At 40.5% G+C, this 72089-nt stretch overlaps 2 protein-coding genes across 2 annotated transcripts; both read left to right on the top strand.

Moving 5' to 3' along the window:
* The first annotated feature begins 1863 nt into the window (after positions 1 to 1863).
* On the top strand, positions 1864 to 12409 carry ARGLU1 (arginine and glutamate rich 1). The gene is made up of 4 exons (XM_082278250.1): positions 1864 to 2455; positions 6472 to 6697; positions 9046 to 9129; positions 10386 to 12409. The coding sequence occupies exons 1-4, from the start codon at positions 2100 to 2102 to the stop codon at positions 10548 to 10550; spliced, it is 831 nt and encodes a 276-aa protein (XP_082134376.1). The 5' UTR covers positions 1864 to 2099; the 3' UTR covers positions 10551 to 12409.
* Positions 12410 to 19408: 6999 nt separating this feature from the next.
* On the top strand, positions 19409 to 60625 carry EFNB2 (ephrin B2; the record flags this gene model as incomplete). The annotated part of the gene is made up of 5 exons (XM_082277626.1): positions 19409 to 19542; positions 41007 to 41290; positions 57687 to 57779; positions 58535 to 58648; positions 60243 to 60625. Exons 1-5 carry the CDS (start codon positions 19415 to 19417, stop codon positions 60623 to 60625), a joined length of 1002 nt encoding a protein of 333 aa, XP_082133752.1. The 5' UTR covers positions 19409 to 19414.
* Between the last annotated feature and the right edge of the window lie 11464 nt (positions 60626 to 72089).

Here is a 72089-nt window from a genome sequence, read left to right as displayed (position 1 = left end):
CAATCTATCATAAATAATTGTTCTCATAAAATATTGCATATTACATTTTATAGCTCTGATGAGTCAATATTAATAAATAGGAATAAAAATCCGCTGATGAAATTGGTACTTCTTCAGACAACCAAGGTTGTCTAAAATAACAATAAATACAGGTCCAGGTTAGAGTGACTTTACCAAGGAGAAACCTTGGTTTATGAAAATTATTTTTAAAACTCATTTATAGTTATAAGTGACCGTGAAATAATTAATTCTGCCCCTTCCTCCCTACTACATTTCAGGTCAAGTTTGGTACATCCGCTATGATATGTAGTACTAAAAAAAAAATGATATATTTTTTATCCAGAACCTGATGCACAGTATGCATTTAAAAGCTCCAGTACACACTTGTAGCAAATTGCTTCAGGAAAGGTGCCAGCTAGAAACTTACCTACCCGGTGAGGGGCTAAAAGGTCTGATTATCAACTTCCTTAGTTACCTGTTGCATGAGCTTCCCCAGGGCTAGGGACAAACAAGTATGCCCAGGGCTTGTGGCACTGGAATTCCTGCCGTGCAGGTTTCACCATGTCCTTTACTCAGCTATTACTTGCACAATGACCTGTCAGAAAGATGCTTCCATTTTACTTATTTTTGGTACTAAATAGACTGAGTTTCAAAATAAGAAAGTCTTCCTTTGAGAAAAATAAGGCAAGTCAATCAAATTAACTAGAAGAAAAGATCTTAACGTGAGAGTGGATTTTGTCCAATGGCTAAAGGAACCTTTTGCAAGCTTAGTATAAGTACTTAGAAAAAATGCAGACCTATTTAAAAAAAAAAAAAAAAGCACACAAGTTCTGAAAGCTATCAAGGAGCTAAAATTTTGGCTCAAAGTAAAGAATGAGGTTAACTATCTATAGATTGCACCAGTTTACTAAAATAAAGAATAACGCCAGTTCCAAATTTTGTTATAGCAGAAATGGCTAACAATTACACGGCAGAACTGGAATAAAAACATCCTACACATGCCTATAGAACAACTGAGTTCATAGTCTCTGCCTGACCTGGATACCACTGAGTTCATACTCTTCTATGCCTACACACCTGTTGCTAACAATGGACAATAACATGTACAGGTAAATACATTTAAATACGACCAAGAGAGCCCTTCCCTACGCCACACTGGAGACAAACTAGAAGGAAACAGACCCCTAGGACCCTGGGCATCTGGATGGACGCTGAAATCAGGATTGACATTCCCTCAGCTGGGTCGACGGTGGAACCAAAACTGATGACCTCTTTTTCAGCTTTAATTCTTCTTTCCCTCATTAATTCCTCTCTTCCCTTTTACCCTGCCCTTTTATCCAAAACCCACTGCCATGGGACTAACATACTAATTTCTTTGCCAAGCGTGTAATTCACTGATAAAACCTTCTGGTTGTTTGCGACCCTCTGACTGTTGTCGTTCCTTTATACCAATGAGCATTTACGAATCTCAGGTGATTCGTTCCCTTTGATGGGTCTTCACAGTGGTGCAAGAGGACTCAAAAACTAATTTTCACAATTTAGTGGGGCCTTTAAACGTTTTTCGCAACTTCCGTAATCTGCACTGATAATTCCCTCTGTTTCCCGTATCAAAACAAAAGAAAAAGAAAATATTCAATGCTTGATACAACTTTCAGTCAAAGGAAACCCAGCAACTCTCTCTCAGGCGACCCCTCGGCCGGAGCGCTCCCCATCATCGCTGCCGAGGGGCCCGCTCCAAGCGGCGCTTGCCATTGGCTGCCGAACATTGACGAGTGCTCTCGGGCTCCTCCGCCGCGGCGCCGGAGGCGGTGGGGAGGGGAGCGAACAGCTCGGGCGCGGCGCGGTGCATTGTGGGGCGGGAGAGGAGAGTCACTGCTTAGCCAGGGCCGCCATCTTGGCCGCGTCCGGACTCGCTCCCGCTCCCGGGGCCTGTTCCTTCTCCTCGCAGCGCAAAGCGGTGGAAAGGGAGAGGACGAAGGGCCCGCCCGGGCGGTGCTGATGCGCGCAGAGCCTCCTCGCACCTCTCTCAGGCGCCGCTAGCAAAGGGGGCGGGGGTGGTCGAGCGGTCGCCGGCGCGGCCTCTCCTCTCCTCTGCCGGGATGGGTCGGTCCCGCAGCCGGAGCTCGTCCCGCTCCAAGCACACCAAGAGCTCCAAGCACAACAAGAAGAACCGGAGCCGATCGCGGTCCCGCTCCCGAGAAAAAGAGCGGGCACGGAAGCGCTCCAAGTCCCGGGAGAGCAAGCGGAACCGGCGCCGGGAGTCCCGCTCCCGCTCGCGCTCTAACACGGCCCCCTCCTCCCGGCGCGACCGGGACCGGGACCGCGACCGCGCCTCCTCCCCCCCCGACCGTATCGACATCTTCGGGCGCACGGTGAGCAAGCGCAGCAGCCTGGACGAGAAACAGAAGAGGGAGGAGGAGGAGAAAAAAGCGGAGTTCGAGCGGCAGCGGAAAATGTGAGCCCTGGGCCTGCGCTGGGGACGAGAGGGGTGGTGAGGGATGGGGGAGGAAGGGAGGTGCTCCGTGCCTTGGTGCCTCTCTCTCCGCGCCTTCTTCCTGTGGGCTAGGGCCGCTTGCGGCTGGGTACAGGCGCTTAGGCCCACGCTGAGGCCTAACCAATGCCTGTTTTCCCGCCATCCGCCCCTTTCTCAAAGCCCGGCTCCCTCAGGTGCGGTAGGAGCCGCCCACTCGGGGTGCGAGCCCCCCGCACGCCTCCTCCCTCCCGGCCGGCTCTGCCCGCTTCCCATCCGCCGTCGCTGGTCTCTCCCTCCTGCGCTGCTCCTAAACTTCCCTCTGCGGCGGAGGCCTCAGCGCCCCTGAGGCTTTGTGCTGCACTTCCACACGCCCGCCCCTCCCCTCCGTGGCGTGGAGCTTGTTACGCGTCGAGCGGAGGCACCTAGAGTTGCTCGACTGAGGTTTTCAAGAAACACTGTGCAGCTGCTGTATTAACACTGTGGGATTACTTTCTTGCCAAATGGGACGGTGAGATCCGGTGACTTGTTTCATTTGAAACCTTGCCCTTTTTTCAGTTTGTTATGGGGAGTGTGGTTATTTATTAAGTCTGCAGATATAAATACTACTTTAATAATGGCGGTGCATTAATATGTTTAGCAATGTATAAAGTTATAAAACAGACTTTTATGCAGCAGAGAGGAGAACGGTTTGAACAGTTGTGATCACTACCTTTGCTCATTGGACCACCTAATCCAGAAATAGCACTTGTTTGTACATGCAAAGCCAAGTAGTGCTGTTAATTCTCAGGTGGAGCTTTACTTCAGCCATATTGTTCTCAGGAAATACTAGTTGTCATTGTCGGGCTTGGTGACCCCAAGTTGTCACTTTCATTTTTGTTTGAAGACAATCACCTTTGCTAATTTCAGGGTTTTGACAGTGATGTCATCAAAAACTTCCACAGTAACACAAACACCTGGAAATTGACGTGTTTCGACATACTGATCCTCGGTTTGTGGTTTAGAATTTTATTCAGTACCTAAATTAAGAAAAATATTCTGTGCATATCTACAATGAAGAACTGGAATGTGCTTAAGAATTTGAGAATAGAATGAATAGTTTACTCTAGTACTTACAAGCTGTTTTAGTTCATATGTAAGTAAATTTTCTATGTAAGTTAGCTTTGAAATTTTACAGCTCATGAAGTGTGTATAGAAGGAGTTTGATATTTGAGCAATACTTGCTACAGAATAGTAGACACATTTGAGGAAGAATCAATATTGGAAACAATTGGGCATGGAATTTTGATACTCCTTCAATACACTTTAAATTTTAAAAAGAAAAAGCAATAAAACTAAGTAGAGTAGAAAAGTATGGTATTTTAGTAAGTTATCTGTGAATTGTGTTCTGTATGTTAGTATAGATTCATGTTAGATAATGCAAGAAGTACTTCCTTTCTGATTGAATAAATCAGTGAACTGTTCATAGATTGGAAGTGACTTTCTTCTTCTCATGTCTTGTTCAAATCTCAATACACAGCCTAACTTCAGCCCTTTCCTGTAATGCTCATTTTCTTGCCTTGCAAGTATGACTTTTTTCCCCTCAGAAACTTTGTGAAATATAAGTGGTTTCTTTTCTGCAGATTTCATACAATTAGTGTTTAAGAAGTAAATGGATCATACTAAAAATAGTTTTTACATTAGTGACTTACCTGTTGCTCTGGAATCATAACTCAGTAGGCCAGGATGATGAAATGATAAAATACTGTAAGTTCATGTGATCTAAAAAAAAAAAAAAAAAAAAAGAAAAAGTTGGTATACTACAGAATAAATCACTGAGATTTATATCTGTGTTTCTAATTTTATTTTCTTGATAAGGTCTAAGCCATCGTAATATTATCATTGCCTACAAGGCTAAAAATACATTTGATTGGTTTAATTAAATTTGAGTGGAATTTGTTGGAATGAGAAGAATGAAATGTGTGCAGGCACAGTGCTTTATTTGAGTACATCATCAGTTGCTGAGGATATTTGAAAATCTATTTCAGACATGAGTGTCATGGTATTTTTGTAACGATGCACTGTCTTTATTCAATTAGCTAACTTCTTTCCTAGATTTCCTGATGTTAAACATAAAGCTATGATAGTTTAATAAAACATGAGAATATGAACTTTATGATGAATTGTTTCTTTAGAACAGATGCTAAAGTATGCTAAGCTGTATTGGTACAGGATGGTGAGAGTGCTGCTGAATAAATACTTGTAAGAGGGAAAGAAAACCTTTTAAAATAAAATGATACCTAGTATATAAAGGATGTTTAAACATTTGGCTACAAAGGGTCATAGCTTGGCAGCGATAACACTTAAATGGGTTTCAGAATGCGTTTGATGCATTTTTCTGGGAGTGGTCGAGGTTTTTTGTTTGTCTTATGTTGTTTTGGGGATTTTTTTTCTGAAAAAAAACCCCTCAAGATATTTTGTGTCCATTTTGAAAAAGTGACTGCTGGCCTAGTGTGCCCCCAGCTAAGATTGCTGTCTTTGGAGGATCGTAAGACTAAAATTGGTATTCTCTGGCCAAATGATTGAGTTGAGGGTTCCAAAACATTCTAGGAAGGAGATCCACTTAGTTCAGTATACTTTTGAAAAGATGACACGTGAACAGGGGAAATTGGGAGCCTTTCACCTTTTTATTTCCCATATGTATGTAGATGAGTGATCCATACTTCATCATCTCCTTATTACATATTTGCAAATTGTACCTTAGGTCATCTAAAAGTTGGTAAATTATGTAACCTTTTTTTTTTTAATTACTTACTTTTCACATAAGATTAGGAAGGATCTTCCAAATGACATAGGAAAATGCAAACATTCTGAAAAATGACAGAATATTAAGATATTACAACAGTAGTTGGTATTCCGAATCCTGGATTTGTGTTGCTGACAGGCCAGAAGATAAGTTTCATAAGATTGTTCAGTACTTCATGGAATATTTAAAATGAAAGTTCAGTGTCAAGTTTAAAACCAAGAGTCTTCTCCCCAAAGCTCATAATAATTCCAAGTAAATAGTACTACATGAAAACCAGAATATTCTCTGTTGTTCATCCTTGAATATCTTAATTGTGATGTTGCACCAGTGATTACTACCTAGGTTGTTTTTCTGTATTTGGTAATTAACCTGCAAATTTACCTAGTATATTTGTATACTTTTTAATGAAAAATTAAAGTAGTGATCAGGCTAAATGATAATGCTGCTGCTAAATTAAAATAAAGACAATACATTTAAAAATATTTCCAAAATTCAGAACATGGAAAGCAGTAGTTTGCAAGGATTTATTTAGTGCTTGGTACTGTTGATAATTTATTTTGTATCATTATGGTAGAAACATGAGTGCTGCATTAAAAAAGTTAAGAGCTGAAGTACTTGAAATTTGTTAGGGTAAATGATTGGATAACTAGCTTACAGATACAACACCTAGAATTCTAGCTAAAATATTGAAATCACAAATTTTATTGCTTCTGTCTTCTATTTTAAGATCCTGGAAATTAGTTTGGTGCCTCTAAGGTGGTGGCCTTATGACAAGATTTTACAGGATATTATTACTATATGTGAAAAATTGAGACCATTTAAACTCCTGAAGGGTGAATGATGGTCAAAGTTGGGTGGAGTTTGGATTTTTTTGAGGAGGGTGGCATGGTGTTTTGGTTGTTGGTTTGGGTTGGGGTTTTTTCTCTTTTTTCCCCCTAATTGTAATCAAGAAGTAGTAGGATAAGTTGTCTTCAATTTAGTCTGTTAGTATATAGAAAGATGTTAAATATGGTGTGGTCTGAATGGATTTCCTGTGATAGGAACATTGATGGCCTGAATATTCACTTTCTTTAGATGTAGGGCAAAATATTCTTTAAATATATCATCTATGTGTAGAAGTTATTCAGTAGCATGGCTGATGCTGCGTGTTGAAGGAGTTTGTTTTAGTGCAAACATTATTGATTAAAAATGTAATTCTCATGTTTGCATTTTGCAGTCGTCAACAAGAAATTGAAGAGAAACTCATAGAGGAAGAAACTGCTCGAAGAGTGGAAGAACTTGTAGCTAAGCGCGTAGAAGAAGAGTTGGAGAAAAGAAAGGATGAGATTGAGCGAGAGGTTCTGCGCAGGGTGGAGGAGGCTAAGCGCATCATGGAAAAACAGTTGCTCGAAGAACTCGAGCGACAGCGACAAGCTGAACTTGCAGCACAAAAAGCCAGAGAGGTAACGCTCGGTCGTTTGGAAAGTAGAGACAGTCCATGGCAAAACTTTCAGTGTCGGTTTGTGCCTCCTGTTCGGTTCACAAAGAGATGGAATACAGCAAATCTAATTCCCTTCTCATATAAACTTGCATTGCTGCGAAACTTAATTTCTAGCCTATTCAGAGGAGCTCACTGATATTTAAACAGTTACTCTCCTAAAACCTGAACAAGGATACTTGATTGTTAAAGGAACTGACCTACATATTTCAGAATTGTTTGAAACTTTTGCCATGGCTGCAGGATTTATCAGCAGTCCTTTCATTTTGGGGAAGGGTATTGAAAAATCTGTAATTATATATCCTTCATTTGTTTCATTTTGTTTACCTAGACTGTAAGAGGCTTTTGCCTTCAGTCAGGCAAAAAGCAGGGTCCAGCAGTGAGCTGCAGTACCTGTCTTTAACAAATAGGTTTCTTATTCTTCATTTAAAATGAACATTTTCCTTGAGCTTACATTGGACTAATTCTGGGACTTCGAGCATAAGCCAATCCATGTCTTCACGAAGGATCTCTGTCCAAATCATTATATCCATTTTTAATAACTACTAACAACTCCTTTTTTTCTCCCTAGAAGTTATAAAAGAGCAGGTTGCCCTTGTCTGAAGTCAAGCTGAACGTGTGACTTGGGTTTTTGGGGCTTTTTTTTTGTTGTTTTGTTTTGTTTTTTAATCAGCAGCTGGAGCAGAAGCTGAAAATGTCTTTCTGTGAGACAGTAATTTGCTACTAAAGGCTTTGATGCCTGCCTGCACCAATCATTCCAGGATCTAGAAATTTCAAGACAAACTTCAAACTGTAGAGGAAATTTGTGCTAAATAGTCTTAAGTGTCAAATGCTTTTTTCACTCTGTACGTCCTACGCAGTTTATTTTAAATTAATATTTTGATTGGCTTACGAACGGAGAGACAGTAGCAATGCAGCTTTCCCCTTCGTACTAGATGTGACTTGTCAGTCACATAGTATCAAATTAAATGGAAACAAATGGAATGCTAAGTTACAATAAATATTACACCAATAAATTATACTTTTTTTTTCAAATTCAGACTTTAATATCAAAGAGTTTAAGTTGAATTTACATGTCCATAGTCAGCAAATTCATAATATTTAGAGGTTTTCATTTGAACAGATGGATGACTTGATTTTTTTTAAGAAAGTATTTTTGGTATCGTCATTGTCATGTGGAGAAGTCCCACCAGTTCCTTGTAATGCAGAATAAACCTCCATGCCTGGAGTGAAGTGTGCTAGCTAGTAGCTGGTTACTAGTCATAGTAAGAAGTTTTCATATGCTTGCTTTGTTCGTATTAACTTTTTTTTCTTACACAGACACAAACCTCTGGCTAACTTTAAATCCTCCAAATATAAAAATAATTTGGATATATATTATGTGAACTGAAACACTTCAAAATTTTTCACGCAGTCTTCATATTTGAGTTGCATAACAGAGTTCCATAAAATTCACCAAGAAAACAACAATTAAAAGGCTTTATTTCCTGATCTTGCCTTCCCTGGACTCCTGAATTCCAAGTTCATACTGCAGACAGTTTCAGCTGTCTTAAAATTGTCAAAATACTGACTGAATGTTAAGTCCATTCTCCCCATGAAAGAAGCCCATAGCTCCATGAAGTATGGATTACCATTTGTATTTTTCACTAACAGTAAATGTATTTTTCTTATTAATTGTTTGCCTTAGGAATGATTTACATATTTTTGTTCCTTCTTACCATAAACATCTGCATTCCTCAGCTCAGCCTTCCTTGTATGTTGTTTCTTTATAAATGGTTGAGCTGCTGATGCAGGTATTGCCAAGCTAACAGTACAAATCATTTTAAAGAGGAAGCTGGCGCGTATGGCAGCCGAGGAGCACACTCTGCAGGACACTGGACAAGACAGTAAATATTCAACTTTTAATGCTGATTAAAGGAGTATAGGTAAAGAATACGTAGGTATACTTAATTGGTGAGACAAACTATTCACTTTATTTATATTTTCTATATTACTTTTTAATTTGGTAAATACTATCCAGTTTTTGTAGTTGTCCTTGTTGATTTGTGTGATATTAAAATACTAGTAATAAATTGTCAGGATTCTGTGATTAGGGAGGGTTTAGTTGGTTGCTGTTTGGACTGGGCGGGATGATTTAAATTGAGTACTAGAAACCAGTTTTAGTGGCTGCACAGTTTACCGTTGTGAGGCAAAATAGGTGGCTGTAAAGCTGCCACTTTAAGTCAGTTCACAAGAGAATTCTGAGAAAGATTAGTGAACATGCAGAAATGAGTATTTTACTTTACTAACATCTTGCCCTGTCCTCCCCTTTAGGAAGAAGAGCGTGCAAAGCGTGAGGAACTAGAGCGAATACTAGAAGAGAATAACCGAAAAATTGCAGAAGCACAAGCTAAACTGGTATGTGAAGGTGTTGTTAACTGTTCTGTAGGGAAATACAGGTGTCTCTGCCAGATTTGCGACACTTAAACAAATCAACCCTTTCTAGAGTTTAACTTGCATATTGCTGGTTCCATCAGTAACACTGCCTTCCTTCCCCTCAGCATAAAAGACCAGATCCTTAGCAGTAACACTAGGTCGGTAAAATAGTTTGGATGCAGTTAATTTAGAGGGGAAATGTCTGCCTTCGGAATTTAAAAAGTACGTTTTAGCTATATCTCATGGGGAATGTTGAAGTAAGTTTGCAAATGTGTTCAGCTTTGTGTGACTAATTCTGTTTTGTTGAGCAGGACAAGTACAAACTAGATTTGATTCTAGTATAATGTTGATGTAGAAGTGCTGAAAGGGACTTTCAGCATAAGCTTAAGATGTGTAAGTTAGGAAAGTCTAACTTATGTTGGTCTTCAAGCCCATTTAATCAGATGCTTGCCACATGAAAACATTCAATATGAATTAGCTGATTCTAATCAATTGATGATAAGACAAACTAAGCTGCTTCTAAATTCTGATTGAACTCTGTCAATTTCAATTGCCCAAGTAGTTACACATCTTTTATATAAAAATGAGGCTTCCTAAATCTTTTTGCTTGAACTACATCTGTTTTAGATCTCTTTCTGTTTTACCCTCTTCTCAACCTCTTATGGTGGAAACAGGACAAATGGAAAATTTAAAGTATTGACTGACGTAATGAACTAAATAAGCACCTTTAGAAGACCACTGAGAGAGCTGTAAGAATTATAGGTCAATGTAAGGATCAACTAGTTGCAAATCAAGTGAAGATGGTTTTGGATTAGGAGGGGTTTTTAGATGGGTTTTGGAGCAGGGAGACCTCAGCCTGAAAGTATGTTACTTCGTTATGTGTGTATGTTACTTCAGCTTACACGTGACAAGTGTTGGGACACTTTCTGTATGTATCTAATGTCTTTCTTAATTAAAATATAATGTGTTATGTGCAAAGCAATGCTGAAAAACATGGCATGTAAGCACTCCAGATTTCGATACATTAGCTGTAGAAAGTTCTCAGTGTTTCTTCTAAACTTAATTCAAATAACCATTTTATAAATAGTTTCACTGAAACCAACTATGGCACCTAGCTCAGGCAGAACTGCTTACATACTTATGCAGGATTGGACCTGTTTGGAAGCTAATATGGACTTGTAAATTGCTTTCATGACTGCAAAATATGCTGGCCTAAATTTTACCATTTTCCTATATAGGCTGAAGAACAATTGAAAATTGTTGAAGAACAAAGAAAGATTCATGAGGAGAGGATGAAACTAGAACAAGAGAGACAGCGTCAGCAAAAGGAAGAGCAAAAAATTATCCTGGGCAAAGGAAAGTCTAGGCCAAAACTGTCCTTCTCCCTAAAAAGCCAGGATTAAATTTCAACTCTGAACTCTTAAAAGAAAAAAAGAAACAAACAAAAAACAACAAAAAAAGGAAAACAAACAAAAACTTTGTATGGTAGCTTCATGTTGAAGTGTTTTTTGGTTTTTTTTCTTTCTCTCAAATTTTTTTTGTCTTTTTTGAAAGTTGGAAAGTTAGCTTGTTCTAATAGGGGCTGTGCTCTGCAATTCTTTTTTTTTTTTTTAAACTTCCATTAAGTTAAACCCTTACCAGATCATCGTTGACTTTTAGAGGGTAATCTGTTTTCATCAATTTTGTTTCTGTATTGGTGGTCTGAAGCAACTCATGTCACTTTATGAACTGTGGATGATCTGATAAGGTTTTACTGACCTACTCATCAGAGTTTGACTCTGATAATTGACAGAACTTTATACTGGGTATTGCTGACTTTTAATGTTTTTATTTTAAAGTCAGTAAATACATGAGTAAATTGCCATAGTATTACTGGACCTCTGTGGTTTATTGTTAAATCAGTGTCCTATGATACTGTCCCGTTGTTGCGCTTGATGTTCCTGATACAGGTAAGGAAATAGTTTGTCATTTCTGCTATGAATACATAGAGAGAGTTCAGTATTGTCTCTGTTAGATTTGTTTTTATTACATTGACAGCATTCAACCAGCGTTCCCCATTGTGTAAATAAACCAATTTGCCGAATAAAGTGAAAGTCTTAAATTCGTATGTTTAAGTAAATTTTTTTAGTACACTTCTATAAACGGCTATAAGAGTGAAAATTCACATTATTAAATTCAAGACTATAGTGATATTTTTTTAAATTTTGCTTTAAACTATTGTGGCTTCTACTTATAATGCAAAATTACACACAGTAAAAAATCCCTGCAGTTGTGAATGTTATTGATGGCTGCTGCTGTTTTTATGAATGTTGGTTTTTATTCTGACAGAGACTTATTTCAGCTGTAGTATCATGTTTAAACGGCTGTTTGGCTTACTGCACCCAAACCAATACTTCCGATATCTAAACCCCTTCAGTTCACTTCATAATATAATATATTGTATAAGTTAAGGTCATTACCATATAATGAATCTGATGGATCCTAAAGGATTTAAAAATGGAAGTTTTTTCTCCCAAAGGACTGGACTGGCTAGTATATTTGAACTGAAAAACAGAAAGTGAGATTCTGTCTAAATATATTGTTTTAGCCAGAAAGCAACTGTTATACAGATCTTGAATATTATCCATTTATATATACAGGTTTTATTTTGAAAAATGAAACTACAGATTGAAAACTATATATATAAAGTTCCCCTTTTTGTATGTAATTCCTCTACCAAAACCTAGATTACTATAGCTTGTCCAGTTCTAAAACTTTCTTTTTCCTGTCAGTGTGCAACATCTGTAGTAACCATAAAATGAAAGTTACCAGTAGTTGCCTGAGCATCTGAATGCCACTGGACAAAGTTGGAAATAATTCCTGATATTTCCAATGGGTCTGTTTCTGTAGATTTAGCAAATTAAATGTGAGATCAAGTTGAATGTGCCACTGAAAGCAGTATTCAACATGCTTTGTATTAAACCGGGGCTTGGGGGCAGACTTACGTGTATCACTTTGTCCAGTATGTCAAGAAAATGTGAAGATGGTAAAATACCTACACTATTACTGTACTTAAATTTGTCTATATATTGTATTACAAAAGAAGGTTGAAAGTTGCTTAATGCATAAAAACAAAAGCTGAAGCCAAATAAATCATGTACATGACCTGTTGGCAGGAGCAGGCTGTATTTAAAGATCAACTGATACCTGTATTTCTAAAACAGAAAACATCCCCTGTTCCCTTATGAGAAACAAGCTATTAAAAGTCAATACTCAAAACAGACCTATGCAGTTTTGTTTCCTCTTCTAAAAGCAAGAAGCCAAGTAATCATACATGCAGCTGTGGTATCAAACATTTTGTTCTGCATCACATAATTTGCTGCTAAATAGCAGCATTTGTTTTCTGCATTTAATATTGTGTAGGCTTAGATGTTACCAGGTTATTTTCAGTCCTACCTCTAGGACTATCTTGTGGACAAAACGCCCATTCCTAATGAGATTGCCCCTTCTGCCATTCCACATTTCACTACTTGTTTCTCCTTCCAGTGCCCCTAAAAAAAAAAAAAAAAAAAAAAAAAAAGGGAAAGCAGCTAGGTCTTTGGTTTGGTTTGGTCTGGTTTCATTTCCTCTGTTGTGTAGACGTTCAGTTGGTGGAATCTGCTGTCTCTTTGCTGTCCTAAGGCATTCTCTAAGTTTTAGATCTTTGCAGACCTGGTGTTGGTGAATGTTACGTTTGCATTGTTGGGTTTTCTTTTTAAAATTTTTGTAGGACTTCAGAGATACTGTTGATTTCTAGGAAAACAGTGCACACAGTTTGGGAAGGGGACAAGTTAGCATTTGATGGTAAGAACTTGGGATATTCTTATATTCCCATAGGACTTCATATCCATTTAATGCAAAGTATGTAGGAACATAGGCTGACATTTATGTAGTGTTTAAATTGTGAGCTCCTCATATGCATCTATAGGAGGATATAAACCTACATAGAGAAGGTGCTGTTGGTGATTGTGTTGGGTGCTTAATTTTTATTTCATTACAGTTTGAAGTTTCAACTTCAAATTTTGGTTAGACAAGTCTTGGGTTATTCTGGGGTTTTGTGTGTTGTTGACCACCCCAGGGAGGCAGGTAGGCGTTTTTGTTGCCACCTACTTTGAGCAGTATTCATTTCCCTTATATGGCAACAGAAAAGATCTTAGTTTTCCCAAACATGTTCATAAATGTCCTGGATAATTATTTTAATACGAAACAGTGCATCTGTCTGGCAAAGGCAGGAGCATGGAAGGCCTTTGAGCAGCACGCTAAACATGTGCTCTTACTTTGGAGATTTGCTAAACTGCCATTTGAACTTCACATGTTCATTTATCATTGTTTTTCCAAGCCCAAGTGGAAAGCTGACTCCTAAGATGTATTGGAGGGATGGTATCCTTGAAGCTTAGCAAAGCAGAGACAGTTAAGTTAGTGAGATGTCTAAACTGCCAAGCAACTGTATACATATGTATAATCTCACTAAAGTATCAAGACTTCAGCTATTCCTATCTTGTCTTGAAAAAGAAGGATTTACCTTTGATGTCTCCTTTTCTCTTGAGCTATGTGCCACCTCACACACCTCACCCTATCTATTGTCCTTCCTGACTTGAAGCTGGTATCCCCCTCTGCAATGCTATTAATATGCTCTCAGGATTGTTTTGAGTTCTGCCATTTATTGCATGTACACCAAATACGGAGGTGTTGGTTATTATTCACTTCTAACTGTATGCAGTATCTCATTAAACATTTTCAGAGCACTTGGGGTCTTAGCTCTGTCATTGCAGGGTCTCAGCTTGGTGCAAGTGCAGGCAAAATTCAAGTCAATAAACACCTTCCAGGCTGCATTACAGAGGGGATTTATTTCAGAAGAGAACTGGAGCAGCCTGTGTGCCTAAGGCTCATTCCAAGGCAGGAGGATAGGGTTGAAGTGCCTGGGTTGGTCTGGTTTCGGACTGATGGGCCAGTCTAGCAGGAGCTGAACCGTGACTTTCATGCACCCCTGTTCCATTCTCATGCTGGTCCTGCCACGTGTGCCTTTCACGGTTATACCCCTCTTTCCATCCCACCGTTTTGTTAACCTGCTTAATAGTGCCAAGCTCCTGTTGACATTTCAGTACTGAACAACCTCATGCTTGCAATCATCCTCCCTGGACTGACACTTAGAATCAAGGGTTACGCTGCCTCAGCATCAGCTCTGCTCAAAAGGACATAGATCCCCTTTGATAATAAAAGGCCAGTTGTGTGGCAGAAGCTTGATCCCAGGTCATTTTTCTTACCCCTCATATCACAGACCGTAGAATAATGTAAATAGTTTTGTTTTCAAATACTGGGACTGAGAATTGGCATAAGTCAAACAGAGTCAAAATGCATGGTTTGGATGTATGAGTCTTCTCTGACTTATTACAAGGCTGCTTGAATTCTATGGCTGTATTTGGGAAAAGCCAAGCTCATTTTCTAAGAAGCTATGGTTAACCAAAACTATGGTTATGAAACAGACCTGGAGAAGGCAAATTAACATCTAGATATGTACTTACTCTACCATAAGTGCAGAAAATGCACTGTTGTGGTGTGAATGAAGAGCTGTTTCAAGTATCTGGCACACTTGGCCTTTTGCACAAATTATAAACAATCCATTTAAGTCAATAAGCATCAATTGTGATCATTTCTCTTTATTGAATTTAGCAGTAATTGTATCCATTGAGTTATATCTTTTCGACTTTGAAAATTGGTACATTTTCATGTAATGATGAATGATTGTGAGCTTTTCTGCTTAAAAATTTTCATGTTTTGGTTGATGTTTAAAAGAGAATCTGGGATTGTGGGCCCAATCCTGATCCCATTCAGGTTAGCTGCCCTTCGTTATAGATTTTGTAGTACTAGAGCCAGTATCTGTGTAGTTACTCCCCACATTACTGTCGGAAAGAAGGTGAAAACACGATTTTTTTTTTAACCCTGGGTGAGGTACAGGAAATAAAGGTTTAAGCGGTGCAAACAGCTAAGTCCCAGTTTTTCAGTGAAGGCAAGGGATAGGCAGGTCTCACCTGCTCTCTGGCCGCGCTTATCCACCCATCTGTCCATTTGTGCGTCCATCCTCGTCCGCCGAGCCGGACCGCCCGGGCGCTGGGGGACCGCGGCGCCGCTGCCACAGCCGCGGCAGGATTTCCCCCAGAAGCCTGTTCCCTGTGTGTTCGTCTGTAAGGAAACCGCGTTCCTTGCGAAACCCGAAATGTCTGCCGGGCCCTCCTGAAACAGTCCCCAGAGAAGCGGCGGCCGAAGCCGATTTCTAACTTCCGAACATTCGTCGGCATTTTTGCTTTGAAATCCCCGTCCCCAACCTTTACTCTCACGTTTCTCCCGTGTCCGAGGCCCTTCTCGGAGGCGAGACGGAAAGGCTGGAGGCCGATGCAGCGGGCGCAAGGGTCGAGACCGGGGAAGGAGCGCGGTCGCAGGGCGGCTGCCCGGGGGCTCCGCGCCGCCGCAGCCCCTCAGAGCGCCGCCCGCCCCCGCCCGGCCCCCGCCTCCTGGTCCGGCCCGGCCCGGCCCTGCTCGGAACCTTAACTCTGCAGCGCTGAAAGGGCTCTGCGACCCGACCCCAGCCGCAGGGACCGGTTCCTCGGCCAAAAAGGGTGACCTGAGCCGTGTAGCCACCGAGCCCGCATTTCTTTGGATGTCTTAATCTTTGTTTCTTAGGTTATCTCGGAAACAAGTGCCCAATTTTGTCTTGTTTTTTACTGAAAAATGATTTTGTTAACGCGGATTTTTTACTCTTACAGTGTGCATCGGTAGGATGCAGGACAGTAGAGTAAAACAGCTGTATTTGCGTAAAAATGATTAGGCACTGGACAATAGGCGCCGTGTGATATATTTAGCTACAGGAGGATATTTTCAGACAATACCAGGGCTCTTCATTTCCTCTGGTTTACTTAAAGCAAGGATACGAAGAGTTAGAGGTCACAGTTTACTCACAGCTTTTACAAAACACCGCTCGTAACCTTTTGCTTCTAAACAAACAGAAGCAGCAGCGTCACAAAATTGAGGTAGACCTATTTTTGCATGTCTCTGTTTCTGGAAGCATTGATCAGGCTCCGTGTTTACGTTGCCTCACGACCGACTATACACCACACATTTGCTTAAAAGTTTAATAATTAAGTACTTTCCTCCCCTCATTGGTGAAGTTCTCCTTTGATGCCCCTCGGTGTGCATAGATACCCAAGCTCCCACTTGAGTGCTAAGTTTCCGTCCCGGGAATCAGATCCTTTTCCACCAAATTGTGTGGCCGGATCTGCAATTCCTTCCTCACTGCAAATTAAATTTAATTAAGCAGTTTACTTAAAACTTATTCGATGTTTTGTGCGAAAAGCAAACTGATTTCCTTGTTTTCTTGAGTGGTAGATTTCATTAGAGAACAACCCTACACAATTAACACAAAATCTATGGGGCTTCGAGCGCGCGTCCAATTTTTTTCCCCTCTGTTGCGGGCGGGAGGAGCGGGCTCTGCCAGGCTGAAACACCCGTTCAGTTGAAAAGGGGTCGAAAGAGAACACTGGGTTCCAAAATTGATCAGGGAAATAAATTACACTGCCAGTTGTTTTCCTTATAAGAGCTTCTTGGCGTTCGTCTAAAAGCTGGACAAGCACCACCACGAAGCCGATTTTTAAGCGAATACCCATATTTCTTCAGGAATAAAATTACGCGAAATTGGCTCTTTATTAGGGTCTTTGGTAGCATGTTCTTTGCATGCCTCGACTAAAAGGTAGGGAAATGGCAGAAAGAGCGCCGTAATTTCCTGGGATTTCACTTTTAATCCTTTCTGCAGATACTATTTTGGCAAGAAGTCTCTACTGGAAGAAATTCGGTAACCCCCTTAATTTCACAGGAGCGACTATGCCATTACACCACACGTGTTTAGCTTCGGTACAGCTCTCGCTGTGGACCCCTCGTGTGTGCCGCCTCCCCAGCCCGGTACCACCTCCCGGGGCAGCGGTACCGCCGCCCTGTTTCGCTTTTGCCGGCGACTTTTGCCGTGGAACCGTGTGGGCGCCGGACCGGGCAGGACTCGGGGGAGGGCGGAGGGGGACCGCCGAGCGGGAGCGCTCCCCCTCGGAGGGCAGCCACTGGCCGCTAGTGGGAGCTGTGTCCCCGTGGAAGTGCCGCGGGAGCCGCGGCGTGTCGGGCTCCGAGGGCGGCGTCGGGGGTACCCGCGACCCCCGGCGCCCTCCGCACCTCCCGGGGGACCTGCGAAGCCGCGGGGAAAACACCTCCAGCGCTGCCCGCAGGTAGCTGCCTCTGGCCAGAAATTAATGATAGGATGAAATAAAAGGGCCAGGTGCCGTGTTGGTGGGATACGCGGCGTCTGAAAACGAACTGTGTCCGAACCCTTCCCACGAATATCTAGAGGGGAAGAAAGAGGCTCTGAGCAATGGCCAGAGAAAGGGGAGGGAATCCGCAGCCGGCCCCGGAGCCCCGCATTGCCCGCCGTTCTGCATCCCTCCGAGGGGCTCGGCATGTCCGGCTCTTCTTTATTCAGTGACGGCCCGTGGCTAATAGTCGCGCAACCAGATAAACTTCGAAAACTCACAGAAGCCGTGGGAAGGGCCAGTGGGAACCGAGCGCGGAAGCACCCTCAGGCCTCCTTCCCGGCAGGGAACCCGCAGAAAGTTGTGCACGGAGCTCCGCGCCAGTGGGAACACGGCCCAGCCCTTTCCGCGCAACGGCGCGGAGGTGGCCGCTGCCGCGCAGCGCCGGCAGTGCGCTCCCCCGGGGTGCTGCGCTCGCAGCAGCGGGCAGGGTGGTGGGGGAGCCCCGTGCCTCCGGCCCTGCCGCTGCTTCCCGCTCTTTGAACGGCAGTGTACTTGGGAAACAGTTTTAGCAAAGGCTGTTTTTTAATGCTTATTTAATTTCTCCCCCCTCCCCCCCCGCTCCGATTTCGCTCCATCTGGGCCCGCCGCGCCTCCCGCACAGCCCTGGTGTGAGTCACAGCGAGCGGACTGTCCGCGCACGGCGGGCAGCGGCCGCCCGCGGCGCGGCGCGGCGGGGCCGGGGGGTGTTACCTGCCGGCCCGCTCGGCTGGGCTCGGCGCGGCCCCGCCCGCCGCTCGGCGGTAAGTGACAGGCGCGGCGCCCAACCAGCGCGGCGGCCCGGCGGCGGCCCTATGAGCGGCGGCGGCGGGGCAGCGGGGCCGCGCTTATATGGCTACGGCAGCGCGCTGCTGCCGGCCGCGCTCCTGCGCTGGGAGCTCGCAGCGGCGGCACCGGGGGTTGGAAGCGCCGCGGTGGGAACGACCGTGGCTGGCGCCGCTGCTCTTCCCTCGCTCCATTCCTTCTCCTCCGCCGTGGGTTGCGCGGTGGCGCAAGTCCCGCGCCCGGCGTTCCTCCTCCTCAGTCGGCCGCCGCGGCGCGCACTGCAGATCGCGCAACGGGAGAGAGACGATTTGACGCTGCGACCCCCCCCGCCCCGCCGTTTTTTTTGGTTGGGTTTTTTTTTTTTTTTTTTTGTAATCATTATTGTCCGCTCCTGTTTATTTCCTTGCTCCGCTCCGTGGTCTTTGCCGGCGACAAGGACAGCAGTGCCCCTCGGGGAAGCCGGAGCCCTGTGGATGCGCCTCCTCGGGACTGGGGGAGCTGACTCGGAGTGGATTTATTGACTCGCGGTTGCTTCCGAGCTGCCTGAAACAGCCCGGGCTGGTGCCCGTGCGGATTGCAAACTGCGGGGACCAGTGAGAGACATACAGAAGGAATCTCCCGCCGAAGCTGTGTCCTTTTCCCCCTAACCCTTTTATTTCTCCCACCATCCTTTATTTTACCTTTTTTTAAATTTATTTTTTTGTTTTACTCCTTTTCACACTAGCCTTAGACACTGTGAACGCGTATGGCGCTCTGGATCCAAATGGGAGTTGGCAGTTTGAGTGGCATCTTCCAAGGCAGCCGGGAGACCCCCACTAAGAGGAAGGACTGAGGCGTTTGCATTTTTTTGCTATTGCTGTTACTTCGGAGGTAGCTTGGATCTGACCTCTCAGGAGATATCCCTACGTGCGAGTGGCATACATGACTCAGTAGATCTGCTTGCAGCTCTCGCCAAGTGCATCGTCGACTCTTACTGTGTGATTTTTTTCAATTTTTTTTTTATTACTCTTTTTTCCGTATCAGTCGTCCCGGCTGTTGGGATACCGGGCACCCACCCTGCTGTTGCTGCTCAGGTGCGTGGGAAGGCGCACGGCGGAGTTGGCGAGGCTCCGGGGAGGGACTCGGTGCCGCCTGCGACCATGGCAGCGCGGAGGCGAGATGCCTCCGCCTGGAAGTACTGCTGGGGAGCCGTGATGGTTTTATGCAGAACTGCACTGGCGCGGTCCATCGTTTTAGACCCCATATATTGGAATTCCTCTAACCCCAAGTAAGTTTCCATCCCGCTCCCGCCCGCCGACTCCCCGGGGGCCGGCGCTGTCCTCCGAGCGCGGGGGAGGGACGGGACGGTGCCGCAGGTCGGCCCCAGCCGCCGGGAGACACGGGGACGGGGCGGGGTGTACTGGCGGTGAGCGGCGGCGGCGGGGGACTCCGGCCGTGGCTGGCAGCGGGATCCGGCCCTTCCTGGGGCGGGTGTTCCGTGTGACGGCGGAGCTGCCCCGTCGCCCCTTGCCCCCCGCCCCCCGGCGGGAGGGTCTCGGGAGGGAGGGGAGGCCGGGCCGGGTCGGCGGACCGGGAGCGGGCTGGGGTGTAGTGCGGCGGTAGCAGGATTAAACCTGCGGGCAAGGTCCGGACTCGCCCGGGCTGGAGCAGCGGAGGAGCCGGGCTGCGCTGAGCTGCCAGGAAAGGGTGATACTCTCCAACTTCTCCGTCTGCAGATGCAAACTCATCCCATTGACTCCAGCGAAGTTACATCTGCTTATAACAGGGCTAAATTTGGTTGAGGAGTTGATGGTATCAAGGCACATGTCAGTGAGTAATGAACTAAGCATTACCCATCACACAACAATTTAGTGTCATTCTTCATTAACAAACCCAGGCAAAAATGCACATGCGTTCCCAGGACCTCACTTTTAAAGCTCACTCTTAAAATAGATGTGTTATTTAAAAAAAAAAAAAAAACACCAAACCCAAAAAACAAAACCCCATTCTCTTTACTGAAACATACAAAATTATTGCTATTAGAAAGAGGAACTTTTTGAGAAGTGGGCTGTCCTTCTAAAGAAAAGTCTGAGGCAGTGGTGTAAAGCTACTTACACTTCTCTTTTGTCTCCTTGGGTTTTTGACATACAAAATGGAAGTTGGCTTTGTTCACTTGTGAGATCCTCTGAACCTTTGTGATTAGAATCACTAGTCTGAAGAACAAAAATCACGATAGGAAGAAGTAATCTCTAGTGAGTTAAGGGAATTTTAAAGCAGAAGTGGATTGAATTTTTTTTTTGTATGCATGCTTTATCTTCAGTTATATGTGTGTATATATATAAAATCAAACCATATGCAATGTGTTAATTGAATTTAGAATTTTCCATTAAGTCCAGTAAGTACATGTTTTCTTTTCCCGGGGGAGTTTGTAGAGGAAATGTTAGGTGGTGATGAGACAAGTATGAATGGAGTATTTCCTGGATCAGGGATTAATCCTGCGCAGGTGGCAGGATCTCTGGGAGTTTGAGGAAGATTTTAAAGTTTGAATTAGGAGTACCACCTCGAGTTTACCAAGTAGCCTTGCCTTACATTCATCATTATCTACTGTTGTTTTCACTGAAGGGGAAAAAAAAATCACCACAGATTTCTGCCTGTATTATTTTTTAATACTTGCTCTGTTTCTCTTTACCGAGAAGTTTCTTGATCTTTGTTAAAGAAAAAGAATCTAAAAAAAAAAAAAAAAAAAGAAACTGGCAGGAGCGCTGTGGACGGCTCAATTTCGAGTCTTTATTTGTAATATTGATTCACAAATGCTTATTTTGTATATGCACCAGGTGGGAAGCCTGTTAAAATTAACTTTATCTCTAATCACTGGCTCATCACTTCCATGATGCTGCATGGTTAAAGCCTTTCTTTGGCTTAAGAAAGGCACGGCATCACATCAGAGGATAAAGTGGCCTGGCCGGTTATAAAGCGGGCTTTATAAGGATGTTTAGGCTCTCGAAAGGCAAAGGCTGAGAGCTGGGGTTGCATTGCAGGAGTGGGCCTGCTGTGCTGGTGGAAAACAGCCTTGGCTCGGCCTAGGAGGGAGGGGAATGCTTTTGCATCCCAGCCCTCGCTGAGTGTATGCCTACAGAGGTCACTCTTCCAAAGCAGAAGAGCCGGCTGCTCGGGGCTCTCCTCTGCCAGCCCCAACCTGCTTTCGCTTTTTTTTTAGCTTACCTTGATCGCTTTTATTAGCCATCAGTGAAACGAAAGGATCCGAGCAGCTGAATTCAGCCCATCTCACAGAGCCTGGGGATATGCTTCTTTTGTCAAACACGATTTGTGTTTCCATTTAGTTAACTCTAAACTGTTTGATTACAAAAAAGGTTTGAATGTTGTTAATGGTAGATCTAATGATAATATCTAATTACTTTTTCAACTTAAACGCGCGCTTAAAAATAGGTTGTGTTGCTGATGTAATTGAATTTTCTTGAGTGATTCATTGAGGCTTAATCACCACAGTGAAGAAGTACACTATTAAAATTAGTCTTTTCAATTGCTGGGGCTAGTGATTTATAGGCCTCTTGGAGGCCTGGAGTTTGAGGAGGCTTGCAAATGCATTCCTCATACTGCTGCTGGTGAGGCTGCTCCACTTCTCAGAGCAGGATTTCTTACTAATTCTTCTCACACTTGTTTGCCTGAAGGATCCTGAATAATTTCTCCTTAGATAAGGTTGTCCTCACTCTGAATTCAAGCTGAATGTTAGCTTGGGAAGTAAAGCTGTTGAATAGACCTTGGCATGGTATAATAATAAAGCTCCTTTCTAGGTTTGAAATAATAACTGTCTTTCGTGCTGGTTAATTTATTCAGGGTATCTGTGCATTTAACTCTGTTGAAAGTCTCAACACATAAATCTGCTGAACTGGTAGGCAATTAAATGGTGGGAGAAGTTGTTAGGTTAATATAAAGTACGAAATAATAAATTTTAGGTTAAGGTGAACATATAAACTGAATTGGTTTTGCACTGAAGTCTACAGGTTATAATTTTTAGCAGGTGGCTGGGATGGAGAGCACGCGGTAGCTACTTGAACACACAGCTCTCTCCCCTGTTTCCCCCCTACCTCTTTAGAGATCTGCTTTATTGCCTTGACTGAATCACGAGATTGAAGTGACCTCCATAAAATAATTATGCCTCTGACTTTATTGCTTGGGAGGCTAAACATCATTGTTGCAGATGGTCTAGGTAGACCTTACAGACTTATCATCTGAAGAACTTTAGGTCACCTGATCTTGAAAACACAGAGGAAAAATTACACTAGGTCTAACTCCTGTTGACACTTTTTAACGGGAGACTTTCTGCCTGTGTTGTTTCTGCCAAGACAAACAATGTATGCAGATAGCATGGATTACCTCAGTTTCACCTCACAAGGGCTCAGCACTGCCTTTGACATGCAGGACCACACGTAATGTTATGGGGTGCCTTTTAGTGAAGCAGTAGGGAAATCTCATTCAAAAAAGCATCGCTTATGTCTAAGTGTCACTATTTCCCTGTGTGCTATAGGCTGGGAAGCAAGGCGGTTCTCCTTAGTGACATGTGGAAGGTTATCCGCATAAGTGGTGCCTTTGACACTGATTAAGTTAGATTATATAGCTGTTTTTCTCTCCCTCTGATAACCAGTTATATATGGGATATTTCACAGCCGGCCTCTGAATGAATGCTACCATGTCAGAAACTGATAAAATAAACTACAATTGATGACCCTGTTAAATGTTCTATTCAGTAGCATATAGACTAGTCTGCTTCTCATTGTGTCTGAAATTCTTATTTTTGTAGGTAAACAAATGCACATTCACTACCGATTGAATAGCCCCTTGAACTATGCTCTGCAGTTTGCATTTGGGTTAATCTTGTCTGTTTTAATACAGAGAGAAAAAAAGGAGAAAGCACCAGGGGTGGAATTGTTAGTGCTTTCACATCCACATTCCTCACATTTTGTCAGGATGATAAACTGTAGGTAATGGACAGCCCTTGTTTCACAGGACGGGCAAGCCAGCCAGAGCACAAAGAGCTTGCTAAAACGATATCTCACAACATGTTTGGGAGCCTCTCAGCTAGACAACAATTTATTTGGGAGTCCTGTGCTGTGGGACTACACTTTCTAGCCTAAGCAATTACAGCTTCAAGCTGAAGAAACAGGAGTGGAAGGTTAAAATGGTTTAAACACATGCTCCTAAATTGTACCCAAAACATAGCTGTTGACACTTGGCATGCTAATACATGGAGCAAGTGGTGGCTTCCAGTCAGTCCATTTGATAGCTCTAGCATTTGTAGCCAGGTCTCTGAAGCACAAGTGAATTAGGAAAATGAATTCAGAATAAACTGAAGGCCAATTTCTTGAGCTGGTTATTTTCCCCATCCTCTTTATATGTAGAGTATAATTGCTATATTATTTATAGCAATTATCTTAAAGCATGTTATCTGTAAGCTGTGTTACGTTATTTCACTTTGTTTAATGAAGTAATTGCCTTTAGAAAGGCAGTGACTAAAAGTCATGCTAAAATCACTTAAGTTCTCCCTCTTCCCACACACAGAATGCCTCCCTCTCCTTTCTTTTCTTTTTTCTTTCCTTTTTTTCTCTTCCCTCTTTTATTATAAGGAGATCACATTGCTTGAGGTGTGACACTCTGGATCCTCTCAAATTCGGTCAAGGTTCCTGGCATGGGAAATCAGGAGTGGAGGAGCTGAGGTGACTGCTCTGACACGCTGGCAAGGACAGGCCTTTCAGCCCTGTGCAGCAGCCACAGGCAGGCCTCCTTTGGGGACCTTTTTTTCCTTTATGATCTAGTCTTCATGCACCGTGCAAACCTGCAGTACTTGAAATTGCTTGTTGCAAATGAGAAGAAAGTGTTCTTCTGAGAAAAAAAATAGTGATTAAAATGTTATTCATGTGTGCCTAATGTCTGCCTTGGCTGCTGACATAAAGAAACCTGTTTTTCTGGTCATTTATCATACATCTACATGGATTTGCTTATGAGCTCATTCTTTGTGAGGCGTTGTGAAAACTTACATAGGAATGTTAAACTGCTTGAAATATTTTGATTAAAATACTCAGTGCCACAGAATGTAGACTTTTAACTAAGACACTGTTGTCTTGAGGGAGGGGAGGTTTTTTTGGGGGGCTTAGGGAAGGGAGCAGCAAGGGAGAAGAGTTTGTGGAGGAATTGCATGGAAAAGCAGAGGAAGGGAGGATGGCAAATGGACAGTGTTAGAAGAGCTTGGAAAAAACTCCTGTGGCTTCATTGTCTCCTTAAAGCCAGAGAACACAAAGACAAATGCAGTTCAGCCTTTCTCCCATGATGGAAAATGTAAACCGTTGACACAGCTCCCATGTTTAACTTGTTTAATTCTCATTTTAAATTCAGTACTATACCAGCCGTGTGAACTCTGAAGATTTCTTTAGTAATCCATTTTGTAGTTCCGAATCAAAAACAAAGTGAAAAGGTCTGACACAATTTGCTTTTATTTTTAGGCAAATCAACCCTGGTCATAGTTAATAAGGGGATTACAACCCAGACTAGGTCTTTACAGATGTAATGTAAATCAAGGGCAGAGTATAAAGAAACTGATCCCTTTTGATTGAAGTATGGTAAAAAGGCATAGAGAAACTAGCAGCAGTAATCTGATTGTATGGCAATAAAACCACCATTTTCTGTCTTTCAGATAAAAATAATGTGGTAAATCCATGCAGTTCATAAGATGTAAAGGCAGATAAAGGGTGATGCCATGGCAACATATAGATTAGCTTGATGTTAGAAATGACACGTCTCTGAAAGGGGTGTTATAAACTAAGGGCCTTGCTCCGGGCTGTAAGGTATTATGTGAGAACTGCACAAAACTTGGGGGCCGGGATTAGGAACTATGAAAGGCCTACTTGTGGCTTGGGGTGGTTGGAGCGGTGAAGAAAAGCTGCTCAGTTCTTGCTCATTGGTGGTGTATAATATGGTAAAGATAGATTTCATTTACTGCTTTTTGCCAAGATGGGGGCCGATTAAAACTCGAGATGGCTGCAATTGTGAGGTGTGGAAGATTTTCCTTTTTAACTCCTGCCCTAGCAGCAGCCTTTCTGAAGAATTGGCTGCGCTTGGGGTTTGTTGCCTTAATCTATTTGGGCTTCGGGCAGGAGCATGCTGGCAAGGCACAGAGAACAGAGGGGATAGGTAGGACTGGGGTTATCTGGAAGGAAAACAGAGACCTTTTGATTTCAGCTGTGTTTTAGTTTGTGGTCTCCATCTCACACTCCATGGGAGCAGCAAAGATAAACATGCTGCATTGTCTGTGCCTCAGCCAGGTGATACTTCAGCATCTCTTGTGTTTCCTATCCTGCAAAAATATAAAAGAAGAAAAAAACCAAAAAAAACCCAAAAAACAACAACAACAAAAACCCCAACAAAACCCGAACAACCACAAACAAACCAGCATCCATTCTTATTTACCAGTCAAGCTGCAGATAACCGAATGGCTCTGGCTCAGTCTCTAGGTGGTGTTTATTTCCAAAAGGCTGGCTGAAATCTAGAAATGAATGAGATAAGCATCTGTCTCCCCCCATTCCCCTCCTCCTCCCCGGCCAACTTACAATCACTGGGATGAGTTTGCTGTTAGCCCCTTGAGTTCAGCCGGCAGACAATATAGCTATTGTTTCATCACTTATTTTGAGTGATCCGCAGCTGTAAAGGTAGTAAATACCTCTTCTAGTGCAGCTACTTGGATGTGGTTTTCCTTGCTTTTTCTCTTAAGGAGCCTTTAAATAGTTAATACTTGCTTTTCTACCCAACTGACAACCCTGAACGCCCACAACTTAAAGTCAGTATTACATTGCAAATCAGGGGTACGATTCAAATGAGAAATATCTACTTTATTGCCTGTTCATTTGTCTGCGAAAAGGGGAGAAGAAAGCACTCTGCATTTGTTAAGCACAGTCTAGACACAAGGGGGAAAAACACTGAAGCCTGCAATAACAGTTGTGTCTTTCTTCAGTGGGAATGAGCCTGGGATGAGCTCGGCAAAATGGAATTCATGCTGTTTGTTTGGCAGTGGTTGGACACTTTTAAAGTGGATTGGGTGTTTTGTTTGTTTGTTTGTTTGATTATTCCAGGGTTTTTTTAATATAAAGATGTTAATTACACACTTGAATTTATCATTCTTACCCTGTCCCATAGTATGCTGGAAATCTTCAGAATTCTGACTGAAAAGGGAACTCCAGACCCCAAACTGTCAAGCTGCTGATGCTGATGTGATTTAACAAATGAAAAATAAATGCATGTAGGGAGCCGGACGGATTGGCAGAATATACAGGGCCTGAAGTGCTCAGATGGGTTTCCGGTCTTGAAATTTAACCTTCACAAATCTCTAGCAAAAGATCCAATTCATTTGCTGAAATTCTCCAAAGCGCAGGGGCAACCTCATCTAATTTACAGGCCGGTCACATCCAAGCACCTTGCATTCTGCATTTGACAATGATTGCTAATGGGCCATTCAACTAAAGTATTTGCTTGTTAACAGGGAACAGAGCATGATAAATGTCCAGCAAGCTTGCGGCCTCCTTCAGCTTTTCAAATGCAGACTGGTGCATATTTATGGCAGGCAAATGACAAAGGGGGAAGCTGAATTACTCTGGCCTTATGCTTTCTGTTCGAACAAGGGTTAAAGTAATTAAAGAAATAATGCAAAAACCGATGTCCTTTGTTTGCCCACCATTATCCGACGTTTAGCTTTCGAACCTGCCTGTCATGTCACATTTCAGAAAATGTCCCAGATAAGGCCGGACAGGTTTGGCAGGGCACAGGTAGAAATGGGGAATCATCTATGGAGAGCATCCTGGACAGTGCACCCCAGCTCTTCCTGCGTCCAGAGTCTTTCCCCGCCAGGTTCCCCCCTCCTTAAGGAGTTTTCACTGATACAGACTCGAAGGTGTATTTTAAAACAGAGATTTTGCAGTTTGCACTCCTGTTCCCTAAATGGGAAAAACACCCCCGAACACCGAAGAGTGGACAGGCTTTGAGAAAACGTGTACACTGAGCTCAGTATGTTTCTGGAAGCCAAGTATGAAAATAAAATGGCAGAACAAAAAACAATTTTGCATTGCTCCTTCACCCCCAGATAGATCTTGAGATCCAAAACGATAAAATGTGCACACAGAAATTTCCTAAACTTGCAGTGTCTTCAGTGTCATTTTGAATTATCTGGGTTGGGGGGTTTTTTTTGTTGTTACCATTTTTGTCCTTGTAAATTCAGGTTTAATCTTAGCCTATCTAGCTTCTGTTCAACTTCATGAAAATACCTCCAGTGGTTTCAGTGAGTACTGCAAGTCCTGCAAGCCTTCAAGGGCTTTACATTATAATTATTTTTCATTATAGGCAAAATTGAAATTTTCTTGTAATGAAAAAAATCTATTGTTTTATTCTAGGAAAGAGAACATACAGATTTTTTTTTTTTCTGTTAGCTGTGATGCACAGAACTTTCCTTTGATGTGATTATATACATTGTCAAAGACAGCAAATAAGGGCAGGACCTCTATCTTTTTTGGCAATCCTGGCCAGCCAACACCCAGTGTTTATTGCGGTATCAGCATGATAATTATAATGCAGCCGATTTAAACTTTGATGTAATAGTCTATGCTTTCTTCTGGTTTTAAACATAAGTTCCAAGCCAAAAAAGATAAAGGCTGGTAGAGGACTGTGTTGCTAGGTGAATCATTCCTCATGTATGACACATACATAACTATAAGATGGGTTTCCTACCTATAGTGTTCTTTTAAAATGTCTCATGGGTGATGGCTAAAATAGGATTTACAAAACTTTATTTGGTACAATCAGAGCTTTGTAGTCTTTAAAGAAAAGTCAAGTTTTACACATGTCAATGGAAAACAAGAAATTATTTGGCTTGTTTTACACAGCAGGATAGGCTCGATGGTGAAATGATAATGTTAGGCTGAAAAATTTGTGATGCTGCCAATTGCTTCTCACTGTTTTCTTACTTTTTGTTTGAATAGGGCATTTATTTAGATACCCAAACCAGAGAACAGCGGTGGGAAAGGTGAACACTGCACTGTAAAGGGAAATGCGTTTTAAAGCTAATAAGAGTGATTTGAAATTTTATTATCATTATTATTATTGTTAGTTAAAGCCCAGTCTCACTTGAATGCTGTTTATTTTGGATTGGGAGTTCTGCCAGACTCCAGCCTGTCAGAGTTAAGAAGACTCAAATCAAGCCCAGGCCTATTTCTGCAGCAAACGGGAATCCTGGCTCCTTGCCTGCGGATTCATTCAGGAAGACCCATCTGGCTTTTGATGTTCTGCAAGTTTGAAGCAGTTTGTTTAAGGAACCTATGCAGCAAGCGCTGGTGGAAGCACACATAACTGCACTTCTTCTGACTCCTCGAGTGGTGCATCGTTTCGCAGTTTCATTTTTGCTTGGTGCTTGCCATCTGCTTACCTACTGCCTGAGCAGCAGTTGGTTTCTATACCTGACTGGATAAAAGTGTAAATTTGGAGTTGGGAACATCTTGACTCCTTTTGAGGATTTGCAGTCCCGTAGCATTCTCTGTCCACACTTCAGTTGCTTTCTTCATGTTTAATTAATTTCAGTTTAGTTCAGAAGCAGTATAGCTTAATCACTGCACAACACTTGACCTTCAGGTTTTTGGGGGGTTTCTTTTTCCAGGGTATGGCTGAGCTATATAGATTAGCTGAACAGGGAAAGTCACATTGGCAGACTGATTACTTCACTGCCTGAAAAATACTTAAAAGGCGATTTTTAGTGATAATCATTCTTTCTATCAGACAGTTTTCAGGCACTTCTTGAAGAAAACCAAAAGCCAGATCTTAAATTTATAGCTTATTGTAGTCTTCTGTTCTGTGGATCAATGTGTGACACCAGGGCAAGCAGGACTGCACTGTGCTACAGCGTGACTTGGGAAACTATCCTTATTCAGAAAAGCTCATGTCGAGCATGTGCTGAATGCTGAATATTTCTGCTGAAGCAGGACAAATTAAGCATGAGCTGTCTTGAACCAAGGCCACTGTGAAGAGGTTTTTTGGGGTTGGACTAATACAGGTCTCTCCAAGGCTTCGTTGTGTTTTTTTAAATCAGAAAATAATGTCAGAAGCTACAGCCCTGTCTGCATTTGGAAAGAGATGTATAGCTTGCCGATAGTCATTGTATCCCTTGTGCCAGCTGGGACCTCAAGCAGGTCCATCAGCTGTGCCTCTGGAGTCTGGCTGCACAGGTAGCTCTGCTTCAACTGATTTTTCGGTGCTTTTTTTAGCTTAGTCAGGTGTAATTCCAGCAGCACATTTCTGCTGACAACTGATCACTGGATGTGACCCGGCTGTTCCCAAGGGGCCAGGTTTCACCCCGCAAGAGAGGGCCTGGTTTATGAGGGGTGCACTGGCTGAGCCTCCCTGCAGTAGAGGCTGAACCAAATGTCAGAGTCTCATGAGTGCAGGGCAATGGGTTAAAACTGAGTGGCAGGATCTCCTGTTGTCCCCAGCTTTCTGCTGAACTCCTCCAATGGACTCTTCCATCTGGGGCAGGGGTCCCAGTTGTGTCAAATACCCTTTTGGAAGATTACAGAATTTTTAAAACTACTCCAGTGTCAGTTTAGCTTCATTTCAGAGGCTCAGACCTTGTAGTGGGCCAAAAGCTGTTTCTTCATAGGTCAGATATTAGTACTGCCTTGAAGGCGGCTGTGGCCACCTGGTTTTATTCTGCTTCTGCACGTCAGTCGAACCTTGGAAAAGTTGGTACTTCGTGTAAGAACATAGGATCTCTCTGCTTCTGAGTGGCTGAATCTTGGGTTTCATGTAAGAAGCAAGTGCAGACTGATTGTAGATCTCCCATTTGGATTTTTGCTCAAGGTCATTTTCTCCTTGGCATAAAAATGATTTGCCAAAATAGGTTTGTTGTACAATTCTGTTACTGATTTGGCATAACTTTTCCTGAAAGTTGTGAGTTAACAATTTGTTCTACTTCCAGTGTTTACTTATGCAGGCAAATGGTATGCAATAATATATTTTCTAACAACTGCAAAGCAGATGAAATTTTGTCTTAGAATTGGAGATATAATCACCGATTATTAATGTCTCATCAACTAACAAGACAGTCCCCTCCCTCTTTTATAGACTTTGCTTGGAGCATGTCTTTGAAACAAGACTGTACAGGTGTGAGCAAACTGTAGTTAAGAGAAGGAAGACTGCAAACTTTGGTTGGCATCCTTATATTGTGGCTGACATAAGACATTTGTTTTTCTAAAAGGAATGGTAGAGAAGAGCACAGAATAGCATAGCAGTAGAACAATCTGGTTCGCACTTTTCAAAAAGTAGTTCTTTGGCAAATGCCAGCTGCTCTCTGTTAGCTTTCTAAAAGCAAAGGCTTTAGTGACTTGTGTAAGACACACACATGGTTTGGTTTGACTTTCTGTTCCATGCTAACTCCTGCTCTGCATCTTTTCAATAAAGTGCCATCTCTTGGGTTTGGCACACCCAGCCTCTGTGAGCACAAGTCAAGTAGAGCAGTGGTTTTGTGTTATGCTGAATTCATGGCACAGATTTTTTTTTTATTATTTTACTTCCTTTTTTATTTTTTTTCCCCAAATTCAAACCATATAAATACCTGATTATCTTTGCCATGAGAGCAAAGAACTACTTTAATATTCCCAGTAGCATATTTTGAACAACAATGATTCTTTAATTAAAACAACATTGGTCTCTTCCTGTATTTCATGGCTAGCAAATGAGAGAAAACACCAGTGTTAATATCAAAGGGAGTCAGTTTTCATTACAGTAATGGTTCAATTGTGCTATGCTGTAGGCACTGAAATTTAATATTATTGTGACTTGTATTGTAATTGTAGGATGACAGAGGAAAATGGATTAAGTTTAAATGTAAGTGTACACAGCAGCACATGGACTTTGTCAAATGGCAGCCGAGGATTGGTACAGGATGGGTCCCCCTCTGGCTCTGTCATAATGAATTAGTATTTTGTAAATAACTGGCCACTAGACTATAGATTTATTACCTTTTGCAGATCTATGTGGACACACACAGACATACGTCGATTCTGTACTGACTGTAATTGCAGTGTGGAGTTGCAGAACGGGTTTATGCCTGTAGGCTTGCAGGGTATTTGAATGTCTAGGCTTCTTGTCTTCACCTTTCATGAAAATATTCTTGTCTGCCAGTTTGTGAAGTTTTGTTCTGAAGGATACACCCATCCTTTTAGTTCAGGCATTGCTAACGTATGCATGGCCTCAGACTGGAAAGCCCTTTGTCATCCTGATGAATAAACCGAATTCAAGTTGCAGATGATCTTTGCTTTAGAAAATTATGCTAGAGACAACTAGTGTTAATGAGCAATATCCCCCTCTTTTCCAGTTGCCCATAAACATGCAGATTACAATGGAAGACAGTAATTTAAACCATCCATTACTGATCTCTTCCATGGAAGCTAAAGGACAATGAAAGCTAGATGTTTCATTTGTTTGCAGTGTAGGGAAGTGGAAGATGTCCCTAAAGCAGTGACTGATAGTGTATTAGTGACTAAACATGATGCCCTGTCGTTTTACCCCGTATCTTCACACTGTTCCTCAGATGTATGTTCACATTGAAACCTGTTCTAATGTTAAAGTGCAAAAGGGGGCAGTAAAGTGCTATCCAAAAAAAATGTTTATTTTTATGGGTACTTTTTGTGGCAAAAGTTGCATTTCTCAGTCGGCTTATAATCGCCGATATTGAAGTAAGGATCACAAGAGTATCTTCTGTTTGAAAGGCTTACAAATGTTGCCAAAGCATATCATTAAGTGTTGTGGAAGTAAAATTTGTAACATTTTGGCTTACAAATGTTGCCAAAGTGTATCATTAAGTATTGTGGAAGTAATGTTTGTCCTGTGTATTTCCATGTACTTCTGTCCTTGAATGGAGCCCTGAAACATGCTACATATTTGGAAGGAATCAAAGGCAGGAAACTTTCCTCAGATATATTTAGGACACAGCTATATGAAGCACTTCTGAAAGAATTCCAACTTTGCTAATCATCTCTGATTCTCATGTTGTGCATTACTAGCACCACGTTTCTGGAAAAAGCAAAATGAAAAGAATGCTGAGGCTAGGGGTTTCTGCTTGAAGTACTGAAGTGTGTAGTGGTGTCATGGGTCAAGAGTTGGGCTCTCATCCAGACCCGCATGCATCATTTGTCAAGAGGTAACTAGAAAGAGCAGCTAATTACAATGCACCTACTGAGTGTTTTTTCTTTCAGAAATTCCTCAGAATAAGCCATTTATACAGACTGGCTGCTGCTTTCCACTGCAGCCACTTGCAGTTTTTAAACTCTACACAGAAAGCACATTTCTGCTGAAGTGAAATTAAATAAAAAGGAGAATGTGCCTGTGTGTTTCCATGCTTGTGCATGGAGCAAGTGAGCAATGATTCTTTCTATTTGCTGAAGCTGAGTAAGTCCAGCACTGTTGTAAGGTTCATATTTCTGTAAATGCTGATGAAATGTTAATATAATACACTTTAAAATAGAACATTGGTCATATTCATCCTTTTTTTTTTTTTTGCTCCTTACTTAGAAGACTGTCGTGAAGCACATTAGTGGTTCTTTTGTGGTAACAGGAATTGATTTAGTAAATGGATCAGAATTCTCTAGTGCTTTAAGTACTTTAAGCAGAGCAGTAATGGCTTTCTGCATATAATACAAAAAGTTAATTGCTATTAATAGTGCCTTATGTGGAGGTCATGTATGAAAACGGAATATAATATCTGTATTTTTTGGAAAAAATGCTTAGATTTAGTAAAAGATTGGATTGTATACTTTTCAACATTTCAAGCCTTACCCTTGCAGTAAATGTTCTGAGTCAGGTTTCACATTCTTGTGCAAAAAACCCATTGCACAGGAAAAGACCAATAGGCGTTTGCTCTCCAAAGTTTTTTAAGGCAGGGAAAAACATGCCTGACTTTTACATGGGGAAAAACAGGCGTTCATTTTTGCAGTCTGGATTTACTGGGGGTGAAGGGGTAATATACAAGTTGGTTTGAAAGTTTTAGTTACGTAAGTGGGCTTTTTGCTTTTTTCTGCGAGTGAGAGCCAAAGCAGCAAGGGAAAGGCCAACTTTCCAGCAAAACTAAACCACCTCTCGCAGGCGGAGATGGCATCCGATAGATACACTGCCATACAGCAAAACCCTTCTGGCAGCTGCACACTAGGCAGCTGAAGGCAGGACGCTGCCTTGGCTCCGCATGGTGGGCTGGGGAGAGGAGGCTCTTGGTGCCCCTGCGTCCGTGGTCACTCCAAGATGCCATGATCCCTACCTGAGATGACACAATTCCCTGGAGAGGGACTACTAAGCAACCTACCTCTGCTGGAACTGAGGACTGGGGGTAGCCTTGAAGGGGAGTCTGTGGCATTTCCTTTGGCTTGCTTACTCTTTGTGAAGACCGAGGTCACATTTGTAACCTCGTACATCACAGCTTTTAAGGAACCAGATTTTCTCTTTGAGTGTCTCCAATACAATGTGTTTGGTGCTGGGTTGCAGGTGACCTTCTGCATACGTGAAGGGTGAAAGGGGTACAGTTTTGCCAAATATCACATTTTAGCTGTGGGGTTTGTGCTCTCTCAAGTGCAAGGCACCTTTAGACTTGTGATGATTCTCAGCTGAGTGGAATGAAAAAGTGTCTGTATTTCTGCAACAGCACTAGTCATAAGAGTTTTTTGTTGAAGGAAGCTCGTGACAGATCTTTCTAAGAGACCAGCTAGGGCATTTTCTGATGTGTTTGGAGACAAATGGTGTCTGTGGGTGTCTCTGTACAGTAGAAGCTCTGTGCCTTTAGAACTGTGATGTGATTGTGCAATTTGACTGTCAAATCCTGCAGGTCTATGCAAAAAAATATTTCTTTTGGGGGAAGCAGATGCACTCTTAGCCCATCCTTAGTTTATATGTATTAGAATGCGCTTGTTGTATTTTAGTTTTTTGCCAAAGGTAGTGCGATGAATGGATAAATGAAATGGCTAAAATTTCATACATGTTCCTAATTCCCTGTCCACTAAAAATTCTGAGAAAATGTAATAATGCTACAGAATCATTCTTGTGTAGGTTATTAAGATTAACATACTGCATCGTTTTGCCCTACTGAAGTTGATGGAAGTCTTGCAACTGATGTCAGTAAGAATAGGTCCAGGAAGGGCATCGAGAACAGTGCCCATTTGCATGGCTGCTTGAGACACTTGAAATGGTGGCACCACTGATGTGTTGTGTCCAGCGCTGTGATTAAAACAACATAAAACCTTTACCATTCCCTTTTTCAGTGCACTGCAAGAATTTGCCCCAGGGTAGTCTGAAAGAAGATGGGCTCCTTTGGAGGTGAGGAAGGGTGAGGAGAATGAGGTACCCCAAACCCTAGGATGGAGATCAGCTGTAGTTTCAGGCGACTGCTTCAAAGCATTTATGAGCTTACTGCAGGTTTTATTGCAGGGGAACCTGAACATACATTTTTCCCTTACAGTAGAAGTGAGAAATACAGGACTTGCTACTTTACCAGCTTGTGTTACAATATTTTATAATTTGGCTTTGTATAATGTGGTACTTGCCATTAAAGATCTTAAGGGATGAGCGTGAATATATTTGTTTATTTATTTGTTTGAATTCCATTTAGTTTCTAGCCTGCAAATCCCATTAATGCTAGTAACCATTCCTTACATGAATAGTTTCATCAACTTTGTGGAAAAATGTTACATGTAAATAAAGGTTAGCAGATTAAACTTCTTAAATTTTATTTAAATTCAAAAACCTCCCTATTTAGCATGTTGTATAAAACTTTCCTGGAGTATTAAAATGATTTAATAAGATTGCACTGGTAAAGAAAAGTAGCTTCCAAAACTGACTTAAAAGAATTTTAGTAATATGAAATGCTATACTTTTTTTGCTCTCATAGTTTCATTTGCTAGTCTGTGTATAAAGCCAGTCTGTCATCTTGCTGTGTCACACTATGGTATTTTTTCTTGCAAAGATTTCACGTAAGTGGTGCCTTTTTTCCTCGCAAAATTATGTACCCATTTTCAGACAGACTCTACATTAATCTTTTTTTTATGAAGCTTGTTTTTCTGTCTGTCCACAGCAGTTACTGGTCCTGTTCTCATTGAATTCATGTTCACTTAATCTATTTAAACTGGAGTGAGATGAGTCCTATAAAATTACTGCTTCAGCACAAAAAGCAGCTGGGTGTATACCTTATATGCACATGGCATATTTTTGTACATGGTCTTGAAGCTGACAAAAACTAACATGAAAGTTTTGCACAGAGCGTTTGCAGAGAGCTCTGGTCTGTGTTCTGGATTTTATGTGGTTCAGTGTTTTTTGGAATCAAGAAACTGATTTTCATCATCATGAAACTGCTACTTCACTGAAATCACTACCATTTTCCTGAAACTTATATTGGCCTTGCATCAAGCTGGTTGGACTTTTGCCTTGCTTAAATATTTCTTCTGTGGACAAAGTGATGTTCAAAATATGAATGTTGTTATTTTCTCAAAAGTCAGATGATTAATATATATACTATTTAGTAACCATTCTTTTTAAACAGTAAGAACTTGTACGTGGAATGTAATTCTGTATTCTGTTTCAGTTTGCAGTTTTACAAGTAACGGACTAACATACTGTGTTATTAGTATTCATGATATTTCCTTAATAAAAGTTTTCAATGAATAACCATAGTCAGGCTGGTAGTTAAACTTCATAAAGTTAAGTGGGTAGGATTCCCCAACAGTAGGTTTCAGGCTGCATTTTAAGAAGCGTCTTGATTGTTCACATTTTTAGGATTATTTTTATGACATTAATTTAAAGCTAACTGCCTACACCAATTAGTTCTGGTAAGTTATTAAAGCACAGAATTTTGGCACTGCCTCCCCAGTTAAATATACAAGCCTTGCATCAAGTAGTAACATGCTTTCTAAAATTGTATTTATTTTATAATTACTAGAATATAGTTAAAGCTAAACATGCATATATATTTATAATATGAGTACATATATGTATGTATATAGTTTTGCAAGTTGGAAAAACCCTGACAAGTCACTTGGTTACATCACTCAATACTGATTAACAAAATCTCTTAAGAATTTATTTCTCTAAGAATTTTTTCTGTTGATAATTTTACAATTTCAGAAATTTTTGCGTACTAAGAAATGGTAGAATATTCTCATTGAGAGTGTGGGCAGTTTAAGGTTTTTTTTTTTGAGAATTTGCTATTATGAGGTGAGGCAGGTTTGAGTGGTTATCATTAAGCAAAATTCGTTTGTAATTTAATATGGTTGAATGTGCTGAGTTTCTTTAAACAATAATTAGATTCTTAAGTTAGTTGGAAACTAATACGCATTTTATTTTTTTATAAAATTTCACAATCAAATTTAACTTCTTGAGGACTTTGAGCAATAGGGTTACATTAGTGTCAGGAACTGCTGCTGAGCCTTAAAATAAGGGCGGTAGATAAAATCATTGTAGCATTGGTGTGAGTGGGGAATGAAATACTCTGTTCCTAATTTCTGTTTGTGTGTCATGTGATGTTTTGGTCAAGTACAATAATTATTTTTAAAAAGCTTTGGGAACTCTTCAAGTTGTTGTTATTCAATGAGCTGCGTGACTAGTTGGACGTGTGGGAGGGATTCACATCTATGGGCTTTGCACAGATGTCAAATGTCGCCCACAATACACCAGTTTTGGGTTGATGGTAAAAATGCCATCTGTATCAAAAAGTGCCAGACAGAAAGCACATTAATTTCATCATACAGCTTATATGGAACTTAATATACTTTTCTGTGTTTTCTCGCAGCAAGCACCAGGATTATTTACTGTGAGCAGGATTTTTCGAATGCTCTAAGAGTCTCCCTGTATCTGACTGCTGACAGAAATGAGTTGGGAAGCTTGCTAAGCTTTTCTCTTAAGTTTCTGTTGGGTGCAGTGGCCTGTGTTGGTATTTAAGTTTTGCACTAAATCATATTTAAAGCTGAAATGCCGAAAGTTAGAAAGCTTTGTATAGAAAGCAGTGGTTCCAGTGCTGTTGCTGTCCCAAATACTTGGAGAGCACGTCGCTGTCCCAAGCCACCACTGGAGTAACAGCCTCCACAGGATCAGTCACAGGATCCTGGAAACATCTTGTTTCATCTTTATTATATCTCTGTTTTGATGGGGAAAAAAAAGCTTTGTAATTAGTTGAAGGCATGTTTTGATCAGACTTTTAAAGCCATTTCATTAACTTAATTTTTACAGACACCATCCTCCAAACATTTCTTCAGTTTTATTGCTACTTTGGAATACTTAAGGTAACATATCAACACTTGCAGAAATACTCAGGATTAATCCTGAAGTTTTTTTAACCTCTACCAAGGCTGAAGGTACATTGTCCTTTCTTTTTTTTTTTTTTTTTTTTTTCAGCTAGAAGGTCTTCAAAAATAGGATCATAAAACAATAGTCTTAATCCTCCTGACATTTCATAAATAGCTTCAGAAAATGCTTAGTATCCAGCAAATGATTTATTTAAAGTCTTTATAAAAAGTACAGTAGCAAAAGTATTAAAAAAATGCAGGGATAATAATCATGCCTACTACTAATCAGCCACTGTAAGTTTTGTGGTTGAACTGAAATGCATGAGGTGAAACTTTTTTATTATCTCCATCCATATTTGGGCTTTGTTGTAGTAAGAAAATAAGGAAAGTAAATTGGAAAAATATCTCTCTGACAAAGGTCACGATCAAAACTGCAAAGTGTGGAAAAAAATTTCAATACAATCAAGTTCTCAGATTAATCCTTGCATTTTCATCCTTTTTTCTTCCTTAATCCCATCAGCATTAGATCCTACAAGTTCAGACACTCAAGTGGAAGGAGATTTACTGAGTTTAGTTCTAAAACTGTACAGACTTCAGAGTCATAGCAAGAATATTCCCTGCCATAAAGTCTAACGAGTGCATTGGTTGAAAGCTCTTGTAAAATGTAGTTTTAACTGTCTGTCAGGGGCAGTTCTGTCCTCTACATTTTATGGGACAATTCCTGGCTGAAACCAAGGCTCACAAGTGTGCCTTCTCTCCTGCAGCTCTTTCTGAGGATTGCCTGGCATACCGTCTCTGAACCCATGTTTGTACATGTTTGTACTCATGTTTGCATGGAGAACATATACTGTGGCTGTTTCATGTATATATGCAAACTCTAAAATTAGAATCAGTGTCTTTTGTTTCTCAGGGCAGCTTTAGGGTCCTATTCTTGATAATGGTGGACAGGTGCATTTATCTAAACTTATGAATTTCATATTTGTTATGTATGGAAATCTCAATTGATTAACTTATAAGCAAAGGTTCAGTCCTTTGAAATCTCATGTGTTTCCTATTACACAGTCCCATTATGTGAAGAAGAATTGCTGGCAAGAAGGCGTATGTGCAGCAGTGGGGTCATACAGTGACCAGCCTTTGTCCTGGCATGCAGATGGGGGAATAGGAGCAACTGCCATTTTCCTGGTACAGCACTGCTGCACAGGAGCAAAGTTTAAATGGGGCTGTGGTCAGACAAGGTAGTAAAGTCAGTCACAGGTGACATAGGTTGGCTTGGAAACTCTGTCCCTTTGCTTTTGCCTGGTCGGAGTTGATCCCTGAGGAGAGCCAAAATCAGAATACATGCTGCTCCCTTGAGAATATTTGCTGGCTGGGATCCTCCTCCTCACCTTTTCTTGGTACCCTTGAAGAACTGGCCTCTCCCTTAGTCATAGGACTGTAGAATCATTTAGGTTGGAATAGACCTGTAAGATCATCAAGTCCACATGTTAACCCAGCACTGCTGTGTTCACCACTAGACCACGTCCTAGGTGCCACATCTACACATACATCTGGTTGTCCTTCACCAGGCTGGTAACTCTGAGGATACATTTCCACCTTTCCATTTGTTTGATCATTTCAGCTCTCAGGAGGTGGTAGTCACTGCATTCCTTTGGCATGTCTGGAAACTGGAGGAGGAGGCACAGCTTTGCCCCATCTCCACTTCAATCTCAGTTTGAACAGCCGTGGCCAAGCCCAGTTTCTGCAGTCTGGAAATTACACTGCACAGCACAAAAGAGAGCAGTGATTTATACATCAACAGTCGCTTTTCTTGCCATAACATTTCATTGTTCTAGTTCCCTAAATCTGTAATTACATGTCTTTGTCCTGCTACGTGCTGCTTCATAACAAATATAATTCTTACACTGGCTTTGTGAGTGAAAATAATCCTGCTCAATTAGCACAGATCATAAACTTGAATTGTGTGGGAGCAAGCAGTTGTAAATGATGGATTTGAAATTTGGGACATTGCATCATCCTTTAATTTAGTGGGTTCTCCCCCACCACTACTTCATGCTAGTGGCTCCTTTCGCCAAGCCAGAGGTTGGAGGTCACCGACGCCTACAGCTTTGTTCTGCGTGGGCCTTGATACTCTAATTTAAAGTTTCCAGGAAGGCTGCCTGTGAATAAGCTAGATTTACTACGTGTGCTGTTTAAATACTAGCACTTGGAGAAGGGTGTTCATTAGGCAGCAGTTGTTTCACTTGGTTTTTCAGGCCGATTCTCCATTAAGGAAGATCTTTGGAAAATGCTGGCAGGCAGGAGAAAGAGGAAAGAAAGTCAGTCTTTTTGGTCTGTGCATTCGAGTACGTTGTGTTGTTGGCTGTTGTTCTAAAACATGCACTTCTTGGCCTTAATTGAAATAAACATGTCTTAGTGGAGAGAGAAACAAACAAACCTGCTGTGGCTTTTATCCTTGTGAGAACACGACTCCTCATTTTGTGGATGAACCAATAATATAAGTAATTATTTATATTTTTCTTCCATGAAGAAGCGGTCATGTTTGCCTGTTAATTAATATGAGTAGGAAAGACAAAATACTATGTCTAACTGCAAATATTAAAGCTCACTGTGGGTTTGTGTAAGAACTCTTCCCATACTAAGAAAATAAGCACACCTGTTTTTCACAACTAGCACAAAAAAATCAAAAAAGAGCTAAAATAATGACAGTAATGGTGGAATTTATGAAGAGAAACATTGTAGTGGAGTGGTCACGCTGTGTTGGATATAAGTGTTTTCCCAGAATCTTGTGTGGTCCATGGATCAGGTAGATCTCTGTCCATCCCAGGTCTGTAAGCACGGTCCTGGTGAGTGACTGATGTTCCTTTGTGTTACACTAGTAATATCAATCAGCATCTTAATATATTCTTAAAAATCTTTTAAGTTTTTTCCTGTCCCACATGGCTGTTCAAGGGGGTTGAAAGATTATTTTTATCATTCTCCCATGTCCAAAATTAGCAAAATATGTGCAAGAATAGCAGAAATATTAGCAAAACAGAAAAACAGGTTCATGGCCCACCAGGTATTGTATTAGCTGCTCTGCATGGCTAAATGCAGTGGAAGAAACAGCATTGCCTGACAGAGAGAGAGATGTAAAATCTGCTAGAATGGGATAAGGACTATAAGACTCAATTGATCTATAATTTCCAAGATCTAAATAAACATCTTGTTGATACTGAATCAAGACCAAACTATTAAGATTTGGTTTGCTCAGTCTGTCATTTTGGTTTTGGAAACTGTGTTTATTCCTGTCTATTCATGGCAGTTGCTACTTTTCTGAATGAGATTTTATCAAGTGTCTCACATTCTACCTCTTCTTCTCTTCCCCCATCCCCCCCTTTTTTTTCCTTCCTTTTAGATTCCTTCCTGGACAAGGATTGGTACTATATCCACAGATAGGAGACAAACTGGATATTATATGCCCAAAGGTGGACTCTAAAACTATTGGCCAATATGAATATTATAAAGTCTACATGGTTGATAAAGACCAAGCAGATAGCTGTGCTATTAAAAAGGACAATACACCTCTACTTAACTGTGCCAAGCCAGATCAAGATGTTAAGTTTACCATCAAGTTTCAAGAATTCAGTCCTAATCTCTGGGGCCTGGAATTTCAGAAGAACAAAGATTATTACGTCATATGTAAGTTCAAAATTTCAGTTGTTCATTCTTTTAAATATAGTTGTTCATTGTTTTGTATGCTGTCTTGTACATTATAAGCAAACTAAGAGGAATACAAATGGATTTGTATTTTTTTATCTGAAAACAATTTCTTGCCAGCATATTTTTAATTTTGTTCCTGATTTCCAAAGGGTCTCTGTCTCTTTTTTCCTTGGTTTGTGTAAACCACATTAGATTGTACCTTTGTGCCTGTGAAAGGCTTCTTTTTCTTGTGCACAATATTGTGTCCTGTATTTGCATTAGAAGTTGTTTGCAGCTGGACTGTGACACGTTTCCTGCTCACAGCCCTGCTGACGTGCCTTGCTATTGGCCTTGTTCTTGGGTTCTCTTATGCCAGGAGTAGGAGTACGGTGACCCAGCTGTTCTGAGATGAGGCATCCTATGTGACATGGCTAGCCATTGCTGCAGGTGGTCCAGGGACTCTCACAGGATGCATCTTTTGGCCACTTTGGTGCCAATTTTGTCAGTGTAGTTTCCTCACAAGGGTTACTGGTAAAGGCCTGAAATTGAACATGCTTTTCCTCAAAACAGACCTACTGTGTTCATACAGTAGCTAGGAGAGTTCTTGGGTAAAACCTAGGCTAGCAAGGTCTTGAATTTCATCCTTTTTCATGGTCCTGGTTTGCAAAACAAATGTGCATGGCACAGGCCTCTGTGCAGCAATACAAACTTTGTGTGAGTTTCTGATCAGGGATTTATGGCTGAAAGCAAGTCTGGAGGTAGCCACTGTGTTCAGTGACTCAAATTACTTATGATGTGTAAAGTTAATGATGTGAATCAGTAGTTAGCATAAGCTGAGACCTCAGCAGTACAACAACAATTTACATTAGTTTAGGTTTTGTCATTTTAAAACTATGCCCTGTGTATCTCATTTAGCCCCATGGGCACTTTTGAAGTCTTGAGTAAGTATCAACAGTTATTAGGTGATGGAACAAATTCTGCAAAGACTTGGCTTTTCTGCAGTTACAAGGAAGTTAGATATTTGTGTGTTTTATTTCACAGAATCGTGGAATAAGTTGGGTTGGAAGGGACCTTTAAAGGTCATCTAGTCCAAGCCCCATTCAATGTGCTGGGACAGCTTCAACTAGATCAGTTTGCTCAGAGGTCTTTTCCCAGGTATGGAGCATCTACCACCCCTCTAGGCAACCTGTTCCAGTGTTTCACAACACTTATTATAAAAAATTTATTCACTATATGTGGTCTAAATCTACTCTCTTTTAGTTTAAGACCATTAACCCATGTCCTGTCACAGCAGGTCCTGCTGAAAAATTAGACCCCAAACAGATTTCTGCCACCACCTTCTTGAAAACTGGAGGATTGATAACTGTTTCATGTAATGTCTGCCAGTGTAATTATTTCTTAACTTCTGATTTAAAAATATTGGCAATTTAAAAAGTGCTCTTATGAAGTACTTTTAAAATGGAAATGAAAATTAATTCAATATAAATTAATGCTCACTTCCCAGTTATATCCATAATGGTACGTGATAATGTATGAAACAGGTTGCATGTCACAGAAACTTAAGTTAGAATTCGCTGCATCATTAATACTAATTACTAATTTTAGAAATTACTGAGTAAGAGTTACAGGAGATATAAACCACAATTTTTTGGTTTTAAAGATTGCTTAATATAGGCACTTTCTCTGTTTAGTGAGGGGGTGTGAAAAATGTGATCCCACTTAAACAATAAAAACTTTGACAAACTTCCCACTGAAATCTAGTGAGATATTTACCAGGGTGAAAACGACAAAACTACATGTTGAGAGATAGTTATCTGTAACTCCAGTGAAAAAGTGTAGCATAAAAATAACCATGCTCAAATATTTGGCTTAAATGAGGAAATATGCTCATTACTAAGTGCTGCTTTTAAAAACATCCACAGAAGACCAACTGTAGTGGAACAAATGGCACTGTTACAATTATTACCTGAAAATTATGGGCACAAATGGAGCTTTCTGATACACTGTCAGTTCTGTCATATCTATGTCATGGATTTACCCAGAGAATTATTAAGTATGTCTCATTTTCATTAGTTTTGTATAATTATTTCATTATAGCAATAAGACATAATAGACATTGCATTTCCTGGAAGCTTAACAGCATAACTTGGTTGAAAGAACTTACTCAGCCTTCAGTCTAATGCCTCAAAAATTACTCTGGCCTAGCAGTAATACTGGAGTGCCCTAGGGTATTACTTTTCCTACTCATTGTGGCATAAACAACTGGCTAACTTATCACTCCATTGCTAGCATACTGACTGAGCTTCAGCAAGGGTACCCATACATTTTAATAGGCTAGACAAAAAAGCACCCCACCCTTGAAAACCCAGCCATCCTTAAGCTAAAATCCTCACTTTCCTCTTATTCAAGGGGAAAACAATAAACTCAGTGATGCTGGTCTCAGAAGCAGAAAGAAGGGTAGAAAACTAGGCCAGTGCTCAGCTGGGACACCATTTTAGACAGTACTGGAGCTAGACAGGGTTTTAACAGTTTGTATTAAAAAGCTCATGACACAGCCTTGTCAATGCAAGTTCTGGTAGTCAGAACATGTGCTGTCATTTTTATAAGTAATAAAATGTGTCTTAGTCATGTACACAAATCAGGCTTTAAATTGTTTGCATACATCCCTTTTCACAGACCTGTAATTCTTTCTTTTCCTTCCTTCCTTCCTTCCTTCCTTCCTTCCTTCCTTCCTTCCTTCCTTCCTTCCTTCCTTCCTTGAGTTTTGTCTTGCTTGTTTTGTTGGGTTTTTTGAGGGGGTGGAAAAGCTGTGAAATGAAGGCAATGATGCATTTTATGTGCCAGATTTTGATTTTGAAGTATTTTAGGATCTTGCATTCCCTCAACTAAGTGGCATCAAACAAACCTAACACAAGAGCTTACTGAGCTCAGCATCTTTGCAGTGCTTGCTGTGGCTGCACCTACAGCCTAATCTCACGCTGTTTATGCTGGCAGGCTGTTGTCAGCCCTTTAAATGTTTTGTGCATCGTCATGTACCTTTATCATCTTGCCATTATTTGAAAACAGAGTTTGTTTTTCTCATGTAATAGTATGTGGTTTGTGGAGCTGTATTAAACAGTAAAATGTCTATTCATATTAGGGGGTTAGTCATTTTGGGATGAGGATTTGCAACACAGGATGAAGCAGCTTCCTGAGCCCTTTAGAGACATGTGATTGCGCAGGAATTTTTTAAGCCATCATTTTTATATCATCCAGATGTATTCATGATAGGTATAGCAGAAGGACATATTTTCTATTCAGTGCTTCCCTAAGCCTAAGCACATAAAATCTTCTCATTCCACCATTCCCTATTTTTAAAAAGTAAAAGTGTGGGTAAGTTTCTCATATCTGTTTTCACATTTAGTGGTACTTTAATTAAAAAAAAAAAAAAAAAAGGAACCCATTTCTTGGCAAGATATTCCTCAATATGAGTATCAGTATCCAAAGAGTTAATTCTGTGAACAGCAATAATTGGAAAGACGATACTGAATGGTATTGTGAAAGTGAATAAATGATGTAACAGAGTGTCCTTGCTTTTCTCTTCTTTGCTATCATCAATTTTTCGTTCCTCGGAAATGAATAGATTCATTTTCCTACAGTTACCTGATTTCTTTTCAGCAGAACTGGAGAAGGTCAAATGTACTTGAGATCTCAGAAGTATTAATGTTTGATTATCCTAAAATATGCGACCATTTAGCTAACATATCATAAGTCTCTAAGGAAATCCTTAATCAGATGCATGAAGGAAGATACATCATGCCCAAAAACATAAATATCTGTATGAAGGGCAAACTTGGGCAGAAGGATGTGAAGATTTGCAACTCGGATGTTTGTATTAAAAAGTCTTTTTATGTCTTTGTACGGTTAGAGAATAAAGTATAATTTTCTGCTGTTGTGAGTTGCTCAGAACAAGCAATGAGTATCTTCTCAATACTGAGGAGATACTCAGTACTTGATTTGCAAGTACTTGGGTCATGGTGTCGCTGCTTCAGTACCTCTCAGATGCAGATTCTTGTTTGTGAGAGACATGTTAGCATAGTTCAAGTGCATATAATATAGCAAAGATGTTTACTTTTGGTGAACAGGAATCGTCCTGAACCCTTCCTCATGAAACTTGGCCTTTAGTCAGAGGGCACAGAGAGCCCGGTGATACACTGGGTTTGTGCTGAGGGAGCACCAGGGGAAGCCTGTGAGAAGCTATGCCAGAGGGAAGGGAGCAGTGCCAGAGGGAAGGGAGTAGTGCTGCCTGCCTCCAAGCCACCGTCAAGCTCCTTAGGTAGTTTGGCCAAGCAAGCACATATTTCACACCATCTCTTCTTTTGTGTAAGTAAAGTGAATTTTATGGGCTGACATCATCAACATTAAAAAATAAGTCACCTGCAATGAAATCTTCACTTGTTCCGAATTTGTAACAGAGTGACTTGAGACTTGGGAAGGGGCTACAGAACAGTTCTCTGAAAGATTCCTCTATAAGGCTTGCTCTGCCTGGACCTCATTAGCTGAGCTTGCTGAGCTAATGATGCTCATTGGCTTTGACGTTGGCAAAATTGAATATGCAGCTTTCCTTAAATGTTTTTTTGTCAACTTTTTTTCAAGTGATCCACTTACATAATTGGCTTCTGGCTTAAATTAAAAAACATATATGTATATATATTTGATCCCTGACTGATTTAAAGGTTTATACTGGCTAGTAGCACTATATTTTGGATAACTGCTTTAATAGTACTGTGGCTTTTAAAATCAAAACAGTCATTCTGAAACTTTAGCATTAGCTGTGTTTGAAAAAAATCACAAGGCTTTTTATGTTTTCACTTTGTCATTCTGTTACAATTAAAGGGCAATAACTGTCTGAGGAAGAACATATTAAAGGACAATATAGATTGTGCCCTGAAATATGGCCCAGCTGGGAAGAATAAATCTCTTTGCGTGGCCAAATAGATTTACATTAAAGTGTTATTTTAGTATTCTGGCCAGTTTAAGTGCTGGCTAATCTGTCTGGCTGAGCATTCTGAAAACGTTCTGAGGCAGATTTCAGCCTGCAGCCCCCTGCAACCACCAAATCACCTAGTGAAAGCTGCCCAAAAGGAAACAGTAAACAGGTTTTTCTTTGTTAATGCCAAACTAGCCAAAATGGGAACAAATACTGTATCAGAAATTCAGTTCCTTTACCTTTGCAACAAAGATGTTTTTCCTGTTTTTTGTTAAAGGCTCTGTGATCCAGAAATCTACTGTTACTTTTTTGTTGTTGTTGGTTTTTTTTTTGTTTTGTGGTGGTGGTGGTGATGGTGTTAATGAAAGCCAGTGCGATAATAGTCACTCTGATTCCATTTGTACAAAGATCAGGTTTTTTTCTTTCCTTTCTCTTCCTCCTTCCTAGAAAATGAGATAAATAATTTCTCCTCAATGTAAAATGATATCCAGAGGTCAGTCTTTGACTTTGCTGAAGAGTCTTTTAAGGGATGTGTCAGCAATACCACTTAGCTCTTGTTGAATGAAATATAAATACAGCTTATACAAATAATATTATTAGAGGGAAAAATCACTGTCTGTGCAGCTTCAGATTTCTAACAGAGTCTAAGACCTGCAGGATTAATGGAGTCATGGTCCTTTGGGGTTTTGTCCCAGACCACACAGGTCTTGTAAGAGAATAAGGCTATTTTATATTGATGGACTGTGTTCATATTCGGTGCCATTACCTAGGCAATACCAATCGTTTATCTCCTTTAAAGTAGACAGAGATAGTTCAGCAGGAAATCTGTTATTATGTTGCTATTCCTAAGGGAGGGAAATGAAAGATAGGAATGCTCAGTTTGTTAATTGATGGCATGTTGTGAAAAAAATAGAGTTATCTTCCCCCGCACCCCTGCAAGTATTCCAAATAGATATGGAATCAGATGAAAATGAAGAATAATTTTTCAGACCGGAAGAAAAAATTATTCAGGAAATACCCATGAATTGAATAGGTTTTAAAATTTCATAGGAAGCTCTTTAATAGTTTTAGTCACTATTTTTATAACTCGCTTTTATAGTTCCTCAGAAACAGTTTATAAATACAGGAAATATAGTACATTCACAAAGAAAGATACAATATTCTCCTTTAGAAGTCTTTATATATGTAGTATTTGTAGTGCTTTGCAAAAAAAGCTTAAACCCTGATCTTCTCCAAAATGTGTATGTTCTTAGATTTGCATAAACATCCTTAGCAGGACTAAATGCGGAAGAAGATTGTGTTGCGTATGTATTTTATCCTTTCTATTTGGGATATGAGTAACTGTTTAAATCGAGGGGGTGTGTATTGAAAAGACATGCCATGCTATGATGAAAGCATGAAGAAAGTATGTCTAAACTGAAGATTGAGAGCGCACTACCACACTGAAACACATTTAACTTTTATTTTGTACGTAGGTTCAGTGATGATCATTTAGCTCATCAAGTGGGATAATTAGTCTTTATAGAGTTGCTTGTATCATATGTGTTACATATTGCAGTATTTTAAGTCCTAAAATAAAAGATGAGGAGCTACATAAGGATTTATGAGGGCTTTAATGAAACTCTTTTTAAAGACTTGAAATTGTTTGCCTCATTAAAGTCTTTACATAGCTGGGATGGGGGAAATGTACTTTTGTCTGAGAACTGCATTAGCTAAAACAAAAGGTTGGAATGGCTGAAAACCAGGGTTAAATGTCAGTTTGGATTTTCTTTCCTGATTTCAGTCAATCTTGGAAACCTTGGACGAAGAATATTTCAGGATTTATTTCTGATAAATCAGACTATAAAACTAAGCCCTAATGGGCAGTCTTCCAGTTTCTTTTTTTCGGTCCCAAGGAAATCATGCAAATATTTCTGGGAGTAGAAGCAGGATTAGGCTTAAGGTAGTCTTAGCTGTTCTTGGAGAAGAGTCCGTATTAAGCTGATAATGTTGGTTTTTAAAAGCATGTTCAGATCTTTGTTAGCATGATTTATCTGTTTTGTGTTCAGTAAATGAAGACACCAAAAATCACTAAACCGCAGCAGCAGAGCAGTCCTTATGTGCTTACTGGGCTGCTGTGAGAGAAACAGAATTCTGAATCCAAATCCTGCCAGGAAAAGTTAAAATGATTTGTTTTTCAAGTATTTCATGTTAACACATAAATGCATCAGACCACAACAGCACAGCCAATTGCAGAATCCCAGAATGGTTTGGTTTGGATGGCAGCTCTGGAACTCATTGAGTCCCCTGCTCAGGCCTTTGCTCAAGCAGGCCCACCTGCAGCCAGTTGCCCAGAACTGTGTCCAGCTGAGTTTTGAGTATCCCCAGGGGTAAAGCCCCTTCTTCTGTACAGCTGCTGCAGTTCCTTTGTCATCTTTATGAGCATTTACTGGACTTGCTCCTGTAAGTCCATGTCTGTCTTGTACTGGGGAGCCTGTGACTGCACCTAGCACGGCAGGTGTGGCCTCACCAGTGAAGAGTGTGGTGTGGTAGTATCACCTCCCCAAACCAGCTGCTGCCGCTCTGACAGATTGAGCCTAAGAGCTGGTTGCCTCCTTTGCCATGAGGGCATGTTGCTGCCTCATGGTCAACTTGGTGTCCACCAGGACCCTTAGAGCCTTTTTGCAAAGCTGCTTTCCATGTGTTTGGCCCCAGCCTGTGCTGAAGCTTGATTCCACATGCCATCCAGAGGCTGCCACAGCAGATTTGGTAGCACAACCAAGAAATTAGCAAAATAATTCACATTGCAAAAGGGAAAAAAACCCAACTAAATAATGTTACACTGTTATAACACCAGTGAACTTTTAAAATCTCTATGAATATAAGTATTAAAAGTATCAGTTCACTTGTCTAGTTGTGACTTTTCAAAATTCTAAACATTGGCAGATTAACATATCCCACTGGAGTTTCATAAAATGAACCAAGATGTGCCTACGTGATAATTTCTAAAGCAGCTAAACCTCTTAATTTCTTAATGGAAAGTGTTTGAACAGGAGGTCCTGTAGAACCATGGAAATTCAGATTGCTTCATTTCTGCAATGTTTCCTCATTAAGCTTTACTTTGTGGGTATTTTATAGCTCTAAACACAAACATAAGCATACTGCAGTCAAAACAGTGCTTAACTTCTGATCATCTTTGCCAAGTGTACAGTCATCCAATAGTATCATAATTGATCTCAGTACTAAGGTGCCAAACTCTGTGTTGCTGAAGGATAGTTAGATGATGTAAATAGCTTTTTGTGTTTTGCAATAAAGCACACTTTTGTTGTGCTACATGTAAAAGCAGGAGATGAAGGTATTCTTTTATTGAAGCAAACATGTGGAAAATTGCTCTAGATTGTTATAGTACAGAGCATCTCCCCTGAAAGGAATGAGGTTCATCTACAGGGCAAAGTCTGACTGTGGCACTTTATTGGGGTTACTCCTAGACTCTGTGTGGTCAAAGCAAATAACATCATGTCCATCTAAACTGTTATAACCATGAGACTGGCACATTTTCTCCTCTATAGTGTTATATTCTAAACTGTCACTAGGCATTAACTCAGTCACTGGTGAAGTCCTACCACCTAGAGATGAACTCTGCCTCAGAATGATGTTTTCCACTTCAGTGCTACTCATATAGCAATTACTGGGTCATTAATATCATTGCATGCAATTAGTGACAGTGGAATGAGCAAGAGGTTTGTTATTTATTTAATATGAACTTTCACTATAACCCTTTCTTATCCAAGTGTCCACAGACAAAAAAACAGAGATTTTTAAGGCAGGTGAACATCCTTGTAAAGTTGAATTTGTATGATACAGAAAGTGGGTCCTTATTTAAGGTTAAAGCTTCTGTTTTTGTTTCCAGCAAGCCCTCTTGTCATTAGCAACAATCAGTGTAACTTGAATGCTAACTAATTTTATTAGTTCTGTTCAGCTGAACTGTTAAGCAAAGCTTGCTGTGGTAGTGGGAGACGCTTCTCCGCATCCATGAGACGTTTTTGTGAGTAGCATGCTGGGAGAAAGGATAAACTTGCATAAAATACCTGTTGTGAATGGTGAAGCCAACTAACTAGTAATCTGTTTTAGATGCATACTTTCAGATATACACTAAGTACATCATAATTAGTGGGCCTACATCTGCCACAGTTACTTCAGCACTCACAAATATATAATTTGTTTATGTAAACTAGAAGCAACCATGTGTGCAGTGGATCATTATCTGACAACATTTCTCAGAGTATGTGAAATATAGAACTGAAATTCTTTTAGAAATGCTTAACTGTAATGAAAGACTCAAATTGTCGCTCACAGTGGTACAGTATTGAGATGCTTCTCTGGTTTGTTTTTATATAATCTCTAAATCATTCCAAGGGAATTTTGTAAAGGGGCACTTGACAGCAGTGAAGCAAGTAGGATTTTGTTATGGGTGGGTGGAACCTGTGACCTTCAGTAATGGATAATAATTCAGCAAATAGTTTACTGTTCATTACACTTCAGCTGTGGTGTTCCTTAACCCAGAGAGAAAGTGGTGGTGTTTTTAAAATGATAGGCAGAAGTAAACAGTCAGAATTCACAGCTTTTTTGATGTTTTCCAGCTCTCTCACTGTCTCATTTTCCCTTTATGGAAAGACCTTGTTTACATAAATGGCTTTTTTTTTTTTTTACCACGTATATTTTTCTTATATGGTGCCTTGCCTCCCTGGAATTAATAAAATCATTCTGAATGTAGGAAACTTTACAACTCTCTTCCTGTTTTGTGCTGTTGGATGACATGAGATGTGGGATGGAGAGTCTGTGGATTTCCAGAGATGTCCCTGGAATCGTACAGCTGGTATATACCAAAGTATATTACAGTACAGAATTGATTGGCTCTGTCTTGATTGCGTCCTCCACGTTGCGCCCTCAAAAAACCATTGAAACAGTAATAGAATCTGTCCCTCTCTTAACATATGAATACAAGTGGAGACTTTTATGGGGAATTATATAAATACCCTTGTATCATGAATCCCATCTAAGTACCACAAGTCACGCTATTCACAGTTGGACAAGATACATTTTAGAGCAGTGGTTAGAAAAGTGAATCATGAAGTTTTGCTGCCGAGCCTTTGCTTCTTCCTGGCAAGAAGAGGCCTGTTCTTTATTTCACTTTATTTTGTTCAGGTTTTAGCTTGACTGGAGGGGGCATTGCTGCTTACTTGCTGCTTACTTGCTGTGCAGAATATAATTTGTGGATCCTGTTTAGATATAAATCCTGAGACATGCAGTATAGGACTTAATTTATGAAACAGGAATGCAAAGTGAAAAAGAAGAATAGAGAATTCTTGTCCTTTTCTGCGCATTGAAGTTCTGCCTCATGTGTGGATAGAGGGGAAAAAGGCTGGCATCGGGAATATTTATAAACACTCCCTAAGCCTTAGTTTAAGTAAAAAAAATCGATCTTAATTTGAAACAGTATGTGGAATAAGATAGAGAGAATGAGAGTTTCTGAATGGTTTTTAGGTTGAGAAGCTCCTCAAAATTCTGCTGCCACCTTGACTTTGCAAGTAGGGCAAATAAAAAAACAGACATGTTAGAAAAAAGCAAAATTATTGGTAAGCTGTTTTTATACATTTTTCTTTATAGACTTGGTGTCCTAAATTGTATTAGTTGAGCAAATTCAGCAGGTTTTGAGTTTTTTGGGGGGTTTTTTTAGGATCATTTCTTTGTCTCTACAAGATCAGTAGAAAGTTGTGATTTTATTGTCTGTTATAAAAACACAGTCAACACATAACAGCACTCCATTCAACTATTTGTAATGCATTTAAGTTTTAGCACTTGTGGTCCAGGTTTTGGACTGCTGATGGTTACATTTCAGAAGATAATTTAATTTTTTTTTAAAGCGAAGGTTTCAGAGTCAATCTTATTTTTGTCACAACAAGAAAAGGTAAACCATTAGTTGCTAGTATTTGAAATTAGCGTACTTCTCTTCCCTCTAAACATTCTTCAGCTCACTCAGCATAATGTGTGCCAAACTACCTGTTCTTTGGTGAGTGGCCTGAACAACTTTTTTTGATTGTTTCAGATCTCCATGCAGATCTGGCATTGTTACCAGGGTGCTGAATTTAATTTCATTTAATTAAAACACTCCTTCTATTACCTCAGCTACCTTGTTCTTTTGTCCATGGCTGTTCTAGAAACAACCTCCCTGTTGTGATCAGTGATTTATGGTTTTGCAGTGTGTGATTTCTGGTGTTCTTAAACCTGTCCCGTAAATTATCTAAATTTATAGAAAAGAAGAATTATTTATTCAGTGCTTTACTAAGATTATCATTAAAAGGACCAAAAGCAGATGAAAGCAGTCAGAGCACAATGATGCCTGTCCAAAATAGTGTTCTATTACTTGATAAAATAAAAAACCCTCAAAAACTTTACATGCACTTAGTAATCCTGAGAGTGCTTGTGAGATCAAGCGCAGCTTTGCTTTAAGAATAACTTCTTACTGTTGGATCTAAAGCTTGTGTGGATTTTTGCTGCTGTTTTTTCTCTCTGTTTCTAGGCACAGCAGGGGAAAAGTGGAAATCGGTAGTGTTATTTGATTTTATTTTATTCTGATTTTGAGAAATTTATTTTCTGATGCGGTTTTCAAGCAGTACTTAATGAATAAAATCTGTGAAAATCACTACTATTGGATAGTACCAATCTGCCCCTCGAAAACCTGTAATTCTCAATTTGCTGTTAACAGATCCACATCAGCAGCAATTAATTCTTCATGACCTCATCAATGATGTGTCTTTAATATATTGCCAAATGACTTTTATTGTCCAGCACACTAAGGAGGGACAAAATCAATTTTGCCCTTGCCCATCAGTTGACATCATTCATTCATTCCTATAGTCTGTGTTTTAAAGTCCATTTAGTTTTCACAGGGAAATTAACTAAGATGATCATCCTTTCTCTCGTCAGCTATGTAGTCCATTTCATATTCAAGCACTAGAAATAGATGTGTTTTAAAGTTGTGTTGGTTCAAAGCATATGGCATTTAATTTGCAAATAGGTAATGTTTTTCATAATCCTAAAACATGAAACTGTGGGTAATAATAGCAGCAGAATTAAGAGGCTGAGATTTTTGTCTGCGGGTGTTTTAAGTAATTGTGGTGGCATTTTTTCATTTTGTAATGTGTGTTTTTAGGAGTGAAGGAAGTTGAATTTTTGTGACTGTGCCTTCATTTTTAATCTCTTTGTGAATGAAAAGCTATATACAGGCACAAATCCAGCAGCTTAATTCTCCGTCTGATTAGAGCAATGTTACCAACCTGATAGGTTGAAAACAGCCATGATCCATGCAGTGGCGTAGCCTCCTGGGAGGCAGAGTAATAACAATCAAATGAAGACATATTAAAATGTAATATTACTTCCTCTCCATGGGGACTGTATAAGAATCATAGCCAGGAACTATTCTTGTCAGCTGACTCTGCTATGCTCACTGAATTCCTGCCTCTGCATTTATGACTAATGCACTTTGTACAATAAACAGCACTTGTGGAGTTTTAAAAGCAAATAAATATAAAACATTATACATTGATTTACATGAGTTCCAGGCTTTTTTGTTTGTTTGTTTCTTTGTTTGTTTCATTGGGGGTTTTGTTTGTTTTTATACAATTCATGTATTGCAAAGAAGGGGAGGCAGATCTGAATTAGGTTCTTTGGTCTGAATAATTTAATTTCTCCCTTGTGTATGGAGGAGGATATGTTAAAGCAGTATGTTACCAACCTGAAAATGTATACTAGCTTCTCTAAAGTAAGTATGTATTAGCAGGACTCTTAACCATAATTTCATAACAGTAAGTGTTTTCTGAATGTTGAAAAGCTAAACTTGCATTCCTTGTAAAATGGCAGCTGCTGTTGTATTCAAGGAATGCAGACAGTGTCTGATAAACTACTGTAAAATGGCCCAGAAGTGTGCAATTTTGTTAGAAAGTCTTAAAATTAGTAGAGATTTTAGCACAATTATGTGTTTATTTTTAGATGTGAACAAACTGTTGAATAATTTCATGTGGTTTTGACTGTAGTTATTAGTTTTGCAGTTGACACCAGTGGGGCAGGACAGGTCTCAGAAAATCAGACATATTTAACCACCAAAAGATTTAAAAATATTTTGCTACCTGTTTAGCAACATTTTACTTACTTCTAGATTACTCTGTGTTGCTGTATTAATACAAAGTGAAGTGTGGGATCCTGAGAACATACTAATACTAATGAGAAACTTAATATTAACAATTGTATTTATTAATGTTAATATTTAAGTATTTAGTCTTCTTAGCAGAGGGCTTTGTATGGTAGCTCGTGTCAGTAATTGACTTTAAAATATATCCGTATTTAGACCTTTATGTAAAAAAACTTGTTCTTTTTTATATATATGTATATAAGAATAAATTGGATGGAAGGTTTAAAATCTGATTATATAAACACACTGGGAAGTAACATTTCCATTTTGGACACCAGAAACTTGTGTTATGTTTTTGTTTAAATCCAAAACTCCTATCAGGGGCACTTTTTTTTTTTTTTTTTTCTTTTTTTAATATCCTCTCAGTGTGAGCAGAGCTGCAGGTGCTGGGTCACTTTCCCGCAGAGGTGTGAGTGCAGTGGAGGAGCTAACATGACAGTCAGTGGGTGTAATTTTCATTTGAAGATCAATATAGAAAGGCCGCAGCAAGTATTTGAGGAATAGTTTGTACTCACTCCCTTATTTGACTTCTGCACACTGCACTGTCAAGGGGCATTAGCAGTATGAAACTGTGTTTTCTCTGCTGTCCCAGGTTACTTCTTTTTCTCCATGCAGCTTTTCAAAGCTTAAAACGATGTGTTTAAAGCTATCCACTTTCTTCCTGGTACACTAGGGATACGCAAGGTTGCATTTTGAAAGTCTTAATGAATTTTGAAAAATAATTTCCTCTGGTGGCCTTGGGTAATTGTCAGTTTAATTACAGGAGAAGCTGAGAAGGAAACTTTGCTTTGTCACTGAAATGCTCCTCTTTGAAAATTCCCTATTCCTCGGGACGTAGCAGTCTGTACTCTGAGCCACAACGTAGGCTTTCCTAAAATCCCTTGAAGAACTGTGGAAAAAGTGAATACTTCTGCAAATTCATTCATCTGACATCAAAGCTATGAAAGCATTCTTTTAGCAAGCAAGTGAGGCAGATTGCGCTGGCGTAGGCACACAACCAGACTCATTGTACGTCTGGGTCTTCTCATTTGGAGACTGTATTTGAAGTAATTTTGCATTCTTTTTTGCCATCTTACTTTCTGAGGTCAGACTGCATCCTCTGCATCCTATTGAGGTCTCCTACTCTGTAGGTTAAGTGGATAGGCCTTTAAAGAATAAAAAGGCATTGATGTTCAGAAGAAGCTGCTTTCTATTCAATTAAAATCAAGTAGAAGGTGTTTAAGGAGATGTGATTCCCTTCAGCTCGATTTAAAAAAGAATCAAATAACAAAAAACCACAAGAGAAAGTCAGTGTTTTTTATTTGTACGTTCAGTTGGTGCTCAGCTTTGGTATTTCTATTTACTGCTTTTTTTCTCTGTGTCCTTGTGCTGGTACATTGGCAAATAGATCATAAAAAACACTTTCAGCAAAGACACATTTGATTTATGTCCAGGATGGGTTCTTGGTATTGATTTTTTTTTCCCCTCTGGAAAAAAAACAAAAGAAAACAAAACTATATGTCTCCATTATTTTCTGAGCCTGGCAATGCAGTGGCACATTTCAGATCAGCTTTTATCTCAAATTACTCAACGTGCTCTTTGTATTTTGAAAAGTCTTTTTGCCATACAGCTATTGTCATGTTTTTACAGGGGGGAGGGAACAAGAGGAGGAACTGGGAGTGACAACGTATGAGGAGAAGGGAATTTTAGGAAAAGAAAGCACAGTTTGGGAAGTTTGTATGGTGGCTGTAATTCGAGTTGGTCACAAAAGAGTCAGAAGTGGAACAAAAACAAGAAGCAGATCAAAGGCTAGGAAGCAGGGTTCAGCGGTATGGGGTTTATATCTTTACAGCTAGAGAGAAGATTAGAGCAAGAAAAATACTGCCATGGGGGTAGGAAGACATTGTGAAGGAAAAAGGAAATATACATAGACTGCATTTGAAAGAAAATCCCCAAGGAAGGTGAAAGAGAAGGAGCAAGAATTAAAAACAAAGACCTGAAGAGTGTAAAGCCTACAAACTGAAAGGAGAGGGGCAGAGGGAGGCATGTGATGCTTAAGCAGCTCACCACTGCTGCGGCAAGCAGTGAGCTCCCTTACATCCCATTTTCCATTTGTTTTCTCCAGTTGGTGGCCCAGTGCTGGTGCCTGTGCATGCACCCGCTCATAAGTCTGTTTTGGTCCTTGGATAAACGGCTCCAAGAAATGACAGTGAAATTTCCATCCCCAGGACAGCCAGGGTAGGAAACCCCCCAGTGCATGCCTTGCACAGTGAATCCGGAGCCTGCCACTGGCAGTTGTGCCCTGCTCGCGGTGGCCAGTAGCCAGTGCAGTGCGGTGGCCGCAATGCCTGCTGCCAAGGAGCCGCCAAATAATTTTCCAGCAGCTGTTTTGCAACCAACAGCTGGCTGTGGCAGCAGCGGCACACCCATGCACCGTGATTCAGTGTTGTGGATTCTCCCAGGGAGTGGTGCTTTGCACTCACATCGCATGGCAGTGTCAGCCAGCGCCTGGATCGCGTGGCTCCAGCTGGCACCTAGATAAGCAAGAACAATATCAGCACAGGGGAAAGCACCCTGTTGTTTGTATGAGCTAAAAGGTTTCCGTGAGAATAGAGCGTATTCCCCTTTGCCCCCCACCCCTGCAGAGGTTCCTCAATGCTGAGAAAAGTGAGATTGTACTTTAAAATATTAAATGGTTTTCCAATCAGTTCAGAATCTTAGCTTTCACCTGGGTCTTTTGTATGCGTTCACTTCTTCCAGCAGGAGATTTGTAATAGAGGAAGCAGGTGTAACATGGTGATTATAAAGATATTGTTGGGAGGGGAAAAAAAAAGGGTGATTTTTCAGTGCTTTTCTCCTCTGAGCCTGCCAGAGCTTCCTTTTCAGCTAATTCCATCACCTTTTTAGCAAAATGGTGTGTTTTTGTCCAAGTAAGTCAGTCAGTCAATTGTGCATAGGAAAATAAAAGGTTGCTGGGTAAATTTGAAACCTTGATAACACATTCCTCCATTTGTATATATTGTACAGTTTACCAGTGTATTCATTCCTTTGGCTTTCAACATTTCACAACTTTCCATAGGTCAGCCTGAGCAACAAGAACAGGTTCTGGTAGATTGAAAGATCCCTGCTTTCAGACACTCATGTTCACATCACTTTGCCTGTTGATTTCCTGATTTTTATTTATTTTTATTTTTATTTATTTTTCTTTTATTTTTAATCAGCAACATCAAATGGGTCTTTGGAGGGCCTGGATAACCAGGAGGGAGGGGTGTGCCAGACAAAAACCATGAAGATCCTCATGAAAGTTGGACAAGGTAAAGACCATCTGCTGTTTCATGAAATCACTTTGATCGGTCTCAATGTCTTTTTTAGTTTTCAGGCTTCTTTTAGCAGTGTAGAGCAGAGAGCCAGTCGAGTCTAGTGTGGTCATTCCTCCCGTACAGTCTGAAAGCAAAGCCTATTTTCTCTTCCTCAGCTACTGACAGATTTCTACAGAAGGAGGGTTAGCATAATAAGATCTCTTCATTGGAGAGATCCCTAAAAGGAAAGGTCACCTGGGGGTAGTGTGTTTCAGTCATTTTTATTTTTATTTTAAAAACAAAAGCCACAACTCTGCTGCTCAAAATTATTTAAAATACATGAAAAGAGGGAAGCTAATATTTCTATAGTTTGCTTGTTATGAATTCTGATTACAGAGAGGTTTTTGTTCATTGTCTCTTTTCACATATAGATAACCTATTGTGCAGGAAGAAAGAATTATTCTTCTAAGTAGAAGTTGGTTTAGTAGTCAATCAACTTCCTCAGTTAAACTGAAATGTCATCTGCAAAGCTTTTCTTGCCAGTTAAAGGAGACCCTATAGTTTCTGCAGATGGCCTCACAATTTAAACCTGAAATAACTAATATAACCATTTTGCTTTAAAAGGAAAATTACGTTCTTGTATCTCCCAGTCCTTTGCATAAAGGTTCTTCTGTTAAACCATTTGTTTCTCATGAGGTGCCTAGAGCCAGCTTGTAAGGCTCCGTACCGTCAAGTGCCAAAGCTGCATGAGTCGTCTTTCTCTCCCCCAGATCCCAACTCGGCAGGGCAGCCCCGGCACACGGATCCCACCAAGCGCCCCGAGCAGGAAGCTGGCACCAATGGGAAGAGTTCCACCACCAGCCCCTTTGTGAAGGACCACTCAGGTAGGTGTGGTGGGACTTTGCCCTGGAACGTCTTCTCCTCCTTTGTCCCCAAATGTGTTTTATTTTACCATTTAAGCGCCAGAAAAGCAAATATTTTCATCGTGAGATGAAGCGAAAGCTTGTTCTGTTTGCTCCGGTGGGTAGTGTCTGGGAGCTGCACGTTTTGGCAACAGCTGCTCTCTCTCCCCTCTTCTACTCTGCTGTAGAAGTTAATTACGTCTTGTGATAATGTCACTCATTTACAGGAAAAATTTTGGATAGGACATTTGCTAAGCAGCTTAACAGTGGTCTGTGCTGCCTTACATTTAGTACTCTGGCAGATGAACAAGTCTTTGTCTTTCTCTTCCTGCATAAGACATTGTCAAGTGGTTCTCAACAGCCATTTATAAAGTTTATTTCAAGGCATCTATAATTAATGTCCTGATCTTTTAGCTGACCATATAAAGTCTAGACATGGATGGCTGGTCTTTTACCAAATGTAAAGATTTTTTTTTTAATAATTATCTTAGCAAAATAAATAGATGGTTCCAAACACATATCTTCAGGATGCATTTCACTCATAGGGTGAACAAGAGAAAACCTAACTCTTAAGACTCAAGCTGTCCAGAAGAAAATTCAGTAATTAGTAATGCTACAAAGCAAAACTTCTCTGACAGGTGATTCTGGGTTTCCCAAAAAAGGCCACAAGCTTTCCTTGTCAGCTCTGTCATTAGTTAGTGGGCTGATGAATCTTTGATACAGTAAATTGCTTCAGCTGATCCCTGCAGAGGCTTTGGAAGGAAGAGTTAACAATTATGTGAATGTAGCATCTATATCATTTTTTCATTGTGAGTGAGCATCAAGAGAGGAAAACAGGTCCAAACTTGAAATGAAAACGTGCCAAGTGAGCATTCACGTAATTTTTGTGACAAGTATCATATGATGGTGTGATGGGCAGCAAATACTCAATAGGCTGTTCAGCACATGAGCTTTTCCTGACTACCAAATTCATGATGTTGTTTTCTTTTGAGTAACTGTAAGTTAATACTAACAGGCATGCTGTAGACATTTTGCCTGTCTCCCACGCTGCCTCAAGCTCCTTAGTTTCATTTCCAAGCAAGAGGAGTCCATGTAAAGAGGCACTAAGGATGGTTTAACTTAAATCAGTGTGCAAAAGATAAAAGAGCAGAGGGAACAGTGTGGCACTGAACAGTACCAGTTGTTCTGAGAATTGTCATTTCCCTGTGTTATTTTCCCTTCCAGTTCTATCCCACCCCTCCCTTGTGCCCGGGGCTGGCCGGCATCTGTTAAAAGATGCCGTGTGCATCAAAGGCTGCCTTGTCAGTGACAGTTCTCACTGCTGATGGATGATGATGTATGAAACAGGGTGGTTTGGGAGCGACACAAAAGTGAGACCAACAGACACAAAGTCTTGTTCTGTATTGATTGCTGACTTCGGCTGTTTGCATTTAGCTATCTAACAGGGTAATTGGTTTGTCAAAGTTTAGCTGTCAGTTAATTCTTCTGGTCTTGCTTACTCTACACATTTTTAAGCAACGTAAATGGGTCACAGGATGGCAATAACTTTTGTCTATTGTATTTCCGTTCTTTCCAGGATCTAGCACAGATGGCAGTAAGGCTGGGCATTCCAGTATACTGGGTTCAGAGGTGGCCTTATTTGCAGGGATTGCATCAGGGTGCATCATTTTCATCGTCATCATCATCACTTTGGTGGTTCTTTTGTTGAAGTACCGGAGAAGACACAGGAAGCATTCCCCGCAACACACGACAACTCTATCACTTAGTACATTAGCCACCCCAAAGCGCAGTGGCAACAACAATGGTTCTGAGCCCAGTGACATTATCATTCCTCTAAGGACTGCAGACAGTGTCTTTTGCCCCCACTATGAAAAGGTCAGCGGCGACTATGGACATCCGGTGTACATAGTTCAAGAGATGCCTCCTCAGAGTCCAGCAAACATTTATTACAAGGTCTGAGAAACACACAACCAGCTCTGTGGTACAGTTGAGTAATAGAGGAAACTCACTGGTCAAATGCTTTCTGTTGGGGTTTGTGATGACGCCTTGTGCACTAGCATTGACTTAAGCACAGGGGGGAGAAGGCACAGCTCTTTCTCCAGGAACCGACGCGAGCTGGACAGCTTACCTAGTCTGTAGAATTCCTATCTCGGTGAATAAGTATTCACTAAAAGCTGGAAGACTTTTATGTAGAAGATGCCCATTCTGATTGCTGTACTCTTGTTACATTCATCATCCTCAAAGCCATGTGCTGTGGGCGTTCAGGCATGTACAAAAGCCAAGGGAAGATGGAGCAATCCGTGGATGTTAATAGCTCTAGGCATCCTGGGAAGGTGCTCTAGGATATATCAAGCTTGAAATGCAATCTTCTGACTTTTGTGTGTCTCTCAGTGCGTACTGGATTTGTCACACAGACCTTGGTGTCTAAGTAAGACTTGTTAAAGTTCTCTTGCTTTTAGTCCGTCACTGTTCCATTTGTTTCTGTTATCCGGGGCTCTGCCATCCTTCACATAAGATTTCCTTTCACTCCACCTCCTGAATCACTAATGGAACATTAATGTTTGGAGATCCGCACTCCATCCATCTGCTACAGCAGCCTCACTCGAATGGGTAATGCATTTATAAAAATTGTGTTTGATAGTAAGGAGCCTTCCAGCCAAAAAGTTAGGCTGTCAACAAAGTCAAGAGCAGGACTGGGTGGTGGAGGGAAGGGCTGATTGAAGTTTGCAATTGAATATCGCTGCCTCAAAAGCAGAAACTGGGAAGAAAAACAAATACATTTAGGTAGCACAGCACTTTGGTATGCTAAGTTTTAAGAGGCAAGTAGGAAACACAATAACATGCGCAGTGGTTTATGGCTGCATTTGAAGGAATTCATGGTTATCAAATACCAGTGTGCAGAAAAAAATAGTACCTTCAATACAGTAGAACAAAGGGGTATTGTTAGTAAGTGAACAAGCCTGGAGAAGACAAGACAATAGCAGGCCGCTGAGGATATATTAGGGCAGGGCTGTTGTGGTACTGGTAATAAAATACACAGCTTTGAAGCTGTAGCAAAAATGTAGTCTGCTTTGGGTGACTTTTAAGCAGACTCAGCTGCTATACTATCACATTATAATAAACACAGGGAAAGCATTTAAGAAAACAACAGAGAGCCAAGTGACCAAGATGATTATAAGCCAGTGGGTCAAATGAGCTATAATTCTATCACTGGTAAAGTTGTGGAAAAAAGCCCAAAAAACAACAAACCACAAAACCTTGCTTTAAAAGTAAGGCAGAATCTCTTTGTGACTGACCCTTTTGGCACTTTGGCTTATTGTAGTGCTGTCCCTGCACAGTGAGTGTAGGTACTGACTGACACAGCCGTTCATTGGTGCTCTGTTGCAAAGTTAAAGCACATATGGCAAACCTCTGGCAGTCCGTAAGAGTAAAATAAATTATGACACTGAGATGGAGAAGCAAAATATGTCTTATTTATAATAGGTGTATAGAACACAAGGGATATAAAGTGAGAGTTTTTCTTTTGTTCATTCTTTCTTACTTTTGATTTGGTTTTTTTTTTTACTAATATATTTTGAGATTGCACAGAATCTACACCAGAAGATGTGAAATTCATTTGCGGCAATTACATAGTCTTAACTTGTCATCATTTTACATATATATATGTGTGTGTGTGTGTCTATGTATATACACACATACATAAGTCTATATATGCATACCTATGCATATATATGTATGCATATGTGCACATTTTTTTTAAAAATAAACTACTTCTGGAAAAAAAAAAATCAGCCATCCAAAACCACCAATGGGAGCATAGTTAAAAAAAAGAAAAATTCCAAAGCATCTTGTAAGAGAAAAGTAGAAAATACAAGGTCCAAAAAATCAGGAATTCAGTGTTACTGCATCACATATTTAACAGCAACAAGATGTGCCGGCATTTATTTTCTGTGTTGTGTTTTCCCTTGCCTTACAGGCTGATGTGTTCTGTAGATTTTGTTGAGATTTGTAGAGGGGGGTTTCAGGTTAAAGTTTTCTCTCTAGCGTGGCTATTCCCCTAAAGCTCCCACCCTGGGGAGGAAATAAAAAAACTCTACTTTTATATGTGCTATGCAAATAGACATTTCTAACATAGTCATGTTACTATGGTAACACTTTGCTTTCTGATTTGGAAAGAAAATGTAGCAACAGCATTTTAGGGTTCTCAGACCTCCGGTGAGCACCTGCAAAAAAAAAAAAAAAAAAAAAAAAAGAAAGAAAAAAAAAGAAAAGAAAAAAAAAGAAAGAAAAGAAAAAAAATCAGTCATAGAAATGATCACTCTCTTTGTTTTCTGAACCTGAAGATAACATTGGGATGTTGGCCCAAAAGAGAGAAACGAAAAACAAAAAAAAATTCCAACCCATGGTTCTGTGGAAGGTTACCATGGTGACTAACTACAGTACATATGTAATTCTTTTCAACAACCCTTCTTTTCTATGAATCCATCCATACAAGGTTCTCTTGTAAGTCATTAAGATTTTATTTTGGGGGAGGGGGAGAAAGGGAAGGGATGGGCTTACTGAGCCTTATTTTTATTAAATCATATCTACACTTCATCAGTTGGCTACATTCTAGTTACATACTAAACTGTGAAAAAAAAAATCAGACTAATTGCTCAAGAGCAACCTGCAACCAATTGAAAAAAAAGAAAATGTACTGTGCGTCTGTTTTGTGTCTGGTGCAGAATTATGACAATCTACCAACTGTTCCTTTCTTTGACGTTGGTCCAGCTTTGAAAAGTTACTGTAAATGCCTTGCTTGTATGATCATCCCTAGTCACCCGAATTGGAATTTGCACCATCATGTCTAAGTGAAGATGCTGTAAATAGGTTCAGATTTACTGTATATGGATTTGGGGTGTTACAGTAGCCTTATTCACATTTTTAAATAATAAAAATACCCACATGAAAATAAGACAAAAAAGGCTTTTCTTAACCAGATTGTGTATATAGAGCAATGTTGGTTTTTTATAAAGTCTGAGCAAGATGTTTTGTATAAAATTTGAATTTTGCAATGTATTTAGCTACAGCTTGTTTAAAGGCAGTGTCATTCCCCTTTGCACTGTATTGAGGAAAAAATTATATAAAAGGTTGCCAAATTGCCGCATATTTGTGCTGAAATTGTGTACCATGAATATTTATTTAAGAATTTCTTTGTCCAGTTTGTAAGTAACACAGTATTACGCTTGAGTTATAAATAATTTCTTCTTTCTTTTTCTTTTTTTTTAATTTTATTTTTTGTTTTTGTTTGTTTGTTTCATTCTGTATTAAGACTAGCCGGTAATAAGTTTGAAATCTGCTTTAGTTCCACATTGCAATTAGTTCCCAGAAAATGAAAATTATGAAAATCACATTCCACGTCTGTTTCAAACTGAATTTGTTCTTAAAAAAATAAAATATTTTTTTCCTATGGAAACCTTGCCTTCTAAGTATTTTCTTCTTTAGTTTTGCAATTTTTTTCTTTATTAAAATATAAAAATAAATAAGGAAGTCACCAAACTGGTCTGCCTGCCTGCCTCCCTCCCTCCAATCTCTCCCTTCCTCCTCTCCCCCATCTCTCCAACCTGACTGCTAGCGTTTTATAGGAAATCTCCTTAGAGTACACTGACTTCTGTTAACCTACTTCTTTCAGATTCTCTCTTCCATATATCAGCAGATTTTAGAAAACACCTGGGCATCTTACGTCCTTGGAAGTCAGTGAACTGCAATCAGATGCAGTAGCCAGGTTTCTTGGATTATCTTGGAGTTGAGAGTATAACCACAAAAATAATTCCCAGACATTATGGGGTGGACTTACTCTGTGAGCAGAATCAGAGAAAAAAATTATCTGAAGTCTTCTGGGCACTGTTGTTGTCACTGCTTCTCCTGAGGAGGGGAAGTGGTGAGCCTGGGATGACAGGGTTGAGCAAGAAGGGACAGGAGATGGAATACATTGGGAGGATGATGAAGGATTGCAAGTGCTGCAAAGCCAAGACATCTCTTCATGTTTCTTTTAGTGGGGCCCTGCATTTTCCTGTCCCTGCTTTACTGCATCTTAAGGGAGATGAGGGCCAACATGTGCAGGTAGCACAAGCCTTAATACAAGATCTGTGGCTCTGCTGCCCTGATTTTCACTAGGGTAACAAATACATTTAATAAATTATACCTTAATTTTCTGACAAAACCCAATCACCCTCCCTGAAAGTGAAGCACTTTTCAGTGTGTTAGCAGCACATATATGGTATGATCATCCATGGAGCAACAGGTGGGAAGGTCTACAGAGGGCAAATATGCATTTGTCACTTTAACAACAGATGCCAGCTAGCCAGAGAAATTTCACTGAAGAAAGGCAGTTAGCTCTTCGTGGTATGGGTCATGCAATTGCCATTTGTCAAATTATTTATTATTTTATGAATAATCAGGGAAAAATGACTGTATGGTGAAGGCACTTAGCATGTTGCAATGGCACAAGTACTCTGAAATGGGATGTACAGAAACCCCTGGACTGGGAGATGGTTGGACTAGTATGACTTCTTGCAGATAGAGCTCATTTTGGAGATCTAGTTTACAGAATCTGTGCTGGAAGTTGACCTTAAAGGGAAAGTCACACAGTGGCACTTAGGTTCTTCTCCTGGTTCTAGTGCAGAGGACCTTGGGAAACTGTCTTGGTCCAGCAGAAGGCACAAGAGTGGAGCATGTGAGCATCCTCTGGCATCTCAGTAAATCTTGGGCCTAATCCTCTATTTATGTCTGTAAGTCACTTCAAAGGAGATGGCCTTGTGTTCTCTGAGCACACAGGTACTCGGCTGGATTGTGTTTTCACTCCCTGCTTCCTGCTTGCACACAGGGAATTTCGGTGATCTGATCTCGGTGGGTTGTCGTGAGGGCTCCCACGTCGTTATCTTCTGTGAGATGCTCAGGTCTGGTCTGTGCTGAAAGCCTGTCTGGCACAGCCATCTGTTAGAGCTGTGGCTCTAGCTTAGTTAAGGCCAAGGCTATTGTTTTTATTTTAATCCTTGGTAAATACTGGAAGATGTTGATAAACAAATATTTCAGTAGTGTCAAGTTTACATGGCATTTTCATTACTGTGCCTCTTTATTCAAGTATAATAAACATATATTATTATATATATTTATAACTAGCATGTATACTGACACCCATGGACACCTATTTTTGCCACTGTCTTAGCAATAAGGGAAAATCAGTGTTGCTATAAACTGTGTCTCCACTGGGAGGGAAAAATCGTTGCCAGTGTAATAACTATCTGTGTATTATGCCTGGGGCCAAGGTTAACAGGAGTGCCTTGCACACATACCTTCCCAAACAGAACAGAACCTCCACTGAGCTGCTGAACTCATTTTAGTAAAAGATATGTGCCTTAGACACTCAGCATAAAGTCATTGACTTATAACCCATCTTTTATAACTTGCAGGGGAAAAAAAATACTTTCATTTTGTCCTGCTGCTGACACCTCACTATTAATTATCAACAAGCACAAAATCAGAATTTACTGCCTTTATTACAAAACCGGGTCTCTGGCAAGAGCTAGTCCAAGTCAATAGGCTCTACTAAGTGGAAAATAAAATTATAATTCACAGTAGTTATCCATCTAGAGTGGAATTAGGATCTGTTACATAAAATAGTGCCTCACAAAGTAAGCATAACAATGTTACTGCCTGGGTTTAAAACGTTGTACCTCTTCTTCAGCTTGTCTCTTTAGCTTTGCTGTGATGCATCGATCAAATGCTCACTCAGTCAGTCGCACACTCATTTTGATTCTATGGGCACCATAAATTTTCTTTTTGCAGAAAAGCTTAAAATTTTGTAGTGGTTAGCAAAATAAAGGACAATGAAAATTCAGTCTTGCTAACTGCCACTCTCCATCTTCACAGCCACAATACAAATTTTGGTGGGGAAAATGCCCAGGGTTTAAAAACACTAAACAAGCTCCTTATACAATTGGTATATTATTATAGGAAGCATCAGACCAGAAATCAAGTAATATTTATTTTGGAAAAAGATGAATGTTGGAGCATATACCACAGTGTATTAATGATTGTGCTATTCATAAACCAAATGGTGCTGGATTCAGCTGACTGAACTATCATCTATGAAACAAAATAATACCCGTCTTTCACATGATTCATGCAAATACTTTGATGTGTAATTAAGGCATAATTCAATCCATAGGAAACCCTCTTGAGAAGGAAGGGCAAGAGCCTGCCAATACACAGTGAGGATGAGGAGGTGGCGCTGCTGGTGGCTGCTTCTGGAGGAAGGCCTGTGGAACAGAGGGAGGAGGCAAGAGAGGGAAAGTGTGTGAGAGGGCAGTGACTTTCTGAGGAGGAGGCTCAGGGAGATCTGCAATGACAAAATCCAGGGAGAAGTCAGAGCAAGGTGGCAGCTGTGGAGGTAGAGAAACAGGGTCTTCACAGCTCTGGGAAAGGCTTTGGTGGAAAACACATAACAGCAAGCAGAACAAAAGTATTGACAGATGAAAGGCAAGTAAGTGTAGAACTGGTTGTTGTTTCAGGTAGGTGTGGAGATCAGGCCAGGTTGTTCTGCTAGACACAGAGAGGAGACTGAGCCTAAGTGGGGTGGAGAACCCAGGCCAGAACTCAGTGCTTTCTGCAACCGGGGATCCTGTGAAAAAGACATCAAAGATCCGCAAGAATTGAATAGCTGTAGGACTGTTGAAACTCCAAAAAGGAGAGAACCTTGTGCACAGCTGTCATAGCCCCTGGAACAGGACTTGTGTTTTCATAAGTGCATTGACAGACCCTCATGTGCTTAGACTGCTGAAGAAGTGCAATTATTAAATTAATAATATGGGGAATTCATTGAGGGTGGGAGGATAGTTGCTTCTAGATCAGACCTTCAGTGGATATAAATTAGCATAGTTCAGTTTGATACCTGATCCTACTTATCACAGTTCAGAATTGCACATGCATAAGCAATACTCATACAGATTTTATTATAGCTCTTAGCTATGAGAAAATGCTTTATAAGAGTGTTGTTCTGAATATTATGAAGATTGTACTCAAAAACATACCAACAGTGACTTGCTTTTATAAAAGACTGCTATCAAATGCCATAAAAATTGTATTTTGTATTTTATTGAACATTGTCAGCAATTTGCTGTATCTGTTCATTAAAAGTAGGTTGGATTACTAGCAAATGTGTAATAAAAATTGTTTACTTTTTAATGAGTCTTTTTGTCCTCTCTTTAATATTTAAACTTGTTCCTTCCTACTCCTGCATTCAGTTCTATTCCCTATGCATAACAGGCAGGTCGGCTGTGCAACGTTATTACATTATCTGTTCATGCCCACATGCTATGTTTCTAGTCTTTCCAAATCTCTTAATTTGTTCAACATACCTAATTTTGACTGCCTTTAAACTCAGCTGTTGGAAGCATATGACCACATGAATAATTTAGTAATTATTCAGAATCAATAGCACTTCAGCTTTCATTGCCATGAGGAGTATGGGAGGATATGAGGCCAGGAGGCCAAAAGAGACCTTTGCTTGTCACTCTGAAAGATCCCAGGATTTGGGGAAATCCAAATGGTAATGCGAGAGTTTAAAATAATGCATGTGCTGCCTTTGCTTCACACTTTTTCCTTCATTATGTATTACGTTTTCATACATAACCAACAAAGCACATACAAATTTTCCAGGCCTCAAAACAGTGCCCAAGCTGTAGGGATTCATATGGCTGGGTCTGTAGGTCTTTTCTCGAATTTCCACTGGTAAGTGCTGGCTGCTTTTCTTCAGCCTATTTATTGCACACCCAGATGCCATGCCCTGATCACCTGCTCAGCACAGCAGCCCTGCCCATGACACCAGCCCTCACTGGGGCTTCATATCTTCCCAAATAAGGTTTAATTTCTGGACAGAGCTTTCGTTACTCACCCTGAAAGTTGCTTTTCAAATGTTGCCCTAGGCTTTCCTGCTTTTACATGCCTGTCTCTGGATTTCAGCTGGTGATGACATTTCCTGAAAAAAAATAAGGCTCTGATGGAGCACAGGAACCATCCCTGTACCAAGAGTGTGCTTTCTTATAAGCCCCTTATTTTCCAATCAGCTTTAGTTTGAATTTTTATATGGCTTTATCTCTTCCTTTTGTATTTATTCAGTTGCATCTGAAGGAAAACAGCACACAGTAAAGTTCCTAAATACAATTTATATATAGCTCATTTCAATCTGCTTAGTTTTACATTTCCATTCATCAATACATTGAGCTAAAAATATCTCAGATTGCTTTGTCTTGCTTCTTGTAATTTAAGGAAAATTATCGAATCTGTTAAAATTTCTTCTCAGAAGAGTGTAACCAGTTCACTTTAGAAAGCATCATTTGAGCAGAATTAAGAAGCAGTTATTGGTGTGCAGCTCGAAATTGAGTGAGCATATTTGAAAGACAGAATGACTTTTGGCAATAACAGATATTTGGTTCTGTTTTGTTTCCTTAAGCCAGCTCAAAACTGGGGAGCAGAAAGTGCTGCTGGTTTTACTGTCAGTGCACCAGTCTGGTGGCAGCCAGCTTGGAGCTTCTTTGGTTAGCTTTGTCCTTTCAGTCTCTTATGACAAACAGTGATAAAACTGAAGTCTGGATGCTTTGGCCACCGAAAGGTGTATCCTATGTGATTACACACAATACAAGGGATTTATACTAAGACATTGTTCCTGCAGAAGAGACATAAATCCCTTCTGCCAGCTCCCCTCCACTGCCTTCTACTGCTGCATTTTAAAACAGCAGACGTTTTTGCTTTGGATTTTTTATTCAGCCTAAATATTTCAAAGATAGAATCAGAACTATATTTATCAAATTATACAACACTTTTGTCTCCTTGTGTAACTGGCTGCTTGCAACGATTCCTCAGTATCCTCTTTACGCAAGACACCATTAACAGACTGGTGCCTACAAGCATCCAGATGAGACTTGGGAGACTCATTTTTGCACCAGTTCTTTGCGAGATATCTTACCACAGCATTTTATCTGTGTCACGCTACTGATGGATTGAAAAAACAAGACATTTTGCTCCAGAAAGGCCCCTTCACTGCTGACGAAAGTTAGACAGGCTGGTTTTATTTTCTCTTTCAGTCACCATCAGAGAGGGACTACTTTGCTGTTCAGGCTTTCACAGGGAGGTGGAGAGGAGGAGGCGAAGTCTCACTCCCCAGCACTTTGATAAATCCTTCTCAAAGGGAAGGGCTGCTCCATGTTGCACAAGGCAGGAGTTTCACACAGCTATCGCCGTGGCACTGAGAGTGGCAGACGCAGGACCGAAGCTGCGAGTGATGAGGCACAGTCATTCAGCTTTCTGTGCACGGCTGTGAGAGCAAGCGCCTGGAATTCAAAAGATTTCTTGGAAGTGGGCTGAACCTCTAAAGGAGGCACGTGGGAGCTGATCCCGGGCCTTTGGCATGCCTTAGCTCATCTGCTGCACCGCTCTGCCAGACGTGCTTTGCAAGGGACAATGAGGAGGATCCGCCTTAATTAAACCCTTGGAAGCTTCACGGGTGGTGAGAATCACGGATGCAGGGATAACCAGCTGCGACTGTCACGGCAGTATCTTCTGCAGACCCGGAGGTCGGCACCAGCGTCTCTGGAGAGGCTGTTTCTGGGTCGCAGAGGGAGATCTGCAAAGGTTTACACTTCCTACTCACTTTTTGGCGGCCTCACTTAACATTACTGCCGGCTCCTGGAGCAGCGGCTGACCCACTTCGTGATTTCTTAAGCATGAAGTGAAGCTTCTCGTTGATGTAGCTGACTGATCTCAGTGCCCTGAAGAATCTGGCCCCTGATTACCAACCAACTGACAGACATGAATCAGGTGGCAATTAAATGCTTGTAAAATATAAGACCCATTCAGTAACATTTCCAAGTCCCTTAGAAATATTGGTTCTTGGAAATATGCTATCCATTGCCAGCTATTCTAAGATAAACATAAACATTAAGTATACTAAGTTATTTTTCTTTAAGGGCAGCGGAAATCAGAACTCTGAGCACTCTTAATGGGTGTTGAAATTCTGATTTTTTTAAATCTCCCTAAAGTCCAGGCCTATGTGGCTTCCTGTGGAGGTGAGTTTTATAGTTCAGTCACACATCATATGAAAGAGTGTTTTCTTTGATCAATTTTTAGCTTTCCACCTTTGAATCTCTCTATTCCTTTCTTCTGAGACAGGGAAATCAACTCCTAAGTCCTATCACTTGTTAGCATATTTCTACCTTAAAGAAAAGTTAAAATTCATTCATCTCATTCTCTTTCTTATGGTACCCATGCTTCCCTGTCTATTTCCATTTCGTGAATTTTCCATGCCCCAAACACTTTTTTTCTGTACTTTGAAATCTCCCTTAGTTCTGCTTTGTCCCTTAAAAAGAGAGGGAATATACAGTTTACTAGTCAAGCTTGCATGGCTTTTTCCTATAGTATAACCTCAGAAAGGCTGAAGAGGAACTGCATGAGAAACAGTGTGGATGCCATCCTGGCCAGTTATTGTGTCCACAGCATTTTAGGAAACTGCTCCTGTAAAACATCATAAATGGTGATAAAGCACCTTAAGCTTGCATTAATAGTAGTAGGATTTGAAACTGCTCAGCACCTCTTAGGTATCCTATCCAGAAAGAGAGGATTGTATTTTTGGCTGCAGTTACAAAGCTTAAGAGGTTTCTACCTATGTTTCTGTATAGCAAAATCGGGATATTTCCTTTATAGTACATCAACAGGAAATATTTCTCTGAATACTCTGTTGTATTTTCCAACCAGATGCATAAAGCTCCTTTTGCAAATAGGCCTCTTAATCCATTTTTTTTTCCTCACAAACCACATGAATCACCCATGTACTAACAATTTGCCTCATTTCTCAATCCATCTTTTTTAGACAGACCGCACCCTCCGCTAAGTCTGTGTGCTTTCTCATGTACTAAAAGTCCCTGCTAGCAGCCAGACTGTCACCATCTCCATGACCTCTGAAAACAGGCAGTTTAGGTCATTCACCAGGGATGTGGGAGTCTTGGGTTGAAATACACTGTTAGCATGACTCAGAACAGAGGTATGGATATATGATTTCAGGTTAGTGCCCTGTCAGGTATTTTCTGTTGGAGTTTTATCACTTTTGGTAGATGAACAGTTATTGCTCAGAAAAGCCTCTAAAATTCATGAACCAGCAGTCTAGGGAGTGAGGCTGCAGCACTGCTCACCAGTCACGGGCAGAGGCATTATCCTATTGTTGTTCAGTAAGAGAGGTGGATCAAGATTATCCCAAAACCTGACATTTAGGGAGTTCCCCTTTAATATGGAGGGCACGGCCATGTCTCAGAAGAGACTGCAGGCCCATTTGCACAGCTTAAATCTTGTTAGAGGTCTCTGACCCTTACACTGTCCTGATTCGCCACATCCT

This window comes from Coloeus monedula (genome assembly GCF_965178545.1).
Source record: "Coloeus monedula genome assembly, chromosome: 3".
Lineage (NCBI taxonomy): Eukaryota > Metazoa > Chordata > Aves > Passeriformes > Corvidae > Coloeus > Coloeus monedula.
This window is presented reverse-complemented; position numbering and strand designations above follow the sequence as displayed.

Bases quoted from the DNA above. Each gene is read 5' to 3' on its own strand.
- ARGLU1 (XM_082278250.1), top strand. From the start codon at position 2,100: ATGGGTCGGTCCCGCAGCCGGAGCTCGTCCCGCTCCAAGCACACCAAG. The intron at 6,698-9,045 runs GTAACGCTCGGT...CCTCCCCTTTAG, and splicing joins CAGCACAAAAAGCCAGAGAG to GAAGAAGAGCGTGCAAAGCG. The intron at 9,130-10,385 runs GTATGTGAAGGT...TTTCCTATATAG, and splicing joins CAGAAGCACAAGCTAAACTG to GCTGAAGAACAATTGAAAAT.